General features: G+C 57.1%; 1 protein-coding gene across 1 annotated transcript; it reads left to right on the top strand.

Moving 5' to 3' along the window:
- The first annotated feature begins 34,720 nt into the window (after positions 1-34,720).
- On the top strand, positions 34,721-44,241 carry DACT2 (dishevelled binding antagonist of beta catenin 2). Its single transcript, XM_047093128.1, is given in 5 exon segments — positions 34,721-34,966; positions 40,484-40,589; positions 41,508-41,726; positions 42,599-43,545; positions 43,547-44,241. Coding segments are annotated over 5 exon segments (2,130 nt in total). The 3' UTR covers positions 44,159-44,241.
- The last annotated feature ends 26,421 nt before the right edge of the window (positions 44,242-70,662 follow it).

Genomic DNA, 70,662 nt, shown 5'->3' with positions numbered 1-70,662 from the left:
CCGGCGTATCCAGCTGCAGGCACCTGTAAAGCAATAAAGGCTGCTGGGACGGCCACCGCACACGCCCCGGGAGCTCAGCCACCGGGCCGTGGCTCCAGATCAACGGCGTCTGCTCTCAGGGAGCAAACGTTCACATCAGAGCCGCGGCGTCCTCCAGGAAACCCGACAACGACGGCCATAAAAGTGAATGCGAGGGGTGAATGAGGCTTTGTTACCTCAACAGGCAGCCCCGCGTCGGCCGTGGACGTTCACCCAGCTGCTCCGAGAAAGGGGCGCAAGTGTGCCAGGGGGCCGGGGGAACGTTCCAGAACCCTCACCATGGACTCAGGATGCCCTAGGGGGCCGGTGGAGAGTTCCAGAATGCTCGCCATGGACTCAGGACCCCAGACACACATGTCAGGCCATGGGGACAGGAACCAGGGCCCGGCCTCCTCTCCCTCCATCGCCTAAAGACCATGGCCCGGGGAAACAGCTGCACTGTGGTGTGCCTCAGGCCACCAAGATAGTCCACACCGTAGTGTGCCCCAGGCGGGGGTCTGCTCCTGACGCACGCGCGCGTGTGTGCACGTGCGTGGACGTTGTAAATGGGTGCACGCACGTGGATACAGGTGTGTGAGCACAGGTGTGTGCACGGTCGCACCTGCGTGCCTCTGACCGGCTGGCTGCTGTGCCCTCAGACACGGTCATCTTCTGCAGCCCCGTCCGTGACCCAGGCTGCTGACCCAGGCTGCTCCTGGGGACCCGAAGCCTCCCTGCACCCTGGCCGGCCCACGTGTCCAGTGAGCTGGCAGAGGGGCCGCCCCGGGTCACTCCTCCAGCACCCACGGCGCGGAGACGCGTGGGCACCAGGCCCCCACCGAGGCCACGGTCTGCAGCACCGGCCGCTCCGAGCAGATGGAGGAAAGCGGGGGCCTTCCGGCCAAGGCCAGCGGCTGGAAGCTGAGCACAGCCGGAGGTGGGCGGGGCCGTTCCTCCCCCGGACCAGTGTCCCAGGGACGGCGGGGCAGGAACGGGCCCAGAGCGGCCACACAGCCCTGGACAACAGCGCCATCAGGTGGCGACTCCTCCTGCAGGGCCTCCCCAGGTTCTGACCCTGAAACCAAGTCCGAGGGAGGGACACACACGCCCCGGGTGCACGCAGCCTCTCTCTTGTCATGGCGCGAACGGTGTCCCCAGAGAGGGGTGCCCAGGTCCCAGCACGGTGCCTGTGAGTGCGACTCTATGTGCGCAGACGCTGCCGGGTGAAGACGGGGCCACCCTGGAGGAGGTGGGCCCGAATCCAGCGCCCGGCGTCCCTCCGGGAAGGACAGAGACAGGCGCACCTGGGAGAGGCACCGTGAGCGACAAGCCGGGACCCGGGGCCCCGCGGGGCCGGAGGCAGCGGGGCGGACCCTCCCTGGAGCCTCGGAGGGAGCACGGCCCTGCCCACCTGCGAGCTGGGCCCCGGAGCCTGCGTGTCTGCCCTCCCGGGCAGGGAGCTTGACCCGCACGGTGGGCGCGGGCCCCTGGGGGAGACGGGGCGGCGGCGGGGAGCCGGTGTGCGGAGAAGGGAGGGCCGGCCGGGGTGCGCAGGGACAAGGAACACCGCCGGGGACCGCGTGGGCGCACCAGGCGGGGAAGGACCCAGGCAGCACCCCTGACACGGAGCGTGACCGACCCACAGCCACGGACGGAGCAGCGCCGCCGTCGGCACAGAGCTTTCCAACGTCTCGGGCAAGTCCGCTCTCTCTGCGGGTGTTTCCTCGCCTCGGAAGGCGGCTGCCAGGGGACGCCGCCGCTGTGCTCCCCTCCGTCCTGCCGAAGCAGGAACCGGCTGTGGGGCCACACAGCCCCACGCGCGGCAGGGACCGGGCTGAGGAGCGCGGGGCCCAGAAGACAGCCGTCGGGACAAGGGACACTCGGCACGGCGCGTCGAGGACTCAGGACGAAGGCGCAACTCCGTGATGAGCGACACGGGGGCGGGCTGCGTGGACCCAGAATCAGGAGGACTGGCTTCCCCCCGCCCGCCACCGGCCCCACGTGAATTGAGGAAGGAACCAGTGCCGCGCTTCCGTGCCAGGAAGAAATGGCAACCCGAATACGCTGCGGAGTAGGGGCGTCTTGGGCCGCCGCCCACGGGTCGGGCCCTCGGTCCGGGGCTGCCCCCTGGTGGCAGGCGGCGGCACTGCACCGTCCGGGGCGGGGACTCCTGCTGTTTTTGAACTTTTTAATCAAGCCTCCAGACACGTGACATTGGTTTCAGGTGCACAGGTCGTGACTGGGCAACTGTATGGGTTACGCCGTGCTCACCAAGGGGAGCCGCCCCCTGTCACTGCACACGCTGTCACAGTGTCACTCACTCTATTCCCCGTGCTGTGCCTTTCATCCCGTGACCCACCCACCCCGTAACTGGAGGCCTGTGTCCCCCCCTGCCCCTCCCCCTCCCCCAGCCCCTGGCAGCCATCCGTTTGCTCTCCGTGTTTGCAGGTCTGATTCTGCTCTTTGTTCGTCTGTTCATCTGTTTTGTTTTAAAGGTTCCACCCGTGAGTGACACGGTGTTTGTCTTTCTCTGTCTGACTTATGTGATACGCTCTGGTCTCTCCATGTGGTTATAAATGGCACAGTCGCCTCCCTTTTTGTGGTGCCTCATATTCCACTGTATCTGTGCCACACCTTGTCCGTCCATCAGGGGACACTTAGGTTGTTGCCACAGTTCGGCTGTCGTGTAGAATGCTGCGATAAACATCGGGGTGCTTGTATCTTTTCAGAAACAATTCCACAGCAAGAAAATCCCATGAAAAAGTGGGCAGAGGACCTGAAAAGACGCTTGTTCAGAGAAGACCCACAAATGGCCAACAGACACGTGAAAAGACGCTCACCGTCACTCCCCATCGGGGAGATACAGACCAAAACCACACTGAGCTAGCGCCTCACGCCCGTCAGACTGGCCAACGTCAACAGCACAAGAAACAGGTGTTGGCGGGGATGCGGAGAGAGGGGGACCCCCGTGCGCTGCTGGTGGGAATGCAAACTGCTGCGGCCGCTCTGGAGAACAGCGTGGGGGGTCCTCAGAAAGTTAAAAGTAACGATCCCGTGTGATCACGCATCTGACGGAGGCTTCTGGATCCCACCACCCGCACGCAAACAATTTGATGAACTTCTAACGAAGCGACCGCAGCTCCTCAGGGGCTGATGTCAATTCACGAGGCCTGCCGCAGAAAATTCCCACGTACCCTTCCCTGAGACATTTAAAAAAAAGAGGTATTTCATATTATCAAGAAGTTAAAATAATGCCAAGCATTAAACAGGTTTATAGGTATTGCTCATGCTTCTGTTCATTTCCCGTTGCACTGAAAATATATTTACCCTAGAAACACGTAAATTGCCAGCAATCAGATACAACATCGTACTGATGGTTCACTTACATAAATGATTTAGAGCCTACGCTGTGTCTAATTTCATATTGTGGGGACAGACTCGGCCGCAACACAGAGTGTAAACGTCTCTGTACCAACTCTGATGCACGTGATGTGATAAGGAAACACACGGTCTGTGTTTAGTGCGCACCGAGCTCACTAGAGGAACCTGGGGCCCACCCACCAGCTTTCAGTGTCTCAGCAGACGGGGGGCTTATCCGTCCTGCAAACCCCTTCCTCCTTTCAGCCGAGGAGCCCGGGAGTCAGTAGCCACGGAAGCGTGGGTGCTTTTTCAGGGCCCTGGAAAGTGCAAGCAAGTAGCACAGTGAACACGTGTCCTAACCTAAGTCCCACGGGGCCTCGGAGGAGCTCCAGGGCACGGCACTGAAGGAGGCTGTGGCTCCTGTGGCCACCTAGGGAAGAGCCCAAGGCCCCCACGGCCTAGCTGCTCCAGACACAGGGGGACAGTGAGAGGCAGACAGCAGGGCGTCTCCTGCACAGTGTGGGGCGGGAGTGCGGCCGCGGGCAGGCTGCAGGGGACGGTGTGGGGGTCCGGGTATGGCCGGCAGTCTGCAGGGGATGCTTCTGGGGTCCGGGCAGGGCGGGCAGGCTGCAGGGGATGGTGTGGGGGTCCGGGCAGGGCAGGCGGGCTGCAGGGGATGCTTCTGGGGTCCGGGCAGGGCGGGCGGGCTGCAGGGGACGGTGTGGGGGTTCGGCATGGCGGGCAGGCTGCAGGGGTTGGTGTGGGCGTTCGGGCAGGGCGGGCAGGCTGTAGGGGACGCTTCTGGGGTCCAGGCAGAGCAGGAAGGCTGCAAGGGACAGTGTGGGGGTCCGGGCAGGGCGGGCGGGCTGCAGGGGACGGTGTGGGGGTCCGGGTATGGCCGGCAGTCTGCAGGGGATGCTTCTGGGGTCCAGGCAGAGCGGGCAGGCTGCAGGGGACAGTGTGGGGGTCCGGGCAGGGCGGGAGGGCTGCAGGGGACAGTGTGGGGGTCCGGGTATGGCCGGCAGTCTGCAGGGGATGCTTCTGGGGTCCGGGCAGAGCAGGAAGGCTGCAAGGGACAGTGTGGGGGTCCGGGCAGGGCGGGCGGGCTGCAGGGGACAGTGTGGGGGTCCGGGTATGGCCGGCAGTCTGCAGGGGATGCTTCTGGGGTCCGGGCAGGGCGGGCAGGCTGCAGGGGTTGGTGTGGGCGTTCGGGCAGGGCGGGCAGGCTGTAGGGGACGCTTCTGGGGTCCAGGCAGAGCAGGAAGGCTGCAAGGGACAGTGTGGGGGTCCGGGCAGGGCGGGCGGGCTGCAGGGGACGCTGCGGGGGTCCGGGTATGGCCGGCAGTCTGCAGGGGATGCTTCTGGGGTCCGGGCAGAGCAGGAAGGCTGCAGGGGACAGTGTGAGGGTCCGGGCAGGGCGGGCAGGCGGCCTGCAGTGGACGGGCAGGAGAAGCGCCCCGCTGGGGCGGAGGGACCCACGGGCCAGAAGGGGCCGGCGTCACAAGCAGCAGGACGTGGTGCCCAGCCGGGGGCAGGAGTGAGATGCAGGGTTAGCCAGGGTGGGCTTCAGTGTGTGGCCAGGGAAGGCAGCCACGGAAGCCAGCTCTGGCCACAGGGAGACCGACAGTCCCCGGGTCCCTCCCCCCACAGCCCCCGTAGGGACAGAAGTGGGGGCAGAAGACGGCGGTCTCTCCAGGCAGGCGGCGCAGTGCGACTGCGTTGGCCTTGTGCCAGTCGGCTCTCCGGGGATTAAGACCATGACACAGAATAGGCCTGGAAGCAGGACCGCGTCTGCCCGGCGGCCTTATTCCTGTCTCTCGTCGCTGCTCGTACCTTTGCCCTGGGTTTGGACTCTGACCCAGAAATCCAAGTGGGTGCACAAAAAGGGAGTCGGTTATAGTCTGTGTCTCCGAGCAACCTCCAGGGAGCCCCTCTGCCCCCTCCCCTGCCCCCCACGGGAGCCCTGGATAGACCCTGGGAAGGGTCAGCCCTGCCAGGCTCGTGCCCACGGCTCCGTCTGAACAGAGAAACCCTGGGCCTTTGCTTTCCTCCAACACAGCTTCCGCGGCCCCTGGCGTCCAGGCGGCCGGGCCGGAAGCGACCTCCTTCCTCCCGCAGTCTATCAACCTGTGCGTGTGTGTGTGTGTGTGTGCATGTGTGGGTAGATTTTACTTTGTTCTGTTTGAGATCACACTTTTGTACCACATCTGAGAAATCTTTGCTTCCCCGAAGGTCGTACAGATTTTCTTGTTCTCATCTGGGAGTTTTGTAGTCTCAGTGTTTACATCGAAGTCTCTGATCCATTTTGAGTTAATTTTTGTATACGGTGCAAAGGCATGGGTCAAAGTTTTCTTGTTTGGGGCACGTGATGTACAATTTTCCCAGCGCTGTTGATTGAGAAGATTTTCCTTACTTCACTGAATGGTCTTTAAACGCTTTTCAAAAAGCAAATGTCCACATATCCGTGGGTCCACATCTAGAGTCTTGACTGTGTCCCATCGACCCGTCTGCCCGCCTCTCTAGCGACAGCACGTTGCGTCCATGACTGTAGCTTTGTAGTAAGTGCGGAAATGAGGGCGTGTGAGTTTCTGCGTTTTGTTCTCCTCTCTCCAATCTGTTTTGTTGTTCCAGATCCTTTGTATTTCCAGCTTGTCCGTGTCTCCCGAAAAAATCCAGAGATTTTTGACTGGAATTGCGTTAAAGACGTAGCTCAACTTGGAGAGAGCTGGCATCTTACCGATAGTGAGTCTTCCGACCCAGGAACAAGATCTATCTCTCCGTCCATTCACATCATCTTTGCTTTCCCTCAGCAACGTGTTACAGTTTTAGTTGTACAGGTTTTTCACATGGCTTGTCACACGTATCCCTAAGGGTTTTGTTTAAACTCACTCAGTCATCGTATTGTTAGAAAATTATTGGTAATGTAATTTTGAAACAAATATAGATACATTGTAAGATAAAACAAAACGTAATCCTATTAACAAAGGGCATCTCTTTGCTGGTTCTGGCGTGTGCTGACCATGGTGCATGACCATATTGTGCAGAAACCAGTATGTTCTGCACAAGAATACAAATGTACAAAGCAATGAAGATTTTTACTTCATTAAGATCTGATTTACTAATTAGTTACAAATAGGAAAGAAAAAACCTCACGGAGGGGAAGCCCGGCCGCCAGCACCTTCAGCAAGTGTGAAATGAGCAGCACGAGCAGTGAGACAGGGAAATGGTGTGTCCCTGAGGTGTGGCAGGAGCACAGCGTCACTGCCTGTGACCTGGGGCCTGAGCCCAACCTGCACCGCGGGGCGTCCCCCAAGGTGACGGCGTTCAGATCCTCACGGGTGCCCAAGTCACAAATCGAAGACAGATTCAGAACTGCTCTGGACCGAAGGGGAGGCTCCGGGAAAATGACGAGCCACCCCGAGGTTGTTCAGCCTGGATCCCTTGCTGGAAAACACACAGTCGAGCAGCAGACAGAGCTCCATTTGGGTCCGTGGCTCAGGGGCGGGTGGGTGCCCGTCTCCTGACTGGTGCTACGGGGATCATGGCTACCCGGGGGCTCGTCCAGGCTGGTGGGAAACACGTGAACATTTGATGAGCGTATGGGGGGTGAGAGGAGGGGCTCAGGCTGGCAACTTTGTTTTCAGGAACGAACGGTTCTTTGCATGGTAAAACGTTCCTGTAACTGTGTCATTATTTGAAAAATAAAGAATTTCGGGTTTTTTAATGTTTATTTATTTTTGAGAGAGGCAGTGCGTGAGCAGGGGAGGGGCAGAGAGAAAGAGGGAGACACAGAATCCCAAGCAGGTTCCAGACTCTGAGCCGTCAGCCCAGAGCCGGATGTGGGGCTCGAACTTATGGGCTGTGAGATCATGACCTGAGCTGAAGTCAGACGCTTAGCCGACCGAGCCACCCAGGTGCCCCTAAAATTAAATGTCATTTTAAAAAAACCACTTTGTTCTTTCTCCAAAAAGCTGGGATTCCTGAATGCATCTGCCTTCTGTTCTGGAAAAAAGCCAGTCAACTCTCTTGTCCCGGAAGAAGAAAGAAGGGCATCTCTTTGCTGGTTCTGGCGTGTGCTGACCACCTGTCCCCCGAGCCTCGTGCGTGCCCTGCTTAAACCAGCACGTCATTTTTTCCCTTACTTTTCCAAAGTCCTGATGTCCAACAGCGGTTTATAATAGTCATTTCTCTCTCCTATTACGGGCTGACTCCTTCCAAAGACCCCTAGACACAGCAGGTGCACAGAGCACTCCCCTCTACACGGAGGACATCACAGGACCATGGAGTGCACACACGCCCTCCTCAGGGCACCTGGGGAACAACGCAGAAGTCACTGGAAGGCCCCTTGTCAGCATAAAAGAACAGCTCGTGTTAAAATGTAGGTATCGACCGCCCTAAGCTGCCCTCAGCCAACCCCAGACCTTAGGGTGGGTGGTTTAACCGAGAAGCCCAGCACCCACCAGCTCACAAAGGAGAAGAGTCCTCTCAGCAGTCAGCTCGGGTTGGAAACACCTGCTGATGTGAACTCCGTTCCATGAATCACAGAGGCTCTCCCACCTGCCGGGGCCACCAGCTTCTCAACCAAACTCTGCATGAGAAATAATTGTGCAGAGTAGATAACTAATATCGTAAGGAAGCAATACGTTGTCATTAATAATATGGTATGTGTTTTCTAGAATACAAAGGCAACTGAATAGCGTTAACAACCATGCAAAAACAAGACTGTTTAAAAAAAAAAAAGAGCATTTATCTGTGGTCACCAAATCGTATAAAACAGAGGCAAACAGAAATGGCTAATGTGGGTACTCACTGGGTAAATTCACAATACTCTCCTTTTTCGTAAAATGTTGGCGTCTGATTAGTACACGTTGGCTATTTATTTTGACTGAATCACTAGGCAATTGCCGAATGCTTTTTAAAAACACAGCTTTTTTCCTTGAGTTTATTTATTTACTTATTTAGAGAGAGAGAGAGAGAGCTAGTGCAAGCAGGGGAGGGGCAGAGAGAGACGGAGAGAGAGAATCCCAAGCAGCGTGGAACCCGACGCTCGAACCCATGAACCGTGAGATCATGACCTGAGCCAGAATCGAGAGTCGGACGCTCAACCCACTGAGCCACCCAGGCGCCCCACGCTGAATTTTTATATTAAAAGAGGTATCACCAGCCTGGAAAACACCACATCCCATGAGTCTTAGACGTGGCACCTGTGCTCTGCGCATTTTCCAAGCGTGTTCTCGCACGGCCCCGGCTCAATCCAGAGAAGAGTGTGAACTTCAGAGACCTGTGCTCAGACGCCCTTGGCTGAACGACGTGAGGGCGGCCCCGTCAGCAGCACCTTGGGAAGGCACCTGCCTCCAGGAGGGCGGGAGCCGCGAAGGCAAGGCAATGCCGGGCACCAGCTCTGCCGGGTGGCATTTTGTCGTAAACCGGCATCGGAGGTGAAGACCGGCTAGATTTCAGTCGCACTGAAAAGCGAGTGAGAAGGAACACTGAGGTTTCTGAAATAGAATTTTGTCTTGTGAAAGGAACCACAAGCTGCCCAGAGCTCCCGGCTCCCACCCGCCCCTGCCGGGGCCCTCGGCTCTTCCCCCAAGCGGGGGCTGCCCCTGCCGGGGGTCCCGTGTGTGCCCCCCCCCCGACCCACCCTGCCATGGAGCCCCTCCTACCCACCAGCCGGAGAGGGGAGGGCCTGCTGGAAAAGGAAACCGTCCCGTGGTCGCACGACCTCCCCACGGCTGCCCTGTCCACGCCGTTTTGTCCCACGTCTGCGTGTTTTGCGGTTCACCCCCTCGCCCGCTGCTCGGTGGTCTCGCCCCACACAGTGCTCACCCTGAGGTGACCGGGGGCGTCGATGCCGTGCGTGCGGACCCAGCGCCTCTGGCCTTCGTGTCTTTGTCTCCTGGGCTGACCCCCGGCCACCCCCATCTCTGCCCTCCCCCCTGCGGGGCAGACTCCCCCCCTCTTACCACCCTCCCCTGGCCGCCTCTCACGCGGCGGTCCTCGGCGTCCTCCCGGATCCTGGCCGTCGCGCCCTTTGGGCTGACGGGTTCCCGATCACGGTCCGCACCCCTGTCCCCCAGCCACGCCGCACAGCCGAGCACGGGCCGGGCACCCGCATCTGGACGCGCCTCACCCCCCGCAACACACCCCAGTGCCTTCTTCCTCCAACCTTTTCCGACGCCGCCCTTCCGCACCCTGACTGTCCGTTTCTCCAGCCGCCCATCTCAGAAGCCAGAAATCCACATCCGCACCCCACCGACGGCTGGGTCTGCCCGCTCCCTCACCCCTCGCCGGCCGCTGTCCTAACGATCTCCGCGAGCCCCCTGCCTCCGCCGGCTGCACCCGCCCCCACTCGCAGCCAAGCGCCACAGGGCCCCGTGGGGTGTCCCATCCCCAAACAGCCCCGTTTGCCGTCCCACCGGCTTCCCGTTGCCACAGGGGAAGGCCAAACTCCTGAGGAATGCGTCCCCTCCGGTGTGACAGGCAAGGCGCCGTGAGCAGGCGCACGGACGGAGGGGGCTGTCAGGGGACGATGACCCGGGAAGGAGCACGGGGAGTGACCCCCCATCATAACCGCCCTCATGAGCTGGACTCTCCCTCCAAGACAGGAGCACATCTGTCGTGTGGGCACTGCGGGGACAGGGGCCGTGGCCGGCACGGTGGCCCGGGCACCAGAGGCGTGAGCACGGGGACAGGAGCCGGTGAGGCAGCGGGGAGGGACCCCACCGAGAGCAGCGGGCCGAGGGGCGGACCGCAAACACGCGGACATGGAACAAAATGGCGCGGCAGGACAGCCCTGGGGAAGCCACGTGCCGAGGGGCAGCTTCCTTTTCCTTCCTACAGCGTCTGACCCCCAGCAGGGGCTCACGGAGGACGGAGGGACCCGCCCGTTAGCCAGCCCAGCGGCCGTTTCCTCTCCCGAAACCACAACAGGCTCAGGGAGGTTAAGGGGAAGAGGAGCGTCGTGAGTCCAGAAGCGATCACCTTGGCTTCATCTCTCGCGCCGCTTTTCCACCGCGAGCTCACTTCTTATCGGAAAGAAAAGGCGGTCAGCTGCAGGGACGCTGCCCGTCAAAAACGGGGACAATCGTAGATGGCGCTCTAAGCTGCTGTCGCGGGCACGACGCCCACGGGGTGACCCCGAGGGGCCACCCCCGGTCCCAGCCCCGGGCCCGCACCCCGCAGGCAAGCTGCTCCACGCGGCCGTGGCAAGTGGGGGCCTCGGTGGCTGTCACCTGCAGGCCGCCCCAGCCGGGCCCCCCCCCCCTCCTGCAGGGGGAGGGTCTCTAAGGAGGTGGAACAAGGGGAAAGAGAGGTCAGCGCACACCAGCTCCTCCAGGCCCCGAGCCTGACCGACCGGCGCGTGGCACAGCATCGCGTGGCACAGACACGGATAACGCTCGTTCGCCCGCGAGTGGGGGGCCGGAGGCCTGAGGAGCCGAAGCAACGGGTCCAAAGTCGGGGGAAAGTTGCTCCTCCCGGGCCTGAGCCTGACCCCCGGTCCTGGGTCCCAACCTGCAGGGGGAAGGAGCGGAGGCAAGGCGGCGGCAGGAAGGCCGAGGGCCACGTGTGGTCAGCGGGCGGCTTCTGCAGAGGCTGCGCGGGGAGGGGAGCCCACGGGGACCGGCCGCGCCTGATGGCACAAGGCAGTGGGGTGAGGTGGGGTCCGTCAGGCCATCTCCAACCTTCCTCCCAGGGGGCGGCGCCTGCAGCCTCCCGCGCGCCGCCAGGGGGCGCCGTGCCCACGCTAAGAGGAGCGGGCCGCCCGCTGGCCCGTCGTCTGGAAGGGAGGGCGGGAGCCACAGCGGGCTTCCGCCTGACTCCAAACGTTGGCAGTTCCCACCTGCTCTGATTTTCAGAACGAGCCCGTCGGGGGCTCCAGCACATCAGAACCATCTGCCCTTGTAGGATCCCGGGGTGTGTTCTCCCAGGGAGGGGCGGGAGACCCGTCCAGAGGAAGAGGGAGGGTCCCGGGCCCCCGCACCCCCCCCCCGAGTGTCACCTCCGGCCACAGGTGTCACCCTCGGGCGAGACCCCTGCTTGCTCTCTTCGCTCTGAAAACCCAACATTGTGAATCAAGCGAAACAGACACAACGTGAAGGCAGGGCATCGATGTTCAGTCTCAGATGAGGAAAATGTTGGAAAACACAGAATGCTCTCTGGGCCAGGGGACGGCCAGCGGTTCCCAGCCCTGCGGTCCTAGCGGGACAGCTTCTTCCACAGCTGGGCTTGGAGAGCGGCCCGACAGTCCCCTCTGAGGACACCAACCTCAGGGGAAAATCCTAACCACGGAGCCATTGCGATACACAAAGTTGTTCGCAGAAGTGCCTCTGCATTGGTTTCTGCACCTGTTAAGGAGGTGAGAATACCCCCCCTCCTACTTCTCGGGGCTCTTGTGAAGCTTTGAATGAAATGACTCGTGTTAACACGCTCCTGCAGATGATAATTACAACCACAGAATATCGCAAGCCGTAGATGTGAGTACATCATCCCCTCCAGGTGACCAGTGCTAACTCATTTATTCACCAAGCATTTCTTCGTCTTAGCGAACATACTGAGCATCAATCGCTCAGTATGAGCTCAGTGCTGGGGACGTGAAGCCGGGGGAGGCATCGTTTCTTCCCCAAAGGCTTCCCCAAAGCCTTTTACAAATTCCTTCTGGAAAAGCCAAGCAGACCCAGAGCTTGCCCATGATGCAGGAACTTTTCTCCTGGAGCATATGTTAATCTTCAACTTTAAAGTAGCTTCATATCTCGGGGTTATGACATAATTCCTTTATTTTTAAAGAAGTATATTTTTAAAAGTCCACGTCTAGAATTTCTGGCAATCACATTGTTCTGGTAGAAAAAGGATCATCTCAGGGCACCTGGTGGCTCAGTCGGTTTAGCGTCCGACTTCAGTTCAGGTCATGATCTCGCGGTTTGTGGGTTCGAGACCCGCGTCGGGCTCTGTGCTGACAGCTCAGAGCCTGGAGCCTGCTTCAGATTCTGTGTCTCCCTCTCTGCCTTCCCCTCCCCTGCTCATGCTCTGTCTCTCTCAAAAATAAATAAACATAAAAAAAAATTTTTAAACAGAAAAAGAATAATTTTTCGTTTTAAAGAAAACCACTTATCTTTGGAGTTCTGACGTGTTCACATGCTCTAAGTGGCCAGCAGGAACACAAGTAAATATCCATGTTCCCAAAGAAGTTCAGGGAAAGCCTCCTACTCTCAAGTCCTATGGGTCATCTGCTTTCTCCGTCCTTGAACCATGAGCAGCTCGATGGCTCCCCCTGTGCCCCTGGGTCATTGCCTACCCCCTGGTCTTCACTCATCTTGACCTACATCAGGAAATGGGGCTCAATGTTCTGCCTACAGCCTTAGACATCCCAGCATCCAGAATCTTCACAAGGCAGGAGAAGAGCAAAGCACTGGTCTGGAAGGGAAGCCAACGCTGGCCAACGTCTTTCTGAGCAGTACTCGAGGTTTTACGCCTAAACTAAAGATCCAAGTCATTTGCGTGGTGCCCCTGCTCCCTGGTGGGCTGGGAAAGGCCACGGACAAGGTTTTTCTGTTCAGTTCTAGAACCGTGTTACCTCATTGCAAAGCGCCTCAAACTCTCCTTACAAATCACATCACAGTAAACACAAAAGTGCGCTCTACGTGTCCTTTGTCATAAGTCACGGCAGCTTTATCGGTGATGGAGTAGCGGTGCCCAGAGCCGGGTGAGGGGACAGGAGAACCAGGAGAACCAGAGACCGTTTCTGTGCATTTTCACTGCAGAAGCATCCGGGTTCTAGAAAGGCAGGGCCACCAGGGGCCCTCCACGCCTGGGGCTCCCCCTTCGCTCTGCGTACTCACTTGCAAACTAGCTGAGCATGACATGTGACTCTTTCTCTCCTTTGATGCCCAGGATGGGAGCGAGATGAGCCTTTCTCCAGACTAACCTCCGCCCCCCGCGGCCACCACCACCTACAGCCCTCCCTGCTTTCGGTCTGCCCCTCGGCCAGGTGAGAACCCGCCTGGGACAAGGGTTCCCTGCATGTTCTGTGAGGGACAGACGACTGCCCCATTTTGATTCGGCCCCGTTATGTTTTTTCAGCCAGGGTTTGAAACCGGAAAAAAAACTTTTTCAGCGTAATTTACTCATAAACGAGACTTATTTATAAGCAAGAATTGCTATAGGCGAGCATGAATTGTGCGCAGGCCCCACAACAGGGAGCTGGGAGCCACACACGGCTTCGTGCCGGAGACAGCGGCAGCCTTCAGAGCCCGGGCCCCGAGCCCTGCACCCGCTCCCCCTGCAGACCCTCTGCTCTGCACCCCTCCTCCCGCCCGGGTCAGCGGACCACGGCTGTCCCACCAGCTGTTCTGTGCAGCCCGTGAGCTGGGGATGGTGTCTACGGCCCTTAAAGAGGGGGAAGAACAACCAAAAGAAAAAAACCTGTTTCTGAAACTCCGGTGTCCGGGCCACGCGGGAACTGGCTGCGTCTCTAGTCCTCTGAGCACCTGCGGGATTGCCTCGGTTTTGTCTTTGTCGTCCGCCAAGAGGAAAGTACTCGTGCTGTGACTCTCCGCGCAGGGAGCTTGTCCCCACCCCGCAGGTGCGGCTGCCTTCCCTTCTCGATGCGGTGAATCCGCGGGCAGGAGAATGGCTGGAGGTGATGTTGAAGCCCGTGTTCCGGCCTCTGGACAGACAGGAGCCAGTGCCCCCCCATGCCTCCCCCTGCCCCTGGTGGCCCCGGCCCCACCCTCTGCGTGAGGGCGCTGTTCGCCTGTGAGGCGCTGCTGTCCCCAAGGAGCCGCCGGGAGGAAACGGGCAGATGGGCTGGGTGTGCGGAAGAACCTCAGAAAAACAAGGCAGATCGACACCAGCTAAGCCGGGGTCCTTGTTCCTTGTACTCAGAGTTCAGGGCCGGAGCTGGTGAGGATTTGGGGGCTCGGCCATCGCATTCCTTCAGCTGGAATGAGACATCGCGATAAAATCTAACAATGAGGCCAGATCTGCTTTGTTTGCTGTTTCCGGGGGTCAGGAGAAAGAATAATTGTCTCGACTCGCATGTTTTCTCCACAGCTTTGTCCCTAGATCCTTGGTGGCACGTGCTGTCGGTGTCCCCTGTGGGGGAGGGGGGGCTCCTTCTGAAAGGCCCACGGGAAGCCCACCCCTCGAGGGGACCCTGAGGACAGACGTGGCCAGCCTGGCTTGACTCCAGGCAGAGCAGGAGAAAATCACGCAGCCTGGGTGTCAGAATTCAACCACCGAAGCTGAAACGTAGATCAAAGGGGTCCTGGGCACAGTGAGCACGAATCCTCCCTGACCGCACATGGCCTGGGAGCACGGAGCTGGGGAGGACCCGGCAGCCTGGGGGCACGGAGCTGGGGAGGACCCGGCAGCCTGGGGGCACGGAGCTGGGGAGGACCCGGCAGCCTGGGGGCACGGAGCTGGGGAGGACCCGGCAGCCTGGGGGCACGGAGCTGGGGAGGGGAGCACGGAGCTGGGGAGGACCCGGCAGCCTGGGAGCACAGAGCTGGGGAGGACCCGGCAGCCTGGGGGCACGGAGCTGGGGAGGACCCGGCAGCCTGGGGGCACGGAGCTGGGGAGGACCCGGCAGCCTGGGGGCACGGAGCTGGGGAGGACCCAGAAGCCTTGGGGCACGGAGCTGGGGAGGACCCGGCAGCCTGGGAGCACGGAGCTGGGGAGGACCCGGCAGCCTGGGAGCACGGAGCTGGGGAGGACCCGGCAGCCTGGGAGCACGGAGCTGGGGAGGACCCAGAAGCCTGGGAGCACGGAGCTGGGGAGGACCCAGAAGCCTGGGAGCACGGAGCTGGGGAGGACCCGGCAGCCTGGGGGCACGGAGCTGGGGAGGACCCGGCAGCCTGGGGGCACGGAGCTGGGGAGGACCCGGCAGCCTGGGGGCACGGAGCTGGGGAGGACCCGGCAGCCTGGGGGCACGGAGCTGGGGAGGGGAGCATGGAGCTGGGGAGGACCCGGCAGCCTGGGAGCACAGAGCTGGGGAGGACCCGGCAGCCTGGGGGCACGGAGCTGGGGAGGACCCGGCAGCCTGGGGGCACGGAGCTGGGGAGGACCCGGCAGCCTGGGGGCACGGAGCTGGGGAGGACCCGGCAGCCTGGGGGCACGGAGCTGGGGAGGACCCGGCAGCCTGGGGGCACGGAGCTGGGGAGGACCCGGCAGCCTGGGAGCACGGAGCTGGGGAGGACCCGGCAGCCTGGGAGCACGGAGCTGGGGAGGACCCAGAAGCCTTGGGGCACAGAGCAGGGGATTACCCGGCAGCCTGGGAGCACGGAGCTGGGAAGGACCCAGAAGCCTTGGGGCACGGAGCAGGGGAGGACCCGGCAGCCTGGGGGCACGGAGCTGTGGAGGGGAGCACGGAGCTGGGGAGGACCCGGCAGCCTGGGAGCACAGAGCTGGGGAGGACCCGGCAGCCTGGGGGCACGGAGCTGGGGAGGACCCGGCAGCCTGGGGGCACGGAGCTGGGGAGGACCCGGCAGCCTGGGGGCACGGAGCTGGGGAGGGGAGCATGGAGCTGGGGAGGACCCGGCAGCCTGGGAGCACAGAGCTGGGGAGGACCCGGCAGCCTGGGGGCACGGAGCTGGGGAGGACCCGGCAGCCTGGGGGCACGGAGCTGGGGAGGACCCGGCAGCCTGGGGGCACGGAGCTGGGGAGGACCCGGCAGCCTGGGGGCACGGAGCTGGGGAGGACCCGGCAGCCTGGGAGCACGGAGCTGGGGAGGACCCGGCAGCCTGGGAGCACGGAGCTGGGGAGGACCCAGAAGCCTTGGGGCACAGAGCAGGGGATTACCCGGCAGCCTGGGAGCACGGAGCTGGGAAGGACCCAGAAGCCTTGGGGCACGGAGCAGGGGAGGACCCGGCAGCCTGGGGGCACGGAGCTGTGGAGGGGAGCACGGAGCTGGGGAGGACCCGGCAGCCTGGGAGCACAGAGCTGGGGAGGACCCGGCAGCCTGGGGGCACGGAGCTGGGGAGGACCCGGCAGCCTGGGAGCACAGAGCTGGGGAGGACCCGGCAGCCTGGGGGCACGGAGCTGGGGAGGACCCGGCAGCCTGGGGGCACGGAGCTGGGGAGGACCCGGCAGCCTGGGGGCACGGAGCTGGGGAGGACCCGGCAGCCTGGGGGCACGGAGCTGGGGAGGACCCGGCAGCCTGGGAGCACGGAGCTGGGGAGGACCCGGCAGCCTGGGGGCACGGAGCTGGGGAGGACCCGGCAGCCTGGGGGCACGGAGCTGGGGAGGACCCGGCAGCCTGGGGGCACGGAGCTGTGGAGGGGAGCACGGAGCTGGGGAGGACCCGGCAGCCTGGGGCACGGAGCTGGGGAGGATCCGGCAGCCTGGGGGCACGGAGCTGGGGAGGACCCGGAAGCCTTGGGGCACGGAGCTGGGGAGGACCCGGCAGCCTGGGAGCACGGAGCTGGGGAGGACCCGGCAGCCTGGGAGCACGGAGCTGGGGAGGACCCGGCAGCCTGGGGGCACGGAGCTGGGGAGGACCCGGCAGCCTGGGGGCACGGAGCTGTGGAGGGGAGCACGGAGCTGGGGAGGACCCGGCAGCCTGGGGCACGGAGCTGGGGAGGACCCGGCAGCCTGGGGGCACGGAGCTGGGGAGGACCCGGAAGCCTTGGGGCACGGAGCTGGGGAGGACCCGGCAGCCTGGGAGCACGGAGCTGGGGAGGACCCGGCAGCCTGGGAGCACGGAGCTGGGAAGGACCCAGAAGCCTTGGGGCACGGAGCAGGGGAGGACCCGGCAGCCTGGGGGCACGGAGCTGTGGAGGGGAGCACGGAGCTGGGGAGGACCCGGCAGCCTGGGGCACGGAGCTGGGGAGGATCCGGCAGCCTGGGGGCACGGAGCTGGGGAGGACCCGGCAGCCTGGGGGCACGGAGCTGGGGAGGACCCGGCAGCCTGGGGGCACGGAGCTGGGGAGGACCCGGCAGCCTGGGAGCACGGAGCTGGGGAGGACCCGGCAGCCTGGGAGCACGGAGCTGGGGAGGACCCAGAAGCCTTGGGGCACAGAGCAGGGGATTACCCGGCAGCCTGGGGGCACGGAGCTGGGGAGGACCCGGCAGCCTGGGGGCACGGAGCTGGGGAGGACCCGGCAGCCTGGGAGCACGGAGCAGGGACAGGACCGGCAGCTGCAAAGGAGCAGATGTGGGAAGCCGGGGCAGGAGGCCCCACAGAGGCGGGCTGACCCTCGGCCTGGGAAGGCTTGGCCACCGACAGGAGATGCCGGGTCCAGGTGGCCCGGCCGAGGGGCACCCCCAGTCCCGCCGGCAGGGCCCCTGCCTGGAGCCGCCCCCCTGCAAACACAGCTGGCACAGAAGGCAGGGAGGCCTCTGTCTGCCCCGGGCTCCCCTGAGAGCGCGTCCTTCTCCGCTGTCCTGGCCTGAGCAGCCGGTTTCTGCGTGGACACCCCAGGGGGCGCCATCTCCTGGAGGCGTCCTCACCCTGCAGCTGACTCACATCGCGGTGAGAGCGTCACTCACCACTTGGTGCCGCCCTCGACCTCACACCCTCCGCCCGCCCCCCACCCCGGCGCCTGGGGCCTCCTCTGTCCGGGACGTCACTCAGTGCCCAGCCTGACACAGGAGCCACACCCGAGCTCCCCGCCCTGTCCCCACAGCCCACGTGCTGGGAAGAGTCAGACCCCCTCCCCCTCCATGCTAAGAGCACCCTCTGCAGAGCCGGCACCCGTCCCCCGCCCGCGCACTGTTCCTGTGGGTTCGCGCCTCTGCCCGTATGTGCACACCGCCCTCAGTGAAGGTGCCCGGCGGTGGCTGGCGTGGAGCAGACCCTCACACGGCGGCTGATCTCTCCACCCGGATGTAAACGTCCCCAGACGAGGCTGCCCCCGAAGCTCTGTCCCTGCCGACGCGGGCGGGTCTGGGTGGGTGCTCATTCGCACACACTCGGTCACTTTTTACGCCCACGCCTGGAGGGGGGGCTCCTCTTGGGGCCCACGGTTCACAGACGTAGGAACTGACGCACTGAGGGTCCCTGCACCCCACAACCCGAAAGCGGCTTGAGCCTCGAAGCCACTTAGTGCTTGCGGCTGGTTCCCGACGAGCCCCACTGACCCCGTTCTTTTGGGTCTGGACATAACTCCTCCACCTCCGCGGGGATGCAAGAGGCAGGTGACCGCTGTTTACAACAGCCTGTGGAGCCCGAAGGCGCCTGACCCTGAAGTCCGTGCAGCTTTAGGCCTAGGAGTTCCCGCCGTCCCATAACTGGCGCCATAACGAGCCTGGTGCCGAGGCCGCGGGGCCAAGAACCGTCGGCATCCAGGATGCCCCGTCCCTGCCAAGTTCCGTTATTCAGAGCGAAGCCTGACACCCAGTCGGCGCCTCCACGGGGAAACCGAGGCGGGAGCCACGGCCGCGGGAAGCCGCCCGAATCTGAGCGTGTGCTGTTCCTGACGGGCAGCACCCCCTTCGCAAGAAACCCTCTGGTGCCCGCACAGCCCGTCAAGGCCAAACTAATAAACACGTGGGCAGTTTAAGTACCGCTGAGCCCACCACAGCAGGCAGCTGACAGGGGACGGGCTGGGACCCACACGTGGACACTGACCCCGCGACCTGCCCCCACGCATCGGCATCACCTGGGGGTTTCCAAGCGGGGCCAACGCGCGGACTCTTCCCGTGTCGACAGTCTGAGCAAACGGTGTGAGGAGGGGAGGGGCGGGGGGCAGCGGTCATTTCCAGAGGTTTCCCGGAGAACCCTCCAGGGCGGGGCCCGGGGACAGCCTTGGAGAAGAGAGCACGAGGCCCTGGGGGCCGCGGATGGAGACCTCTGCCACACGCACACAGCCGTCACCCGCCCGCGGTCCCTCCCCCTGCCCTTCCGTGGCCCCCACTCACCGTCCCGGCCCCTCCACAGAGCTTACCCCTGAAACACTGTCACGTAATGAGACCACGTCGCTCAGCGTAGAGAAACAGAGGGAGGTGACCCCACTAGCCGTCCAGCTGGAGTTTTCCTCCTTCTGGCGGTTTTCTCCTGCCCCCACCCCACCCCCACCCGCGATGGCAGAGCCGTCTGTCTGTCCCGCTGCCCTGCCGGGATGTCTGGGGGGCATGGCCCTAGGGCCGCCTGCGCACGGCTCCGCTCCGTGCATCGGGGACCCAGGCAGGGCTGACCTGCCGCGAGCTGCCAGCCTCCGGGCACAAGCCCCCGCTTCCTCACCCGCGTGGGCGACCGAGCAGACCCTCCTGGGCTGGCGCAGGGCTGCTGGAGCCCCATGGTCCTGCCACTTCCCCTCAAACACCGTGCCTTCTACTGAAAGGGCCAGATGGTGTGGGGCGTCCCCCGGTGCGCGGGGAGGCCGTCTCCAGAAGGCGAGGCGAGCCCGCGGCCCCAACACACGGCGGCCGTGCTCCCCCTGCTCCACACAGAGTGACAGCGGGGCGCCGTCGGGGTGGCTCTGGCCGGCGGGAGGGAAGCTTTGAAAACCGTGCACGCCTTCTCCGCCTGCACGGCGGCCGCACCCCTGCGGCAGGGCCTTCGCTCCCCGGAGGTGGACACCCGCGTCCGGATCCCGCCGGGAGCCCCGGGAGGCCCACCGTCCACCTGCCGCGGCGCCTGCACAGACGGCTTCCCCTCCGGCATCTTGGGGGATCCGCGAGGGGCTGCGCGCAGTTCCCGCTCGCCCGCGGGGAGCCACGGCGTCAAGGTCCAGTGTCTCCTGCTTGTGCCGACTTGGACGTCGGACGCACTCGGGCCCTGGCCTCACGCAGGTGGAGCGAGTGCCCACGGCCAGCGTCCTCAGCGGGTGACGAGGACCAACGCGCCCGCAGAGAGTGCCCCTGAGCCAAACCCAGGCTGCTGTGTGCAGAACACGGTGCCCGGCTCCTGGAGACGCGTGACGAGACGGAGCTGCGGTCTGAAAGCTGAGAGGCTCCGCACGGAATCTGATTCCCTTTAAGTCCTTGCTTTTCAGGATTACCTAGTAGTTCAACACTTACGTTTAGTCGACTTTACTAAGTTATACTTCTTTAACAAATGACAACGTTAAAGGTGAGACTGTTCAGTGTCCCCAGGTTGTGTGGCCACGTCCCCATCTTGCCGGAGGAAGTCACAGTGAGCAGACATCCCGAGGGGCAACCGTGAGTGCGTTTATCGAAAAAACGTACACGTGCCGATGAGCGGGCGTCTAACAGCCGGGGGACTCGTCCCAGTGGGTACCTGGCAGAACGCGCACCACGATCTGACGGAGGCTTTGGCGTAGCTGCTGGCTGTGTACTAAAGGGAAAAGCCGTCACAGGACCCTGGGACGTCACCGAGGCAGCAGCTGCGGAAGGCAACTGACCCCGGAGGCCGAGGAGGACGGGCTCACAGGACACGGGGGCTTGGGGGGGCAGGGGCCGCGCAGGGGTCTCGGGGCCGGGATGTGGCTGCGGTGGGGGCCCCGCTCCCCTGGACTCGGGGTGAAGGAGGGCTGCAGGCAGAGCGGCAGGGGCACTCGGGTTAGGAGAGCGTCCCTCGTCTGCCCCCCGGGGTGAGGCCCGGACCCAGTCGCTCGCCACCCGGCTGGCAGGTAACCTCAGTCCAAGTGGGGATTCGTAAACAAATTGTTTTGTCCAAACAAGAAACACTAAACGCACACGAAACGGACGCCCTAAATGGCACAGGGGAGAGTGCCCAAACTCACAAGTGGAAAGAGTGGGTTCAGTTTGCATCACATGATTTCATTTCTATCATAAAACATAGGGCCCCAGAAAAGGTCATAAAAAATCAGACAAAAATGGTCATGGCAGCTAAGCTCTGGGAGTTGAGAGATTTTGGGGGATTTTTGGGGATTTTTTTTTCTTTTTTTGCTTGTCAGTATTTTTCCTTTTTTTTTTAATGTTTATTTATTTTTCAGAGAGACAGACAGAGACAGAGCACTAGCAGGGGAGGGGGAGCTCCAGGCTCTGAGCTGTCAGCACAGAGCCCCACACGGGGCTCGAACCCACGAACTGCGAGATCATGACCTGAGCCGAAGCTGGACGCTTCACCAACTGAGCCACCCAGGCGCCCTGCGTGCCAGTGTTTTTCCAATGTTGCATGATAAACATGCATTACTTTTGTAATAGCAAGAAAACAATAAAACATGTTTTAAAAAATAAACTAAATGGGGCGCATACTACACGTTTATTTCTTCCACCACTCGAGTCCCACCATGCTGTATACGACTTCACATGACGTCCCTTGAGCGTGTATTGACATGACACGACTACAATACATGGCCAACATTCAGCCTCTTTAAGTTGAAGGAAAACCAGTCATTTCCTACAGTTCAACCGAGTAGGAAGCACGATTTGATACTGAAACGGGTTCTGGAAATTTGTGTGGATTTTTAGTTTCATCCAGCCGTTCCTGTGGAGTCTTATCGTCCACGGCACGGGCTCTAACCCAGTCCTGACACGGACTTATGGAACAGATCGTGGCTGCCTGCAACAGCTGTTACCTTTCCTCTACATTTTTTTTAATGTTTATTTATTTTTTAGAGAGAGAGAGAGTCAGAGACAGAGTATGAGCAGGGGAGGGGCAGAGAGAGAGGGAGAGGGAGACAAAGAATCCGAAGCAGGCTCCAGGCTCTGAGCTGTCAGCACAGAGCCCGACACAGGGCTCGAACTCACAAACCCCGAGATCGTGACCTGAGCCGGAGTCGGACGCTTAACAGACTGAGCCACCCAGACGCCCCAGCTGTAACTTTCTTCTATTCTTGTAAAGTATTGCTTTTCTCCCTCTGCAAAAGACCTGTAGATGATTCTGACATGCTTCCTTCCCACGGAAAACACTCTATTCTCACTCATTTATATTCTACTTATTTACCCTCTCCAGTTATGGTCACTTACTAGATCTATTAAAATAGTTTTCTAATGTTAAATGTGAATCATACAAGTATAACCATATGTGTGTACAATATGATACAGAAAGGAAAAAACTCGTATTTCTTCCACAAATATTGAGATTCCCAGTAAAACTTCATGTTTAAAAAAAACCCTGTTTCCAAAAGTATTCTTGTACGATTTCTAATACCCTTTCCTTACACAAAACGTCCTAAGATCACGAGCGTCGTCACGTCGTTACGTGCGGACCGGCCACATCTTTGCATACCTTCCCTCGTCTGGCGGTTTTAACCGTTGGGTCCATAATTGCAAACCTCATTTCTACATCCCCTCTGGAAGGGGCTTGGTTTTCCTCTCCCGTTCACTCTCCTCGGCGTGCAGACGGGACGCTGCATGAGCGCGACGACCACGGGAGATGCCTTGGGTCCCGTTCACCGAGAAGACGTGAGTTCCACCGCCAGTGGGGCCCCTCCGGGCGCCTCTGAGTATCTGGCTTTTGATCTCCTGCCCCTTTTCTTCCTCACCGTCTCCGCCGGCAGGAACTGCTGTTAGGACCCTTACTGCACGGATACTGAAGCTGATGCCGGGAGAGACCACGCTGGAGGTCACGCGAGGGTCTAAGCTTGACTGGTGACTTGCAGAGAAGACGACCTCGATGTCGGAGACGCGCATGAGGACGCGAACCTCGGACTGAGCAGCTCTAGGTGTGGGGAGTCGTGGTGGCCACGAGGACCCAAATCTCCACACGCCCCCTTCGGAGAGAAGGTGCACGGGGGAGCTCGGCGGGTTCGTCGGGCCCTGAGGCTGTGGACGAGCCAGACCCGTGTGCCGATCTGCACACCGCAGGACTCAGGGGCCTCGGCCAGGGGAGATGCTGGTCCTGTTGCCTCAAAATCCGTGCAACCCTGCACAGCTTCTGGAACGCCTAACTGGAAGAGCAACCGTGCCAAACACAGGCCAGGATGCGCAGCAGCAGCAGCCGTCCTGCGTGCAGGCTGAGTGTAAAACGCACAGCCGCTCAGGAAACCGGTGGTTTCTTACAAGGTGAACACGTGTGCACGCGATGAGCCAGCTACCCTCGCCCCTCCAGAGACTCGGAAACACACAGCCACGGAGAGTCCTGCACCGACAGCCACGCAAACACAGCCACGGAGAGTCCTACGCTGACGGCCACTCGGTCCATTCACGACAGCGAGGACCAGAAACGAGTTGTGAGCAGATACACAGGACCACTGGCTGACTCACGCAGCACGGACCGCGGTCGGGAACGTCGCGCTAAGTGAAGGAAGCCAGACACGAAGCCTGCGCTGCGGGATTCTGGGAAGCAAAAGTGATAAAACACATTTCTAAACGAGAAGTGTCCCTTGTGGCCTCTGTGCAACCCTGGCCCAGACCGCGACCCAGAACATGTTACTGAAATGCAGGGTGGGTTTCCAGACGCCTTCACCTGGTCAGGACTGACATTGTGCATGGGGGCAGTGGGGCCAGGGGTGCGGGGAAGGGGGGGGTGTGGACGCGGTTCACGGGCAGGGTGGGGGGTGGACACAGGAAGATGAGTCAAGAAAGGCCAAGGAGCAGGAGCACAGCCTGGGGCAGCCCCAGGTCCCCGTTTCTCTTACAGCAATCACCAGAGAATCCAGAAGGTTCCTGGAACGAAGGTACAGACAGAACCACGGCAGGCCTCACGGCTCCAAGAAGGATTTCGAAACAGCGCCACGGGGAAAAATACATCTTTTGTTTCCTTTTTCACAAGTAGCTTCAGCTTTTCACTGTTACTCACTGCCCATAACCTTCCACAGCCCGAACAAAAATGCCAGTGTTTTCCACTCGCTTAGCACTGAATCTCAGAAGTTGCTTTTCTTGTGATAAGCTTCTTTGGAGACTCACACTTCCAGGATGCTATGTTTCCGGTCTCTCAAAGATTAAAGTGCATCCTTATCTTCTAGTCACCGCTGAGTGTTTGTGACACTGAAGCTTCTGTAAAATGATAATCGTGGACACATCCACGCGGTACTTTTGGGGACCGCCGAGCCCTGGGGGTATGCGTGGAAAAGGGTGCCAGGGACCCCCGAGCCCTGGGGGTGTGCGTGGAAAGGGGTGCTGGGTTTGGACACACAGGAAGGTGGGTGTCAGGACCCATCATCCTGGCCAAAGCACTGACACCCCATTTTACTTTCAATAATTTCAATAAGCTTTAATGCGACACATAATTCCCACTTAAAGAAAATATAGCTACTATAATCGCTTCTCAACCAATTAGGATCCTATGCTGAGCAATTTTTCATTGTTTTCATCGTATTGCCAATGGCCCGGCACGTTACTGAGCTCGGTCACTTACGTTAAGTGGTCCCAGATTTCTCCTATTTTACAGTATTTTTCACAACTTCTCACATCTTCAATATAGAGCCCTTACAGGCCCGTAATAAATATCCCAAATGAATATCAGACAAAAGGTTTGAACAAGGAAATAGCAAACACAACATACAAACATGCAACATACATGAAAAAAGATGTCCGATCTTAATATTAATGTAAGAATCACATAAAACTGGAGCGAGTGTTAAGGATAACACCTTCTTCCTGGGGGTGGGTAGGAACGAAGCACTTCTATCCAGGATGATTTAGAGCAGGGAGAAACCTTTATATAAATGATGGTTATATAAATGTCCATCAATAGGGGATTAGTGAAATATGCTGTTGTATAATCACAGAATGGAATGTGTACGTATTAGCAGGAGATAGCCAAATATTAAGTAAGAAAGAGATTCGATTCACGTTAAAAATTATATTTACGCAGAAATCTCTGGAAGGGATATAATATATTCAAAACGGCGCACAACGGGGTGCACTTTATGGACAATTTTCTCCTGCAACACATTTACCTACCTGTCATTCTACATTTCTTTACCAATCAGCACAAACGCTAAAGTTATTTCCACATGTGGGGAGAATACAGCAGCCGCCTCAGGAGCGTAGACCAAGAGCGCTGTGTCATCGGCACACAACCACCTTCCTCCAGGGCCTCCTCTGGTGGGTGGACGCACATACACCCTGCACGCCTGAGGGTACGACGTGGCATAATGTGCACAATGTGCCCACGTCCCCGGGACACGGACGACACACACAGCTTACTCAGACGACTAGACGTGGGCATTTTGTAACAGGCGGGTGGATCACCGGGACCCATGTGCACCACGGGACAACCGGAGGAACATAAAATACAGTCACCACCCACCATTGTCCACGTGACAGACAGCCTTAGATGACAGTCATCTCCTGCGCTTACGTGTAATAATGCTTAGGGTACCCTTCATTGAGGACTAATTACTATAACTGAAGTTATAGGATGGCTTTATCTTCTTTAATTGGATTTCCTCCTTACAAAAGTTTATAGATTGGGGCGCCTGGGTGGCTCAGTCGGTTGAGCGTCCGATTTCGGCTCAGGTCATGATCCCACAGTCCGTGAGTTCGAGCCTTGCATCGGGCTCTGTGCTGACAGCTCGCGGAGCCTGGAGCCTGTTTTGGATTCTGTGTCTCCCCCTCCCCCACTCGTGCTCACTCACTCTCTCTCTCCCAGAAATAAATATTAAAATTTTTTTTTAATTTATAGATTTACTATTTTAGTCCTAGAACAAAAACAACGGTACATTGACTACGAACACAGTGCATCCTTTTGGTTGTTTTGGTTTTTAGCAGGCGACACACACACACACACACACACACACACACTTTGCCATCCATATCTACACTCCCATGTGCCACTATACGGACACACACAGACACCTGGAGCCTTTGTCACAGATTATCTGCCATCTCAAAAATCCTGGGGCAGTAAACGAATTTACCCAGGAGGTCATCGGGAAAGGAAGCGATATTAAAGTGTTACTGAAATAACACTGTAAGTTACTGAATAAGGGGACAGAAAACAATGAGGAAATAAAGGGAATTAAGATATGACTTCATCTTTAATAACTAGGGAGACTACCGGAAGTACGTAGATCCATTTACTTGGCTACTTGGGACACGCTTTCCATGTTGTAGAAATTCACGGTGCCTCTGCAGATCGAGCCACGCCAAATCAAGTCAAAACCCCTGAGTCTGAAACAGAGCTTTCATTTTATGAGGTTTCTAGTGGCTTTAGGCAAAACGCGACATGGAAATGTCAGTTCTGTCAGCTGTTCCTTGCTTATCCTGATCTATTCCGTCCCGCGCGGGGGCCTCTTCTCTCTGGTTTGCACGCGGGGAGCCCTTTCTTGGGGACAAGCTTCTCGGAAGTTCAGTGGGCTTCCCGCACACACGTCGTGCCTTCTTGCTCTCCACCAGGACACAAGGATGCGAGTATTGCTTCCAAACAGCTGAATCCACACTTTACGTGGATAAGCCAAAATACGGAGAATTCTTAAGGCACCTCGTGAACATCTAGAAAATAGAAAACTTACACGAGTGTGGACTCCGACCTAGAACATCATCCTTTAAGAGTTCTGAGACCAAAAGAAGCATCCTCGTGGAACGACCCCCGTTACCGTGCACTGGAGCCTCGCCAGACAAGTGCCGTCGCCGGTTGCACGCGGAGAGAGAAGCACGATGTGACCCCGTCCCTCCCGTGTCCTCCTCCATCCGGGGCCGCGTGGCTGTCTACACACGTGTTCATGCAGCGTGCACACATGACTTATTGCTGCCTCGACGGTGGGCCACCATTGCCCTTTTTAGAGAGGTAGGATCGTCTGCAGGTGCGTCAGGAGACCCTCCCCCGCCCTACAGGCAGCAGCCTCCCACCACGGCGCACAGTGGGATTCCACGCACAGGAACCACACAGACGTGGGGCCAAGCGAAAGGAACGTCCACTCTCTGAGCCCTAGACACACACAAGTCCTACTGACAAGGCTGGTAAAGGCTCAAAAAAATGAGATTATTTTATAGATAAAGAAAACTCTATCTGCTGACTGGTGCACTTAAGCAGTACCTAACTGCATAATCCCTACTTGCCTCTGGCAAGAGTATAATTATTAACACGGTTGATTTGCACGCATAGAAGCCAGTGTATATTTGCTACTTTATAAATGTGTCATTCCTGGGGCGCCTGGGTGGCTCAGTCGGTTAAGCGTCCGACTTCGGTTCAGGTCATGATCTCCTGGTCCGGGAGTTCGAGTCCCACGTCGGGCTCTGTGCCGACAGCTCGGAACCTGGAGCCTGCTTCGGATTCTGTGTCTTCCTCTCTCTCTGCCCCTCCCCCGTTCATGTTCTGTCTGTCTCTCAAAAATAAATAAATGTGTAAAAAAAATTACAAATGTGCCTTTCCTTTAATCAAAATAAATACACTCTTACAGTCTTTATTGAGTACTAGGTGAGGAATATCTGTAAGTTTCTTTGCTTTTAAACTTTCCCTTGAATATTGTGCAAATGTGGCCATATCATAGCTAGAGAGGCTTAAAGACAAAAGGAAGCTGGTAGGTTTTATTTTGTAAGTCAAGGAGAGTCACTAAATTTTTAACTTCTTTATTTAGTTACTAGGTAACGCTTATAGAAAAATAAAAATACAGGAAGAAAAGCACTCAAGTCACCTATAATCGCTTTACCCAGATTGAACCACTGTGAACGTTTCAAGCGGATAGCCTTTTACACTCCTCTATCTACGAAATACACACACACACACACACACACATTCCTGATGGAGCCACAGTGCTTTGTAATCTGCTGTTTTGTCTTAACATACCATGAACATTTTCCACGTCAATAATCACACATTTGCTCCAGTGAACGTCACCTTCAGATTCGACAGTAAGTGATTAGCATCAGGCCAGACAAACGGTCAGAAGGACGAAAGAGACAGCATTTCAATTCAGTAAAAAAGGGAAGTTTGTTTAAGCCAAGGTGGTGGGGCTGGGATAATTATATAATCACACGGGGGAGATGTTAGAACCTTCCACTGCGCCGGGTGCAACAATAAATTCTGGGTGGGTGAACGATAAATATGTAATATCAGAATAACGTTTGCCAAAACGCTGACCTAATGTTGAAGTAGGGAAGGACGTTTTGAGTAATCATAAAAGACATCAAGGAAAACATATTCAGTGCTGACGTGTCCAGCATACCACAAACAAAGCTGGAGAGAAACGACAGACGGGGGGGGAGAGCATGTCTAACACATCTGACAAATACCAGCCAGAACACACGAAAAGTTCCTGCCAACTGACGAGACGAAGACCGACAGGCAAAGACCGGGGCAGGCAGGCCCCGGGGGGGGAAACGAAAGTTGAAACAAACACATGAAGAGTTGCTCACACTCACCAGGGGTCACGGCGCCGTGCACGCAGATGAACACCGAGACACCGTATTCTTACCACGCAAAACAAGGTTTCAAAACGAAGCATTCGGCGTCGGCAACGACGCGGGTTTGGAGTTTGCGTTCGCACGCCTCTGGCTATTGCTCGATCTTTCTGGGAGAAAATCTGGCCAGGTTCAGATAAAAACAGAGATGCTCGCGGACGTCAGAAATTCCACTTCCGAGAACCCGGCGCACAGAGACAAAGGCAAGGCCATGTGCGTGAGAATGCTTTCTGTGCTGCCGCCGTGGCAGGACGAAAGGAGACGACCAAAGGTCCGTCAACACAAGCGTGACTCAAGTGTGTCTCTTCAGTGAAACATCGTTCATCTGGTGGGAGTGGACGCTGATGAAGCTCTAGGATGATGTGTGTGCTGTAAGAACTGAGGAGATGAGGCGGATGATGGACAGGTGGAGAGGGAGGACAGACAGATGGAGAGAGAGGAAAAAGAGAGAGAGGTGGGTACACAGACAGTAGACAGATCACAGGCAGATGATAGATAGATAGATAGATAGATAGAATGGATGGATGAATGGATGGATGGAAGGATGGGTGGATGGATAGATGGGTTGGCAGACAGGTGACAGAGATGAAGTGATCACGGTGGGAAGTGTCAGGAATAGGCATGTTGAAGGTGTGTGCCCCTCAGTAGGACCCATGACAAGAGCACAGAATCACTTCTGTGACATTCCTGCCTCACCTGCATGACAACCTGAAGCAGGAGGAAACAAGGCAACACCAAGGAGTGGCCTACAAAATAACTGGCCTGTAATCTTTGAAAGTGCAGCCTTGAGTCAAGAACAGTTGGGCCCCTGCCCCAGGCTCACAGAGGGCAGCGAGATGGGCCAGGTTAAAGGCCCGAGTCTGGATGGGATCGTTCTGACCTGAAGGACATTAACAGGATAATTGGTGAAACCTGGTAATTAAGAACCAACACCAATTTCCTGATTTGAATTATTAAATTTTGTTTACTTAAGATAATGCCTTTGTGTGTAGAAAACGCACACTAAGGTTTTAAGGGCAATAGGGCCACAGGTCATCAAAGTGTTCTCAACGGTTCTGGGGAAACAGGAGAAAGTTCTTCGCACTGCACATGCAACTTCTTCATAAGCTTGAGACTGTTGCAAAAAAATTGCTTAAAGGCAAAAATTTCTAGCGGATTCTGACTGTTGCGAAAACTTTGCTTAAAGGCAAAAATTTCTAGTGAATTCTGATATAAGATAGTGCATGGAGCACATGTCTTCCTCCTGAAACCAGATGAAAATGACCATAAACAACAGTGACAACAAAACCAAACCATAATCTACATGTACGGCCACGTATAAATGAGATAAAATGCCTACCTGGGGGTGTCTGGTGCCGGGGCCACAAGGACGGCCCTGCACATCTGACTCTGGGGCACACAGAGCACCCCGGTCTGCTCTGCACTCTCTAATCCCACCACAACACCAAATTCAAGGACGATGTACCCCTTCCTACCGCCTCACAGGAAAACCGCATCCAGGAATCGTCAGCCACGTGAGGAAAGTCTACAGCATGAAAGAGCCAAAGGCAAACAGAAATACTGACACTATGCAACACAGAAGTCATTAAAAACAAAATAGAAAGTCAGTATTCACAGAGCTGCAAGAACCCACTGTATCCACAGAATAAAAATGGTGTAACATAAAAATCATCCAGAGAATAAGGTCTATCACGTTTTTAACTTTGACGGATACATACCTTTACAGAGAACTGTGTAAATACTAATAGTTTAGACAATATGACTAAAGAAGAACAGACGTGATTAAACAAGAGCAGACAAGGGCACCTGAGTGGCTCAGTCAGTTAAACGTCTGACTTCAGCTCAGGTCATGATCTCATGGTTTGTGAGTTCAAGCCCCGCATCGGGCCCTGTGCTGATGGCTCAGAGCCTGGAGCCTGCTTCGGATTTTGTGTCTCCCTCTCTATCTGCCCCTTCCCTGCTTATGCTCTCTCTCTCTCTCTCTCTCAAAAGTAAAATAAACATTAAAAAATTTTTTTAAAAAAGAAAAAGAACAGATGATAAAGGGGTAACTCAAAAGCTCAAAAACTCAAAAGCTCTCCTTCTTTTTGGCCGGTCTGTGTCCTTATGTGACAAAACGTGGAGGATGGTGCTTACGTAGTGAAAAATTACAGGTAGCAGCAGGTTTGCCGGTTGGGAGAGTCAGACGCATTGGCTGAGGACGCTGGATTCCCGACAAACACACCCAGGTTCTGACCGGCTCTCCAGGAACCCAGGAAACCGTGTTCTCTCCGGGTGTAAACAGAGAAAGATAAAGTTCCTCAAAAATGGACAAGGATTTCAAGTTCATGGAAAATGAAGGATAGGATCAATAAAACACGGAAAATGAAGGATAGGAGCAATAAAACAGGAATAAGGTGAGCGGTGAGAAAGCCAAAAAAAATACAGACCGTCTGTGAGGGAGCCCGGGGCCAGGGTGCAAACCCAATGTGAAGACCTAAGTCAGTCCTTCCCGCTGGGCCCAAAAGTGTCCCCTGGGCTCAAACCCATTCTCAGGGGGCACCTGTGATAGAGGACACATTTCTCTTGTGTGTGAGAGAGAACAGAATCCACTATTGTCCTGATTTCACAATGAGAAATGGGGAGAGGGTTAGACAAGTCAGTTAAAATGAACTTTTCGGGCCTCTTTCCCACCTCTGACACGAGGGACAGGAGACAATGGCAGAAGAAAACAGCACATGGTCACTAAAGTTCCTTTTATCTCTCATATTCTAGGACACCCTGAGATTGTATCCACGACTTCCCCTCTCGAAAGCCAGTCCACGAGAGTCACGCTCATTGTCCTCTGCAGAAAACTCCGAACACAGATGTCATCCAAGCAGGAAAGGCAACCCCACGCTTTGTTCTCAACGTTAAGACTGTGCACACAATCTAAGATGGGGCACAACCCAGTGTTTCTCCAGGTACAAGTTCTTGTCACCACAAATGAGCTCTGAGCACTGTCAAACGGAGGAAGATGTCAGTGAGTGAAGTTAGAAGAGGTAATCTGATAAATTATAGCCAGAGCAAATAGGCTGAAGGAAAATAGATTGACGGATGAGAAAACAAACGAAAACAGAGAGGATCGCCAAAGCCTAAAGTTGGTACTTTGAAAACACTGATAAGATTGTTAAACCTTTGCTAAGGATGACCCAGGAGGAAAGGGAGAAGAAGCACAAATAACCAAATGGAAAAAATAGAAAAAAAGAAAAAAGTCTGGGCAGGGAGACACATCACTATTACAGAACATTTACGTCAACACAATTGAAAATATGATCACAATGAGAAAAACTGCAACAAACTGACACAAGAAGAAACAGAGAGTCTGAGTAATTACACGGCTATTCAAGGACTTCAGTTCACTATTTAAAACATTTACACACACACACACACACACACACACACAAAACCCAGACATAGATGGCTTCATTAATATTCTACCAAACATTTAAGAATGAAATTGTCTTAATCTTACGCAAACCCTTACACACACACACAAACCCCAGACATAGATGGCTTCATTAATATTCTACCAAACATTTAAGAATGAAATTGTCCTAATCTTACACAAACCCTTACACTGAGTATCAAGAAGGAATATTTTCGCTCAGTGCGTGAGGCCAGCATAGCATTGATTCTGAAAACCTAAGAAAAAGTTTACGAGAAAAAAGGATGGGCTGACCCAGTCTCACAAAAATGGAGGCAGAACTCTAAAACAAAAAACTATCAAACGAAATCCAGCAATATGTAAATGGGGAAAATAAGTCATGACCAGATTGGTTTATCCAGAAATGCAAAGTCAGCTTTGCTTTTGTAAATCGACTAACATAATTCATACTAATAGAAAAAAAGAAAAAAATAACATAATCTCTTCCATAGTAGAAAATACATTTGGTAAAATTCAATATCCATTTTAGGTAGAAGACAACTTCCTTCATCTGATAAAACACATACAGCAAACATCCTTAATGGTGAAATGTGGAAAACTTTCCCACTGCCCCTAGAAATGATATAAGGATGCTTGATATCATCACTTTCCTGACAGTGTACTGGTGTACTGGAGGTCTTATCCACCGCAACAAAACCAGTAGAGAGAGAGAGAGAGGTGATAGATGATAGATAGATAGATAGATAGATAGATAGATAGATAGATATAAAAGAAACATAAAAGATATGAGGATGGAAAAGAAAAAATCAAAACTTCCATTAGTCACAGATAATATGAACGTATATGGAAAAAACCTAAAAAATCTACATAAATTATTCAAGTGAATAAGTTTAGCAAAATTGTTAGATTTCTTCCAAAGTCTTCTAACTTTGTTCTTTTTCAAAATTGTTTTGGCCATTCTGGGCTCCTTGCATTTCCATATGGATTTTAGTATCAGCTTGTCACTTTCTTGCTTATTTCTATAGACTAGCAATGAACATTGTAGAAAATCTTTATAAATAAATGAGTAATCCACGTCCATGGATTAGGAAACTAAATACTATAAAGACATCATTTCTCTCCAAATGTAACTCTAAAGTTGATGTGATCCCCATCAACATACCAATAGGATTTTTGTAGAGATCTACCTGCTGATTCTAAAATTTACATAATATTGTCAAGTGCCAAGAATACTCAAGACCTCCTTCAAGAACAGGTGGCGGGACAGGCTCTACTGAGCATCAACACGTCATAAGAAGCCACGATGGCCAAGACAAGTGCCGGGAAACTAATCAAACAGAAGAGGGTGTGCAAAACAGACCTAAAAACATTTATGACAAAGAATGCAGAGCGAACCCTTACATCTCGATAATTAAAAGTCAACCCAATTTTAAAAATGGGCGAAGGATCTGAACACACATTTCTCAAGAGAAGATACACAAACAGCCAATATGCACACGAAGCCATAGGGAGATGCAAATCGAAATCACAGTGAGACACCTTTTCGCACTTACCAGACGGTTGTAGCCAGAAGGACAAACGCCGGCCTCCGCGTGGCAGAACTGGACCCTCCATACGGTGCCGCGACAATGCAAAATGGCTCAGCCGCTTCAGAAAGTAGTCTGGTCGTCCTTCAAGAGGTGGCTCTCAGTAGTTACCTACGACCCATCAGTGCCACTCTGAGGTCTGCACCCAAAAGAAATGAAAATAACTTTCAGCTAAAAACTGGCACATGAAAACCCAGAGCAGAATATTGCTAGTAGCACAAAAAGTGGCAACGACCCAAATGTGCACCAGTAAGTGAACGGGGTACGTAACAGTGGTCTATCCAAACAATGGGATATTATCTCCCAGTGGAAAGGAACGACGGACGGAGATCACGCCACAACATGAACGAACCTGGAAAAGCCTAAGGGAAGAGAAAAAAAGCCAGGCACAAAGGACTGCCTGGTGCATGATTCTATTGGCAGGAAATGTCCGGAACCGGCTGCGGAAGGATGGGGGGCGGAAGGCTGGGGGCGCGGCGGCGGAGGAGGCTGAGGCTAATGGTACAGAGTTACTTTTTGGAGAGGTGAAAATGTTCTAAAACTGGTGGTGGTGACAGTTGTACATCCCTGTGACGGTTGTGCACACACTAAGAACCATTGGACTGTGCGCTTGAAATAGGTGAATTGTAATGATTCCTGCACAGCATCTCAAAAAAAGCGATTATTTAAAAAAAAAAAAAAAAAGACGAGCTGAGGATTCCGACTGCAGATACGCATCAGGAAAAGTGGATAACACGCTTTCCAAATCTGTAACGAGTTTACGGTGGTAACGTGGCCCTCACAATGCGCTACTGGGCCAAGAATTTATATTTTTACTTTAAACCTAAACACAACCTTTCACCGTGTTGTTCCCCCTCCGGCCCTTTGCGGCTCTGCTGCTGGGCTCCCCCTTTTCCTTCGGTCCCCTCCGGCCTCCAGGGAGAGCTTGGGTCCCAGGGCCCCCCCCCCCCCCCCCCCCCCCCCGAGGGCGCGGGGCTCCGTCGACGGGGCGGGCCCGGGGGCGGCCGCTGTGACCTCGGGGCGTGTGCAAACACCGCCCTCCGCGGCCACCGATAGGTCCCACCCCACCTTGGCGACCTGCGGGGCGGGGGCGGGGAGAGGCGGCGCAGGAGGCCGCGCGCGCGGCCGGCAGGCTCCGAGGAGGCTCCGGGAGGCCGGGGGAGGCCGGACAGGCGCGGGGCGGGACGGGCGCGGGATGTGGGCGCCGGGGGGCCCGCCGGGGCCCGCGGGCTGGGACCGCCGCAGGGTGGGCGCCCGGCTGCGCGCGGCGCTCGCGGGGCTGCACGAGCTGCAGGGGCTGCGCGACACGCAGCAGGCGCGCGTGCGGGGCGCCCTGGCCCTGCACCCCCCGGCCGGGCCCGCGCGCCCCGAGCACCCCCGCGGCCCCCGCGCGCGCGAGCTGCGGCTGGAGGCGGCGCTGGCGGCGCTGCAGGAGCAGCTGGTAAGGAGCGCGGGGCCCCGGGGCGGCTGGGGCGCGCGCGGCGGCGGGGGGCCGTGCCACCTGGTGGGGGAGCGCGGCGGGTAAGGGCCGTGCGACTGGGCGAAGGGCGCCCTTTGGGACCCCGGGGGACTGCGCTCGGTTCCAAATGACGCAGCCAAGCACCGGGATGAGGAGCCCGATTGTGAAAGGCGCCCTCGGCTGCGCCCGGGCTCTGCCTCCTTCCCCGCGCGGACGGACTCTGAGCGCGCATTGCTGTTTGTTTCACTTCCAGTGCTGCTCTGGCGAGAACGCCTGAGGTCGGTTTCCCTTGGCGGCGGGGGCTACGTGGGGTCAGACCCCGGATACCAGGCGTCCCTGCTGCGTAGGTTCAGGGACGACATAGCCCGCGTGCCGAGCGCACCCCAAATTGTCCCCGCATTGTGCTCAGGTTAAATGGGATCGCGTCGTTGAAAGAACACGTTGAGGAAAAAGCTTGTATCCCATGAAAGCGTCAACTTTAAATTGCAACCTGACCTGTGAAATGGGGCGTGTTCTCTGCAGCCCTGAGGCCGTAGGTAGAACCGGGGACCCTCTTAGGATTGCTTGGCCTTTGTGTCTTCTCCTTGGCCCCCTCCAAGTGCCAGCTCCTTTTTACAGGACTGAAGACACTCGTCCAGGTTTCAGTCCGCTGTATGCTTTCACTTCGTCCCCTGGAAACAACTCGGAATTTTTCCAGTATTGCAGTATTTTTTTTTTTTAAAGGAAAAACAGAAAGGCTGTATAGAAAAATTCCTATCTGATGGGAGTTAATTCCAGGACTCTTAAGTGGAATTTTCTTTTTTTTATAATTAGAAATTCAAATCTGTTCTGTGTAAAAGCTGCTTCCTTAACAAAGCAGCCTGGAAGGATCTGCACCCTCACTGTCAGCTTAGCTCAGGCAGGTGACGGACTTGTTAACCGTTCCTGGACTCAAGAATCCGGAAGTGCAGTGTCCTGAGATGCCTGCCAGGACTCCGGTGGGTGGGTCGGGGGTCGGTCGTCTTCCCGAATTGCAGATTGCAAAACCGAGGTGGCAAGATCGGAAAATCCAGAGCCTGCCTTTGCAGACCGGCCTCTGCCTCCGGAGCTGCGGCGGCACAGAGGGCAGGGGTGGGCTCTCGGGGCGGCCTGCTCTCCCGTGGCGCCCGCCGCGCTCGGCAAGCCGGTGGTCCCCGTGACCCGGAGCTCGGCGCACCGCGGCCACGGACGTGCAGGACAGCGTGCTGGAGTGTGGACCTGCTCCTCACTGTCGGAGGGCAGCTGATGGTTAAGTAACACGCAGATCAGCCTTGTGAGTCGTCAGCCTCCAGTTTCCAGTGCCCTTTGGAAACGATCAAACAGGGCTGGGGTTTTTGTTTAATTTTCTTTTCTAACGTGGCCGCCAGAAGGAACACGCGGACTTTGTCTTCAGACGGTGCTTGGCATGGATTGCGTGATCAAAAGAGAAGAGGAATTGCTTTTGTGTGACATCAGCTCGGGGCTTAACGCTTTCACATCTTTCTCGCAGGGAAAAAGGTAGGAGTATCACCAGTGCCGTGATCAGAAGCCTGTTGTGCACGGCGCAGTTGCAGGGAGACCTCACAGCTGGGGGCCAGGCCCACCCGGCGTGGACCGCGCGTCACCGTGCAGGCATGAACGCAGGGAGGACGTTTATCTGACCCTCGGCGGTCTCGTCCAGCAGGGGTTCCCCAGGAAGCGCTGCTCGGGATTTGAACTGCCATTAGGAACCCGGCAGGCCTGGCACGTTAACGCTTGCCAAAATGGCTGTACCTTTTGAATTGCGGCATCTAAAGTCTCCAAAGAGCGCGTGGTAGGTGCCTCGTGGTACTTGGGGAGCAAATAAAGGAACAACTTCTGTTGCTCTAACAGAAGAGAACACTTACCGTCCCCTCGTCTGCGTCTCTGATGCCCCGTGACCTCCGGTACTCCGCGGCCAGGCCTGTGCTCATCTGTTCATATGTTCAGGGAGATTCCTCGTTCCCTGAGAAGTGGCTGCTGTCCCCGTCTCCGCAGGGGTTAGGTGCCCCGCAGCGCCCACAGGGACGGGGATGCCCCAGGGGAGGCTGGGAGCTCCAGCTGCCACCAGGAGGCGCTCCGGAGTCCGTGGGAGAGGTGCCCTCCGGTGGAAGCTGAAGAAAGGGTTCTGAGGACCCTGCGGTGAAATCTTTTCCGGAAGAATTTCCCAGTAGTTGACTTGGCTGGTCGTGACTTGTCCTAACAGAGGCAGCGTGCGATGATCCCTTTTCACTGGCGGGTTCTGGCGTTAGATATACCGCGGGAGCGCGCTGACTCTGCAGCTGTAAACACGATGTCTGGGATGTTCCCTGGACCCGCCATGCCTGCTTCATGCACTCACAGGGAAATGAACTTGCTCAAGGTCGCCGGTGAGGGCGGGGCATCCACAGGACCGTGCGCGGCTTCCGTCTCTTATCCGTGAGGCTGATGTGTGTGTGACCCTGGAGCCTCTGCTGTTGATCGACGGACCTCTTTTCAAGCTGGGTAGTGACGCGTCCCTGCCCACGGGGTGCGTGTGCTAGCCACGGAATTCCCGTGTGAAATCTTTCCTTTGCGCAGGCTCAGCTTTCAAGGAGAGAATAAAGGGGTTCTAGAGGCCATCGCTTGTCCTGCACTTGAGGGCAGATCTCAGTTTTTACCCTTTGAATCTGCCTTAAAGGTTTGAGGAGACAACAGTGCTGAGTTGCGGATGGCAGGCAGGAGAAACAGGTGGGAACCAGGCCGTTCTCCCGCGGTTCACAAAGCAAGCGTTTCAAAGGAAGGGATGACCCGAATATTTGTTTTTAATGGCGTTCCCTGGATGCAGTTGCCAGACTCTCTCATGGTCACAGGAAGCCTTGGCGGGAGGCTTGTCAAGATGCAGGTGCCCGGGTGTGGCCGAGAGTCTCAGGTGAGGGGGGTGGGGGGATCCCAGGAACCTGCACTGATGCCCAGGTGATCCCCGTGCCCGGGGAACCGTGGCTGTGCTGTCCCCACCCCAGGCCCCCTTACGCAGCTCTGGGGGACTCTGACACCATGCTCCGCCCTGATGGTGGGCCCGAATGCTGGGGACAGGGCTGGGGAGGACGTGACCCCAGCGACTTGCGGGCTGCTCCGAAGAGAATCCACGTGACTGCCACGGTCACGTTCACCCAGCGAGTTTGGAATGATGTTTTCCCTGTGGAAATACACGGGTGGAGACACTCTGGATTATGCTTTATCCTGGTCTCAGAAGGGACTTTTGACTCTTTGCACAAAGTTAGATGCCGAGTAGGAGTTAATGAAAAGCTGAGACATAAAAACCCCAAGTGAGGGAGGGACGGGGGACGGGTTAAGGAGGACGGTGTAAATCCAGAATGGTGAAGCCCTGTAGACGTGCAGGGCCCTGAGGATGCGGTAAGTCATCTGTGAATCCCCGGGACCCTGTGTGTCCGTGGCCTCTCGGCATTAATCAGAAACCACCCACTGAAGGCCTGGTTGGCCAGACATTAATCACAAAGCAGTGAATCTCAGCACAAGCACACAGGGGGGACTTTTTTCTGTTCGGAAAGGGGTTCAGAGAGGGAGGAAGAAAGCCAACTGGGGCGTCCAGGGTGATCTCCTCCTTCAGAAGGATGAGAGCACGGTGATTTGGAAGAGAAGAGGTCAGGTCGATGCTGGTAAGCGTTGAGGTATGACCTGACAGGGCGACGTGGTTGATTTCCCGTTGCCACTGACAGGAAAAGAAAAGTCATTTGCAGTAAAAATCTACACTAGCCCCTTTGCCCGATCTAGTATTCTTTACGTGAGAAGCCCATCTTTGCCTGGCTCTCTCTGCGACTGACGTTCACCTGCGTAATGTTTCCCTTTGGAAAAATAATCAAGGTAAGAAGCCAGGATGTTTAGGCTAGACTGGATGGTTCTGGGATTATCACATTTTTGTTAAATTCAAGTCTGGTCTTTGCCGTGTTGTCTGACCGTGTTGCGGCTGTGAGACTCTTGCTGTAACACTTGGAGCTCGTTCTGAGAGCCCTGGTTTGGGTCCTGGTGGAAAGGGGCGCTCAGCACGGTGGCTCAGGACGCACCGGGGGCAGCATCAGGCCCTGGGCTTCTCACCCACTTAACCTCCCGGGGGCTGGGATTTGAACACTCTGTGCCCACGTGATTCCCTCGTCGGAAGCGCACATTACTGCTGCCTGCCTCTCCCTTGGACTGAGTTCTCACGGTATTGGGATTGCTGGAATAATTCATTCCCCTGAGTCCCGTAATTGGGGGCTCAGGGGAATTGTTCACTTTCTGTATAAAAGTCTGAAGCACAATCATTTTCTCAAACAGGGCGAACCACGTAATTACATTCATTAACTATTTGCCTTAAACTTCATTGTTGACGAAAACAAGAAATCGGCACAGCAGACCTTGAGAGCGGTGTTGTTTTATAATCGAAAGAAGGAAATCCGCGTTGGTTAAACGGTCAGTGCTCTGGGTGTCCCGCACGTACGTTATCTACGTGTGCGAACATGTGTGAGTACGGACTATGAGTATTAACCACGTACACGTGTTACACGGGTGTTACATAAATACACACACACAGGTGTGTGGCTGACGCTCATAATAACCCATTTTACGGCTGGGGAAGCTGAGGCCTGGAGGGGAGAGAGCCTCTGAAGGCAGGGCTAAGATGTGAGCCTCTAAACCAAGAAGATTTCAGGCAGATCTTGAGGCTCATTGAGTGCAGGCACTGTCCTCTCCCGCCGTGCCTCTGTCCCTGTCCCTGAGGCTCCGTGAAGCCTGGAAGAACCTGTAAAATGGGGTGTGGGACACATGCGGAAGGGGGACTTTTTCTCTCCGGGGGGGCTTCCTGTCAGTTTCAAAAGTGAGAAGGTCACCCAGGGTCTGCTGAGTAAACGAATACGGCACTGTGGGCACCAGACTCCAGGTCTGTTACCCGTGAGCATGAGGAGGTAGCTTCTTGCGTAAAACTGAGGACAGCAGCACACGTATCCGTGGCGCGTGCCGGGTGCCGCTTTTTAAAAAAATTTTTAACGTTTATTTGAGAGACACAGAGAGAGCGCGTGCGTGCGTGGGGGGAGGGGCAGGGAGAGAGGGAGACACAGAATCCGAAGCAGGCTCCGAGCTGTCGGCACAGAGCCCCACGCGGGGCTCGAACCCACGAACCGCGAGATCGTGACCTGAGCCCAAGTCCTGGAGGCTCAACTGACTGAGCCACCCGGGCGCCCCAGGTGTGGTTTCGGATCCTGACTTTATGCGCATAGACTGTATCAGTCTGTCCTTACAAAGAAATGCCTGACTGGGAACTGCCGATTTTTTTAAGCCTGCCGTTGAAGGGGGACAGAGGTGTGAAGAGGGAAGGGTCGTGGACATTTTCCTCCGGTGGCCAGAGAGCAGGGGACTGGCTCCGAGGGAGCGGTGTAAGCCGTATGCCCAGTGCAGACGTCATGTGCGTGGGGCACCGCGCTCGGCTTCTGTACTCGAGACGGTTTTCTCTCCCATGCTGTCCCTTCGCAGGCCCGTCTAAGACGCCAGGACGTCGGCCTAAAACCCCAGCTGGAGCAGCTGGACGTGTGCAGACCCTGCGGCGAGGCGGCCGACAGTGACAGCAGGCCCAGCTCAGGTAGCCCGCGTGCCCCCTTTCCGTCACCCCTCCTGGGCCCCGCCTGTGTCCTCAGCCCGCCCCCGACGGCACGGCGCCCGAGCCGGGGGGCCCCGTTACCGAGGGCTCTTGAAGACGCCACCCTTCTCTCCTGGCACCTAAATGTGCTTCGGAACCCGGGAGAGTGTGCACGTGTGTGTTCACGGAGAGAGGGCCTAGCACGGGAAGCGCTGCTTCTGATGGAGGAAGGCTCACCAGCCTCTCGCCTCTCCGGGCGGAGACGATTCGGGGTCTGCTCGGGCTGGGCTCACGGGAGGTGGCGAAGAGCCGTTCCATCCGGCTCAAGCCTGTGTAACCGGTCACAGATGACGAGGAGCTGCCCGTGTCCCTTACTGTGAAGCTGCAGGGAAGTCGTTCCGGAGCCATTGTCCAGGGCACGTAATCCCATCTGTCCAGACGCTGGCTCGAGTGGCAAACCCAGGGGACCACGCCCAGCACTGGATGCCGTCTCTTCCTGTTGTAAACTTGCACAACCACGGCCTGGCCTGGGTGTGCGGTGTGTTCGGCAGGTCCGGGCTGGGGGGGCCCCCGGTGGCCCCCTCTGATTGCCACCTGGGTGGACCCCACAGCACGGGGGAGGGAGGGAGAAGGATGCCAGAGGCCTGCCCCGCAGGGGCCGGAGGTTAACGGTCACACGGAACAGCCACTCGCCGAGGAGGGGGGCGAGTGGTGGGGCGTGGGGGGCTCCCACTGGCCTGCTCGTGGGGCGACAGTGGACAGTCATGGGGAGCACTCCCGGGCATTCAGGAGTCCCCGGCCACCTTCCCCAGGTGCCTGCCTTGACAAGATCCCAAAGCCCCCCCAACACAGGGGCATCCTCGGGCAGGAAAGGGGCCGCTGCCCGGGGGAGGGCTGACCGCCTCCATCCACCCTGTCTAGGCTTCTACGAGCTGAGTGATGGTGGTTCCTGCTCCCTGTCGGCCTCCCGCACGTCCGTGAGCAGCGACCGCGTGTACTCCTTGGGCACTTTGCTGCCAGCTGACCCCACGGCCAGGCCCCGGTCAGCTGACGACACCACCGTGCATGGAGCCCCCCTGCCCACCTGTAGACCGCAGGCCACCGAGGAGGGGGAGTGCAGGCCCAGGCCGGTGTCTACAGGTAAAGGAGAGCCAGGAAGGCGGGAGGCCCCACTGCGGGGGGGGGGGGGGGGGGCAGGGGGGCGGGGGAGGGGGCGGCTGTTGCATCACTGAGCACTGAGCCGGAGCCCCGTCCGCGTCTGGCGCTGGGCTCATCCCACAGGTGCCCCTCCGAAGTTTCTGGGGGCTTTTCTTGGTGTTTCAATAGACAGGAATCAAGGGCCCACTTCCGTTCATTACAGCAAGGCTGGCGTGACCAAAAGCGTTCTTTCTTATTACTTATGTGGACATCAGAAAGTTACTGTAAAAGTCCTTCCGGAACCTCACACAGCCTGACGGTGCGTCTCCGTAACTGGAGGGGGCTCAGGACCCAGAGCGACGCGGAGAGCGTTCATTTCCCACGTGGATGCCTCCCTCGCCCAGGCTCAAGGGAGAGTCTCCGTTTTCCTTCGGTCCGTCCCGAAAAGAAAAGGCTTCATCTTTGGGCCTTGTTAGCTTTGTAGGAGCAGACCCGGCCTAGCCGTGCCCGGTGGTCCTGGTGGACCTTTCCACGGTCTCCTCTCCGTCAGCGCCTATTTGGGGGGGGGTGGTCCGGAGCCCCCCGCGCGGTCATAGGCGCCCGTCTCTCTGGGCACCTGCAGACGCGGGGTGAAGGCTGAGTGCGGGCTCTGCCGTGCACCTGCGACGTGCACCTGCCGTGCACCTGCCGTGCACCTGCTGTGCACCTGCGACGGGGAGGCCCTGGGAAGGGGGCGGAGCTAGCGGCCGGGGAGACCCTTCCCCAGGCCCACAGGGGGCACTGCGCCGGCCTGCCTCCTGCCGGGCAGGAAGTGACACTGGGGCTGTGCTGGGTTCTCCCCGATTCACCTGTGTGCTCGTCCTTCTCATTCCCAGGTGATCTCGAAAGAGTCCTGCCGTCTGCGGTGGTGCCCCAGAAAGCCAGCACAGACCCCACATCCGCGACCCTCCTCTGCCACGGGATGGGGCTGCCAGCCCACGGGCCGGACCCCAAGTACCGGCGTGACCTGGTGTCCATGGGGGGCAGGGAGGTGTACCCGTACCCCAGCCCCCTGCACGCTGTAGCTCTGCAGAGCCCACTCTTCGCTCTGCCCAGGGACGCCCTGCACGCCGACTCCCAGCCGCCCCCTAGGAAGCCCCCTCCCGGCCCCACAGGCCCGTCGATCCCGACAAGACCTGTCCTTGAGGCCGGCCCCGCTGCAGCCTATATAGACAGGCTACTGAGGCTGCGGGCCCGAGGGACCCCCGCGAGGAGCAGTGTGGGTGAGCAGGGGCCCCCATCCCCGCAGGCACTTGGTGGCCAGAGAGCAGACGGTCCAGACGGCCTAGAGAAGCTGGTGTGCACCCCCGGGAGAGCAGGAGCGGGCAGGCTGGCCCAGAGAGGGGACGCCAGCAGGGACCGCCTCGAGCAGCAGGGTGTGGGCACCCCGCGCCCCAGCAGCCTTCCAAAGGGGGGACCCAAGCCCTCCAGTGGCTGCGTCCGTGGGGACACCGTGCTGGGCTCCCCTCCGCGGAGGTGTGGGCGTGCCCAGGTGGCCGCCAGCAGTCAGGAGAGGACAGTCCTGTCGCCTGCCAGGAAGGCAGGAGGAGAGAGCCCCGCTCTGGCCCCCGAGGGGTGTGGCCGCCCCCCATTTGCTGTCAGCGGAGCTGCTCTCTCGGGGCTAAAAGCGGGCGCCCCCAGGACAAAGGCTGTGAAGATCAGGAGAGGGGCCAGTGACAAGGTCCTGAGGTTTGGGGGGCAACCGCCAGCGGGGGGTGCCCTCGCCACCCCCCAGCTGCCTCCCGAGTGGGGGGCCGGTCTCAGGAGGAGGCCCATGCCGGCCGGGGGTGGCGCCCAGCCGGTCCTGCTCCGAGCCCAGACTCTACCCCGTGCCCTTCCTGGTGCCCCTGCTGGTGGCCCGACGGGAGGCCCGCGGGGGCCCCGCGCTGGCCTTGTTCCCCTCGGAAGCGGCTGCTGTGGCGGCCGGGGGGGAGGCACAGAAACAGCGCCGGTGGCTGTCCTCCGTGGAGGTCTCTGGCGGCCTGGGGCCCCACAGGCCGGCAGTGAGCAGAGGGGGCGGGCAGCGGCCCGTGTGCGTCCGGGCCAGGCCCAGGCTGCCCCCCGGGGCCCCCCGCGCCAGGAGCGAGTCAGAGGGCTCCGAGCACTCTGCCGAGGGTGCCTCCCTGCCTCCGTCCGCTGCCACCGAGACCAGCGAGGACGACAGGGCCAGCGACCACACTGCCAGCTGCTTTGGGGACAAGGAGTCCAGCAGCAGTGACTCAGAAGGCGGGGCCTGGCCTGGGGCGCGTCCCCCACAGCTCCCGCGGGCCCCAGCCGCCCGCAGGCCGCCCCTGCCCCCCGTGCCCAAAGTGTGCCGGATCAAGGCCTCCAAGGCCCTGAAGAGAAAGATCCGGAGGTTCCAGCCGGCGGCACTGAGGGTCATGACCATGGTGTGAGGCCCGCGGGAGACGGCCCGGGGCGTCCCCGCCCGCGCCAGGGAAGCCGTCCTGAGGAACCGCGATGACAGCACGCGACCAGCCCCAACAGGTGGACGGCCGACCAGAACTTGGGAAAAACCATGAGAAAACTAGCCAAAGCGTCTGTGGGTTTGTGGACATTCATGTAACAGGCAGCTAGTTTCAGGATGTGGTTTAGAGATAAACATTTTAAAAAGCAACTGGCGTTTTTTTTTTATTTTAATGTTTATTTAGTTAAAGTCGACCAGCGTGTGCGTGCGAGCAGGGGAGGGGCAGAGACAGAGGGGGACAGTGGAGCGCACGCCGGCTCTGTGCTGACAGAGCCTGACAGGGGGCTTGAACTCACGACCGTGAGGTCATGACCTGGGCAGCCCGGGTGCCCCAGTGACATCTCAGAACACAGAGGAGGGCCTAGGAGGGTGCCGAGGCGGTGCAGGGGCCGCTTCCTGCCGAACGCGGAGAACGCAGGCTGTTCCAAAAGAGAGATCCAGGCACGTCTGTGAGTCCGGGTAGAATTCCCACTGTGCTTCCTGGAATCCGCTTCGTCACGGGTACGAGGGCCTCCCAAGCTTAAGAGCTCTGGTAGCTAAAGAAGACGTCAAACAAACGCACCCTTGATGGGGTTTTATTGGAAAACATGTTGCACAGGGTATCTTATAAGGACCGTCTGATTGTCCATCATGGGGCACAAGAGGTGGCAGGCGGGGCCCTGGAGATGGGGCACACAGTCCGAGGGTCCAGCACTTCCCTCCGTCTGGGCGGCGTTCAGGGGTGTCCCCAGGCTCCCCTCCATCTGGGCGGCGTTCAGGGTGTCCCCAAGCTCCCCTCCGTCCAGGCGGTGTTCAGGGGCGTCTCCAGCGCTCCCCTCCGGGCGGTGTTCGGGGGGTGTCCCCAGGCTCCCCTCTGGCTCCCCTAGCAGGCCTTCCTAGGGAGACGGCCGAGGGTTCCACGTGTGTGGCAGGTTCTTCTCTGTCCTCATCGCTGCCGTGCAAAAGGAGCGTTGCACAATTACAGGATCGGGTGCACGGTTCGGCGATCGGACACTCGTCTCCCGTCCTTCGTGGGGCAGCCATCCTCGAGTCACGGGACGGGTTGGCCAGGCCGTGTGTCTCCCACCGGGACGCGTGGACCAGTGAGGAGGGGACACAGCGGGTTTGGGCCTCCCGGGGGGGCTTCAACCGAAGACAGGAGGCAAATCGAAAGAACAGAGGCCTTTTTGGGGGGCGTCAGGATTGCAGCTCGAGAAAACACAGAGGGCTGGGGTCTGGGGAGGCTGGGGATACGGAGCGGTGAGCTGGAGGCTGACAGGTCCTGGGGTACCATCGGGGGTGGGCTGGCCCAGCACGTGGGGGGACTCAGGAGGGGAAATGAAGGAGGGCCGTCACGCAAGACCGGGCCGAGGCCGCTCCGTCGGCGGTGCCGCAGCAGGTGTGGTGGGGCAGAGACCCAGGGCAGGCAGGGCAGCGGGAGCCCCAGGACACAAGGACTCAGCGGGGAGGCTACGGGCCGGGGAAGGGGGCGCCCCGGTGACTGGGGCAGGGTGGGGGGCACACCTGGGTCTCTGGTTGGCCAAGGTGCAAGCAGGGACAGAAATCAGGACAGCTGTCATTGTCACTGGAGCGGAGGCATTTGGGGCTGATTGTTCCAGAACTTACTTCAGCACCTGAACTGTCACTGTAGACGACAGCTGACTTCCGGCCGGGCTTCCCCAGGGGCGGTCACAGGGGAGGGCTCGCTGTCCCGGCGGGTGGCTGCGGGTGGGAGCTCCGTCCGTCTGTCTGCATGCACGGCCAGTCTGTGGGAAGCAGCGTTGTGTTCGGAAAGGCCCTTAGGGGGCTGCGCTGACGTGGGGCCAAGACAGGACCCCGAGGAGGCTGAGGCGCGGCAGGTGCCGGGGGAGCGGGTGCCGAGGGGCGTGTGCGTGCGTGACCGGACCCACCGCTGATGGCCGGCCGTGGTTTGGGGGTCCCCGGGCTCCTTCAGAGTCACCCACCCAACAGCGACACACAATGAAAGGACACAAGGACACATCCAGTCACGCACTTGTCCCCGGAGACAACTCGGGGTTCTTACGGAAATAGAGCGTTCGAATCAGCGTCTTTATTTCCATCTGAAGATTCTTTTGTCCTTCTGTTCCATTTGTTTTCCCTCTTATTTCCGTCTTTACCTCTCCCCAGCCGTGACCTCCTAACCAAGGAGGAAGTTCACCACAGACGGAACAAACCTTACGTACTTTCACTGCATCTTCCTTAATTATTTCCCCCACGACCATCTCTGGTCCCGTTTGGGACACACATGAAAGTTTCAAATTTCGGCCCCTGTGCCGCCCTCCTCCTCCCAGGGGACAGGTCATGCTGGCCGCATCTCATACCCGGGACAGTCTACCCTTTCTGCTTCCCCCACAACTCACTCCTCGCGGCTGCACGTCCCAGAGCGGCCCCGAGCCGACAGAGGACTGTGACAGCTGCCGTCGTGGGACGCAGGTAGGCAGCAGCGTGTGCGGTGGGGTTCACGCGGAGCCCCCGGAGCGTCTATGCCCGCGTACGGCGGAGGGACCTCCTCTCTGCTGATCCGCACGGCTCGGGAGAATTCTGCAGGCTGTCTGTGATGAATAACGTCGTCTTTAATCCCTTCGTGATGCCTGGCGAGACACAGCTAATCTGCTTAAGTACGAGGCTCATCCTCCGTGGCCACGGATTTCCGCCCTTGCTTGAGTACATCTGGCTCCGACTGGTCATCGAGGAGGAACTAGACGGTCAGCAGTTCTGGAAAGCCTGGCTCTCCCGGCATGTTAGCTTTGGAGAGCACTTCCTACAGCGGCTCTGTGCGCTCCTCCTTGAGGCCGTTGAGGCCGGCCTTCCAGCCCGCTGGGTGCCGCCCCCACGTTTAATTAGCATCTGGGTGGTCCCACGGCCCCTGGAGAGCTGGCGCCCCGCCTCCTTCACGACAGGCCACACCTGTTGCTCTCCGACCCCTTCCCTGGGTCCCCACTACCCGCCTTTGAACCGGGTCGCACTGTGGGAACTTCCTTCAATGGCAGGTTTGTGTCTGCAGGGCGTTTATGACACGAGCGCATACAGGCCGTGCCTCGCGGTAGCCGCCCAGGTGCGTTTGCGGGGTGACGATGTGTGGAGTCAGTTTGCGAGGGTGCGCTCGGGTACAGCTGTGTTTGTCTTCGAGATTCGCTTCACTCCGCAAATCGGAGATGTCCAACCTGGCAGTGATGTGTGACTGGCGTTGGGGGAAGCATCTCACCTCATGCGACACGAGTCGCAAACTCCAGGTAACGAGAGCAGGAGTTCCTGGAGTCGAATTTCATTTAAATTTTACTTCTGTTTAGTTACTTCCCGTCAAATATCTTTTTAATTTGCCAAAGTTCACACTGTGCAAAACAGTGGGCATTTTAGGATCGGGGGGTCTGGCAGATGGACAGAATTTGTTTGTATTTAAACGTGTTTGGTCAGGAGCTATCGTAAGTTCACCGCCAAAAGATCGTAGAGGCGACGAGGTGAACTGATAGGGATCCGTAAAAGAAAAGTCACTTCCTCGCAAAGTGTCTCCAGGACGAATCCCACCAGGGCCATGGAAATCCAAACCAGCCCCTTGATTGGCCGAGGAAGCTGAGATATGTTAGAAACCCATTTAACACGAAGACTGTACTGATACGTATAATTTAGGGGAAACGATAGTTTATCAAAGGATTTTCAGAGGCCCACGGCCGGAGGATGTTGACTATTTGCGTTAAGAGAGGTATTAATTAACTCTGAGATTTGCAGCGCAGTCGGCAATGGCTGCTGTTTATCATCTACTATTTATTTTTAACAAGTATCTATGATGAGTAGTTAATGTTCACTTGGCACACTTTACGAAGTGTTTCCGCTTTTAATCTGCGGCTCCGGTCACTTCTGCCGGGTACATACGGCGGACAGTCCTCTCTACTCTGTATTTGAAAGTGAAAGACACTAACCGGAAAATTGCCAAGCAGCTGGGAAGCGTGCACACCTGTCTGAAGTGACAGGGAGCACCGCGGACTGAGCCCGCTTGGCCGTGGTCCCCGCTCACAGCGCCTCGGGACGTCGGCAAGGCGGATGCGGGCCCCCGAGCACATCGGCAGCACCAGAGCGTGGAAGGCTCTGGTCTCAGGAAGAAGCTGGGGTCTGAGCCGAGCTCTGCAGTGAGGCCTGCCCCGTTTCTGCCCTCCCGAACGGATTTCGGTTATAGCACAGCGCTTAGAGCCTTCCTCGGTTGTTAAAACAAACCCGGTGTGTCAGCGTCAGGCCTTACGCTACCCCCGAACGCTGAAAGTTGGGCTCCGAGTGTGGGTGCTGGATCTCTTGGTTTCTGTTCGTTCATCGCCTTTTTCCTATTTAAAATCATTTTAAATTTAGAAGTGTTTCAAACCTGCAAAAAATGCAAAAATCGCGTATCAGTCCCTCTTGTGCTCGCCAACTGAATCTGACACAGGTTAACGTGTTGGCGGTTTTTCCTTCCTTCTCACTCACTGACGCTGACACCAGCCCATCACCATGGAGATCCCTTAGCACAGCTCAGTGCCTTCTGCAGGGGCCCACGCACACCCACGCCCAGCGACGCGACACCGAGCCCGGTCCTGCGCTGCTCCCTGCCGACCGCGCCCAGACTGCTCTGTCCCCTCCCGTAATGAGGGGCATCTAATGGGCCAGAGCCATCTCAGCATCTCTCCGTCTTCTCGCCCGGGGGGGCAAGAACTTCTTCTCTTTACAGACATCACCACGTCCTCCCAGGTGGGACCTGAGCTCTTGTAGTGGCTGCAGGGGGGCTCCACAAACAGATCATCTCGCCGCTCTGGAGGTTGGAGTCCAGAACGGGTCTCCCCCTCTTCAGGTGGTCCAGGGCAGGACCGTCCCCCTGCCTCTCCGGCTTCCTGGGCTGCAGGCGGTCCCTGGTCCTGTCCTCGGCCCGCACAGCCAGCCCCGTAGGGCTGAGTCCTTCTCTCTGCCGTCCTTCTAGTGTTCTCTCTTCTGCTCCTTCTTGCATGCCTGTAGATCCCTGTGATGACATTGGCCCAGCCCGTAATCCAGGATAATCTCGCCATCTCAGGCCAGCTGAGGAGCAACCTCAGCTTCCTCTGCAAACGGTAATTCCCTCTCTGCCAAGTAAGATCCACTCCGCGTTCCTGGTACAAGGCTCCCGAGACCCTTTGAATTCCCTAAACGCGGAGAGTACCAAGGTGTCCTTTGTTGTGTCAACGAGGTGACCTTTGGAAAGCCCTAAGGGTGGGGGCAGCTGGCCAGGGAAACAATCACAGGATTACAGGCTGAAATTTTCCATCCCACCCCCTGACCTCCATGGGGGGCGGGGGGGGCGGAGGTTGGGTTCAACCACCAGTGGCCGAGGGTTTCGTCAATCACGCAGGTTTCGTCAATCACCCCCGTGGACGGTTTGGAGGGCTTCTGGGTCGGTGGACACGCGGGGATTTGGGGGGAGTGACGCACGTGGAGAGGGGGCGGAAGGTCACCACCCCGTCCCCACACCTGCCCTGCGTCCACGTCTCCCATCTGGCCGTTCCTGAGTCCCGTTCTTTCTTAATAAACTGCAGCTCCTCTGAGTTCCGTGAGCCGCTCAAGCAAATTAATTGAACCCAAGAAGGTCTTGGGCACTTCTGATCTACAGCCGGTGGGGTCAGGAGCACAGGTGACAGTCTGGACCGGAGACTGGCATCCGAAGTGGGGGACGGCCTTCCGGGACCGAGCCCCTGATCTGTGGGGTCCGATGCTCCCTCAGGGTAGTAATGTCAGATTTTCGTTTGTCAACCTTTAAAAGTTATTTCATTAGCAAAATGACTTGATTCCGGAATAGCAGTTCAGGATGAGTAAACTATGGTAAACCCCAGGCCAAGTCCAAAGAGACAAGGGGAAGGTCAGCTTTTTTAGGTTTTAGAGGAAATTGGGGACGGTTGTTTTAAACACAACACTGGAGAACAAGCCTGTATTTGTGGCTGTTTCTCATCGGCTGCCGGTGGTGCTTAGTGCGTGATTGCTCAGGGAGAGACCTTTTTCTCTTAAAGCAGGAGAGAGATTCCGTCTCTCTCTCTCTCTCAAAAATAAATGAAGATTAAAAAATTTAAAAAAACATATCTTATTCACAGAATTCTTCAGTGTGATATCATAAGGATATTCTTTATATCTATTAAAAGTTAAATTTTGCCTTTCCAACCTAAGTCTTGAATCCACTGGTACCTATATGTGTGCATATAAGAAGCAGCTCTCTTGGGGCGCCTGGGTGGCGCAGTCGGTTAGGCGTCCGACTTCAGCCAGGTCACGATCTCACACTCCGTGAGTTCAAGCCCCGCGTCGGGCTCTGGGCTGATGGCTCAGAGCCTGGAGCCTGTTTCCGATTCTGTGTCTCCCTCTCTCTGCCCCTCCCCCGTTCATGCTCTGTCTCTCTCTGTCCCAAAAATAAATAAACGTTGAAAAAAAAAAAATAAGAAGCAGCTCTCCCTTTATTTTCGAGTGCCTTCGTTCCGTGGTTGTCCTCACCGCCCGCCCCCCCCACCCCGGGAGAAGCCAGCTTCTCACGCTCCTGTCCATAGCTCTGCCTCCCTGAACACCCGCACGTACCAGACTGTCTTTCTGGGGGAATAGTTCACTGTCCGTTCTTGCATCCAACCAGGACTCTAAATAAATTCCACAGCCTTAAGCGAGTCCTAGTATCTTCTATGGGTCAAATATCCCAACCTTTATTCTGCAAAGTTGTCTTGTCACTTGGGCTCCTGATACGTGGATGTGGGTCACAGGGTCACCTTGTCGAGTTCTGTGAAAAACTTCTTATGGATTTTAATGCTGTTGCCTTTAAACGTATAGGTTACTTTGGGGGGAACTGCCATCTTTATGATAGTCAATCTTCCCATCAGTTAACATTTTTTTGATTTTTTAGCGTTTATTTATTTTTCAGACAGAGATGGTGTGAGCAGGGGAGGGGCAGAGAGAGAGGGAGACACAGAATCCGAAGCGGGCTCCAGGTTCTCAGCTGTCAGCCCAGAGCCCGACGGGGGGCTCGAACCCACGAACCGTGAGATCATGACCTGAGCCGAAGTCGGACGCTCAACCGGCTGAGCCACCCAGGTGCGCCCCCCCCTCAGTTAATATTACATCTATTTTATGTATCTCAGTAGATTTTTCAGTTTGCTCTTTAATATTTTCTACATACTTCATTTGTGTTATAAGTGAAATTGGAATTTTAACTTCCATTTTCTAATTGTTTGATGCTGGTGTGTGTGTGCATTCGTGTGTGTGTGTGTGCATATGCATTTGTCTTATATCCAGCAACCTTGTTGAACTCCCATGTTAGTTTTAAGAGTCTATCTGTGGCTTCTGGGCTTTCCAGTGGACACAACCAAACCAGCCCAAGAGTTTGTTTGAGCCCCAAATATTCCTCCCCTTCCTACCCAGGTTCTGAAGCAACTGAAAACTAAGTCAAAATCCAAGCAGCCATAGGTCATAATATCAGCTCTATTTGAGAAAATGCTACTATTAGAGATTATATTATATATGCGGACAAGTGGGCTTCCCAGTTTTAACCCCCAAGTCAGCACATTTGCCCACCTGATGACCAGCAGAACACAGAGAACTCGGGAAGGGCCCAGGGACCCACACGAAGGGAGAAGGACGAGAGCCCGGCCACGCTGAGGTTGGGGGTCCCGGCAAACCAGCGACGCAGAGCCCTTGTACAATTCCACCGTCTTCCTCCAACCTGTCAGGATGTTTACGTGCTATTTAACGTCATCCTAAGTCTAGGAAATTTTGGGTTGCAAGTTCCTAGAACGAAGTTTACCATTTGTGTTGTACGACTCCAGTTTCAAGGTAAATATGAGAGTATGTAACTTGTACAAGCAAATCCCTGAAGTTACACAACGTGTGTCTCGCTCTTACATGCTTACGTATTTCGTTCCTACCACAACAGTGAAGTTCTACAGGACCGACCTCAAGGCTCTGGTTCCACGCTCCTCCCAGCACCCCAACAAGGACAGAAGGAAGGGGAGCTGTGGACCCCCGTCTTTCCCCCTCCATGTCCTGGTTCTCAGGGTTATTGGAACGGCCAGTGCAGGGGACTCACAAGAACTCGCCAGCTCGGAGAAAGGAAGGGTGCCTCTCGGGGAAGCCTCTCCATGCACTGGGCTAGAGACGGAGCACATCACCCTGAACCCCACCATTGCAGGCGCCCAGACCCTGTGCTCCGGGGGCCTCGTGATGGCTGCATGTGAAGGGGGAGGCCAGCGGCAGAACAGACACACGATGAGCCTCCTCTGTTCACACTCCATCCAGCGGACTGAGCCCAAGGCCATGGACGAGACTGTTAAGCATCACAAGACAACAGCAGAGAGCACTGAGCCCGCTGGATAGGCCACGTGCCCCTGAGGGGGGTCCTGGCTCCAGTGTCACCAGCCACCTCATCACAGCCTCCCCCCAGGGGGGCCGGGCCTGGGGCCACAAAGGGATATGAAGAAAGGAGTGTTAGGTGACTGAGTTCATGCTACATGGAAGGAAAGGTTTTCGGGGGGAGGCGGAGAAGAAATTGGTGTAAAAGAGAAAAGATGTCTCCCTAACAAATACTGAGTTCAAATTCTAATCTTGTATTTGGGGGTTGTCTTTCAGCAACCCTGTGCCCCCCGGGAGCCCCGGCACCAGGTAAACGGCAACCAGAACGCAGGAGGAAAGACGTCAGAGAGCACTCCGTTCTGTTGTAAAGAAAGTTCCTCTAGTGTCTCACAATTTTTGTGTGACTCTTGCTGGATATGCTATATTAGGTTAAGAAAATGTTCTTTTCTTCCCTGCATACACACACATACTATTGCAAAATGGTGTGAAGCGTTAGTATTTTGGGAGATAGTTGTTTTTCTCTCATTTAATCTGTTAATACAGCCAATCACACACAAAAAAATTGTTCGTTGTGAAACCAATCGCACATTCATGGAATGAACAATGTTGGTGGTGAAGTTTGGGCTCACACTTCAAATCACTTTGTTGTGGAAACTTTTAGCCATAAGATTTCTGGAACGCCCAGCACACAGTTTCAACGTGTATGAATTCATGACCCTCCTTTCCCTCTACCCCCGACCCTCATTCCCACCGCCCACCCCCACCCCAGATCAGAGGTTTTTGCAAAATTCAGACGGGAAATCGTTAAAATTTGTTTAGTGCATTGCTACAATCAGTTTGCTAACCTTCTGTTGAGGGTTGTATCCTATGTTCGTAAACGAGATTGGTCTATAAAATTCTCTTCTTGTACGAGGCATATGGGGATGGCTTACCAAAGCTCTACCGGCTGATTAAAGGTGCCGTGAAGGTTTCCCTTTTGTTAGATCCTGATGACCACATGTGAAAGTCAGGAATCACCTGTTCATTAAATGTTTGGTCAACGCTACCTGAATAATCGTCCGGCCGTGGATGGGTTTTGTGGATTTTGAACATTTATTCTCTTTCCTTAACGCTTGGAAGTCTCATCATATTTCCATGAGTCTTTGAGTCATCTTGCAAATCTGCACTGTGCTGGAACCTCTTCCATTCCCTCTAAGGTTTAAAGCTTTTGGTTACATCAATCTGCTCACGATTATCCCTGAAGCTTTGGCACATGGTTGCTGTGCAGGTGGCATTGTTTGTTCCTGCTCTCCCTGGTTTTCATCCCAGGTCAGCCTTGCCGAGGTGTTAACAACGTGCCTCATGTTACCAAATACATTTTTTCTTTCTAATTTTTTTGTCTAGCCAATGTTGCCAGAGGTGTGTTAATATAATTTGGCTTTCACCTGTCGTACTGACACTGTGCTCTCGATGTTTCCTCCATACTCCAGCCCATCCGTGTCTATGCTCCTGTCTGTTATTCCCTTCTTTTTGTTTTCTTTGGGGTGAGGGTGTGGTTCCGAGGGCTGCGCTCAGCTAAGCAGTCTCACAACCAAGTTAGCGAAGTCCTACGACCTGGATCTGCAGTGTTTGTGTGGGCACGAGCTGGTAAATGTTTGCAGTTTCCAGGAGACTATGATTTCTTCTCTGGCTTGTGAGTTATTTAGAAGGTCTTTAAGGGGAGCCGGGGGACTCAGTTAAGCATCCGACTTCGGCTCAGGTCGTGATCTCATAGGTCGTGAGTTCGAGCCCCGCGTCGGGCTCTGTGCTGAGGGCCCCGGAGCCTGGAACCTGCTTCGGATTCTGTGTCTCCCTCTCTCTCTGCCCCTCCCCCACACACACCTTCTCTCTCAAAAACAAATAAACATTAAGAAACCTTTTTTAAAAAAGAAGGTCTTTGACGGCTTCCGGTCTTTCAGTTACTCCTTCCGACTCACTGTGGGGTCGATGAATCTAGACCCTGGGCAGACGGTTCTTTTCGTTCTGTTGTTTGCACTTCCTGTTTCTCGGGATCCATCGTTACCTTCTTGGGTCAGTCTGGGGTGCTTGTTGTTGGCTTGTTGTTGGCTGGGGTGTTTGCTGTTGTTGTGCCTCTCCTTACCATTTCTGCGTCTTTCTGTCACGTCCGTCCGGCCTGGCGCATCGCCACCAGCCCGTCGGGCTTTGTATTTTCCTCACAGATTCACATCATTCACTTTCAACCCGTCTCTGGTGTGTCTCGTTCCTCGTATTACAAGGTCTACTTGGATTCCCTGACAAGTACTGGGTTTATTTGAATTTTTCCAATATCGAAATTTGCTCGTTATCATACTTTTTCTTTATTTTACCCCACTTTTAAAATTTTCCTCTCATTCGATGTACTAGTTGGAAAGGTATGGAATATTTTCATTTTTTCTTAGCGAGCGGGGGAGGGACACAGAGAGAAAGAGAGAGAGAGAGAATCCCAAGCAGGCTCCACGCTGTCAGCACGGAGCCCCACGTGGGGCTGGAACCTACGAACTGTGAAATCATGACCTGAGATGACATCAGGAGTCAGATGCTTAATTGAGCCACCTGGGCGCCCTGGAAAGGTATATTTTTAAACGTAATTTCTTTTTTTTTTTTTTTTCTGATTTTTAAGTATAATCTCTATTTCAGTGGTCGTGCTTCATACTTTGACTCGCACAACAAAGTTTGGATTTACCAGCTGTGTTTCCTCCCCTGTGATGCAGATACCACAGAGCGCGTAGGCTCCGCGCCCTCCTGGTCCGATCGGCCGTGCGCTACTCGCTGGGTCTTAGCTGCGTCTTGCCGCAGCCTCCGCCGTGGCCTGTTACGACTGCCGCCGTGACGTCCCTCAGCATCGTGTGCAGAACCACGTTTACAGCTCCTGGGACCAAAGTCGGTGTGCTCTCCTTCCCTCTGGTTTTATTTTTCTTCTTCTTTAAGAACAACTTTTAGAAGCTCTTCCTTTGAGGGCTCAAGGTCTCATTCTGGGCCTGAAATTTCCCTGATGTGGCTGTCGCCCTGAAATGGCGCTTTGCCTGGGAACAGCCTTGGACGGCCAGCGGCATCCCCGAGACGCTCAACGTCACCTCCCGGGTCCTGCTGTCCTGGTCACAGCTCCTTCACCTTATGTTATGTGTGAGCGTGCCTTACAAGCGATAGCACCCGGTGATTGTGTAAAATAATAACACTGCTTGTAAAGGAAGACGCCTCAGACTTAATGAACTGCGGCGTTACTGACGAACGGGCTGTGGCCCGTTTTGCTGTCGCAGGCCATCTCTCCTCTCCCTCCCTCTCCCCCTCTTGCCTTTTCAAGTTTCTTTCCTTGTCTTCCCTTCCTTCTCTCCTTTCATTCTTCCCACGCATTCATATTTTCTGAAGATCCCTGCCGTGCATTTAGATTTACAAAACGTCCGCCCCCAGAAATTCTGGGTCCGCAGCAGAAAGGCCCTTTCTCTCGTTCTGCCTTTTGCAAGAACGTCACCATGTTCCGTGGGCGGAAATTTGGGGCTGGGTGATTCTCCGCTGTTGGGACGGTCAGCAGACTCCCTGGCCTCCACTCCCAGACGCCGCGGCCCCCCACAGCTGTGACACTGTGTCTGCAGACTCCCCCCCAGAGAGCCACTGCACTGGACCACGCTCTGCACTCACTGAACCGGGGCCCCGGCGCCCCAACGGCGTCCCGTCCTGGGCGCTAAGCGTGTGCTCAGCGCACGCTCTCCGGTGACGGGCACAGGCCATACGTGCGTCCAGGAGCGCGTGTGTAGGAAGAATGTTCCCTGTTTCCCTTAGCTTGTGACTCACCTGCCTTAGCTTGTGACCGGAGGCTTCTTGTTTCCAAAAATGGGGGGTGAAAAACAGAAGTAAATGCCATTTTCAAATGTCTTCTTGCAACCTAATTCTTTCGAGAAAATTCTCCCACTTTTCCCAAAGACTTCTTCCGGGCTGTCTTCGTCGTGCTGTCGGGTTTCCTACCGCTCCATCCACGTTTCCGGGACACGGGACCTCGGAGAGCAGAGTCCGCGGCAGAGGTGCGGAGGGCGGGCTCACCCACAGCCACAGGCCACAGCGCCCAGGCTGGGGCCTCCCCTCACTGCACGCCGGCGTGAGCCACAGCTGGGTTTGGATGGACGGGCTTTTTGTCGGCGAGAGTCACTAGTGTGCACACTGGCGTTTCAGATCTACACACAGGAAAAGGGCATTTGCTCGTGTACCAGACGCATCGAAATCAAGGAGAGGATAAGCGGAAATTAGCTCCAGATGAACAGACGTGACTAAAATGCAGAAGGAAGTAAAGTTGAGTACGGAAGACAACTCGGTAGCAATTGCAATCTCCACCCGTGCGTCTATCTATGCGTCTGCGTCCCGCTCCACTTTGACAGGAAAAGCAAGAGAGCTGACAGGTCACTTGAGAGCCTCCGTGAAGTCAGCCCAAGCCCTTCAGTTCAAAGGTCACCATCAGGGAGCTGCCCGAGTCCCTAACCCTCTCGCGTTTCCAGGGAGCCTGTGTTTAAGGCAAACAGAAGGACGGGAGCCAAGGGCCATGGGGAGAGTCACGGGGGCTGGGGGATGATGGATGTGTTCACGGGACTCCTGACCCCCTCCTGCCCCTGCGGGTGGAGGTCACAGCTGCGAAGGTGATTTCATAAGGCCCCTCCCTGCGGTGACCTGCCCTCACCCCCTTCCCACCCACACCGAGTCATGTCCTGGCACATCTGTCCTGGGAGCCCTCATGGGCGAGGCGCGTGGGGACGCCACGCTGGACGGCCGGCTGCACTCCCCAGGCCTCAGGTTATAAGATACAAGTTTGTCTTCCTCTGTCAGCTGCTGACCCGGGGCCAAGGATAAGGCAGCACTGAGTGTCCGTCTTCAGGAATAAATGTCCCTGCAGCAGGGGCGGGCGTGTGGGATAAGAGGCAGGTGAAGGACTGGGCGCCCGGGCCTGGGGGGGCGGCCGGGCCACATGGCCCAGCGGTGACAGCGCTGGTGTCCCGGGTCGTTCTCTGGGCTGTTTCTCCAACTGCCCGGAACGGCTCCAATGGCCAACAGCTGTGTGCGAGGCCACGCCAGGGACTGACCCACGGCAGTCACAAAAACAAGTTGTGTCAACCCAAAAATGTGTGATGTTTTAAGAAAAACATCTACTGGAAGTGATTGTCCCCACAGTGTTAATGCTTCTTGTTCTCAAGCATTTTAATGTGCTTTTCTCTCCCCAACCTCCTTCAGCACCGGCTTCACTCACCCACGGCCAGAGGCATCGCTTGTAACTTCCAAAGCAGTGTTTTATTTAAAAAAAAAAAAAAAAAAAATTTTTTTTTTTTTGCTGTTTATTTATTTTTGAGAGAGAGACAGAGCGTGAGTGGGTTAGGGGCACAGAGAGAAGGAGACACAGAATCCGAAGCAGGCTCCGAGCTCCGAGCCGTCAGCCCAGAGCCCGACGCGGGGCTCGAACCCACGAACCGTGAGATCGTGACCTGGGCCGAACTTGGACAAACAGACTGAGCCCCACAGGCGCCACCAAAGCAGGACCTTAAACCTTGCGGTGGAACAAGGGTATCAGAGGCAGAACCTGGGAAGGAGGGGCCAGACCCAGCTGGCGTGCATGACCCCCACCTGCTGGGGACGGGCAGGGGCTCGTAGGTCTGACCCAGGAGGGGTCCGAGACCAGCCGGGCCCGCAGGGTGGACATTGCCAAGTCCCTTAACTTTGCACACGCTCATCTTCCTGGTTCAGAAAACGAAGATGGCGGCCGTTTGGACACAACTGATAAAAGACAGCAGGCCTGTCGCCCACGAAGTGAGGATCTGTTGCCACCCACCCTGGTTTGTATGTGCAAAGCCCCAGGTTTCCAGACCCGCGTGTATCGATGCTGTCCCCGGTGTTTGTCATTTGTGCACCGAAATAACAAAACACTCGCAGGACAGTTTATCCCCCCAAACAAATACGGCTTCCAACATTGAGTCAAGGACGAGGTTTTACAAACCCCTGCGCTCGTCTTCTGCATCAGGTAACAATGAGGGGCTTGTTGTTTGGCGGACGGCACCCTTGTGAGGGTTTCGTGCTGAGCAGGGTGCTGGTTGGTGCAGGAGCCCAGCCCCCGGGGGCGCTGTCCTGCCTTTCTGATCCGTGCAGGGACGCTTTTGAAGTGGCAGAGGTTTGCCTGAAAGGCCCAGTTGTGTTCCGTCTGGTTGTTTTCAGAGCCGGCTGGGAAAGAGATCCGTGTAGATCGGGTGCCGAGAAAGCGGGAGGCGCGCCTGGTTTCACTTTCTAACCCATTCAGCTTGGTCTGGAGAAGCGGTTTCCTCTCTGGGTGAGGCACCGAGGACCTGAACGGCCGCTGCGTCCCGACACAGGTGCCCAGGCCTCTGCGGGGGGATCCGCGTGAGGGAGACTGGAGGGGGTGAGAGGGGTGGCACCCTCCCGCGGCCCCAGGAAGAAGCGGGAGCCGGGATGCACCCTGGGGCCGCCCAGAGCGGGGCTCCGGACCCCCAGGGACCCCCGCCCCCCACCCCAGGCCTGCACTCTGTCACATGTCGGTCCAGCGTACAGAGCTCTCAGCCTTCCTTCTCCCCAGAGGAGAAACGGGGGCCGCTATGGACTGAGGGGGGCGGGATGAGGGGACCCAGCCTGAGCCCAGGGGGCACGAAATCCCACCCAGTTAAAACCTGCTGCCTGAGAGCCCGCAGCCTCTCTGCCGTGCGGAGGAACAGCCTGAACCCAAACCCATCGTCCCTCCCCCCGAGTCACCGCCAGAATCTGCTGGGTTGGGCGGGCAGCCTGGCAGGGGACATTCGGGCACATTTCCGGGCCGTGTGCTCCAACTGGCCTCAGGGGGACATCAGGGGAGCAAGAGGTAGACTGTCTCCACGTCCGCCTCGGCGGCGGAGGCGGGGGCTGCTTGAACTGGGCTGAGAGAGCGGCTTGTCGCTTGTGTTTATTCTGTGTAGCACCTGTTGCTGGCGGGGAGGGGGGTCATTTGCCTCCACAAAATACAACATGTCACGCGTGATGGGTCCACCTTTCGGGATGTTATCTCGCCTGCAAACCCAGCAAACTGAATCCCACGCTTAGCATTTCTACCTGTGGCTGAAGAGGTCTTGGGTCTCTGGGAGTTTCTTGTAGACAACGGTGCCCACCCTGCCAGGGTGGAGATTTCTGCTGTTCCTGAGAAAAGGTCCCTCCTGTTGGGTGTCGGGGCCCGGCAGTGGGCTCTGGGATGGACGTCCGTCCCTCTTCTGCTCCTCCAGCGTCTTCCCCTCCACACTCCGGGGACCCGCGGGAGGGGGCGGTCTTCACGGTCAGTGCCGTGACGACAGAGGTGTGGGACGCGGCCGTGGCTAATCACAGGGCCTCGCCAGGACCTGGGCCTCGAGCAAGCGACCCGACCCCAGGTGCAGCCGGGGCGAGAGGTGTCCTCCTCGGTCATCTCCGATTAGTGGGCCTTACAAAGGGAAAGAAAGTTGGCAAGGTGAAAATCAGCACACGGGTCAGCCAAAGTTATGAGATATTAGGAATCCAAATCAGTAACCTGGAGACCAACGAAGTGTGCCTCAGATGCCCCGGGAAATGGACGAGTTAACAGGTTTGGCCTTTTCGTGACCTGGGATACTCAGACGATCCAGATGCTACAAAGTTAATTCGACCAGGACGGCAAACGAGACGCAAACAAATACAAGAAATCACGGTAAAATTGAGACTCACCTATTTAACATCCTGCGTAAGTAGATCTGGGCTTCATTTCTGTACACGGCTCCTACTCTTAGGTTACAAGGCAAAGGAAATAGTAATTTTTAAAGCGTCTATCGCACATAACACAAATCTTTGGTAACTGCTCTGATGTTCAAAGGCAGAGAAACATGGAAGTGAACTGTTCGATTCCTCGAGGGGCTCAGTTCACCACTGTATATATTTTACTGTAACTCATCCAGTGTGGATTATCCCTGACTACATAACCTTTCAAAATTAGGGTCTCGTGATATCATCACCAAAAGGCTTTGAAATGTCTCCGGGATTTCTGTCATTTGGATCCTGAAAAGCCTGCACTAGCCTTGACCGACGTCATTCCCTCCTGTCACGTGCCCACCGAGTTCACACACGCTCTTATCCCCGAGCCCTGGAGGCTCTCATGGCAAAAGGGAAACACCCAGCAACTCTTTATAGTGACCTCTCAGGTCCAAGCACAGCCACAGAGAGCAGGAGGGGGACCTGGGGACTGCGGGGACCCCAAGACTGTGTTATAGGAGACCCCGAACTGTATTGAGGGGACCCAGGTCTGTAGTCTAGGAGGCTCAGGGACTAATATAATAGGGGACGATGGGACTGTGGGGACCCAGGGGCTGTATTATAGGGACCCCAGGACTGTATAGGGGCCCAGGGCTGTACTATAGGGACCCCACAGACTGCAGGGCCCCCAGGACCAGAGCAGCCGTGAAAGCCCCTCATCCTTGGAGTGTCTACAGTTATATCTACACTGTAAGGAGAAGAAAGTTCGTCCATGAAGCCGGCCAGCAGACCCGACTTGGCAGTGAGTGCCTGTCCTCTGAAATCCAGTCTGTCCTCGGGTCCAAGCACACTGCCCTTCCCCCACCCGTGGAGGTGCCCCCGCAGTGCAGAAGGTCCTGGCTTGTGTGGTGTAAACGCAGCCCAGGCAAGTCTGAGGCTCTCAGCTGCAAACAGCTGGCAGTGAGGGACAGTCCCCTGATGCAGAGCGCCCTGTGGGAGGGGCTTCAGCTAGGGTCCCGAGACCCCGTGTCTGGCACCTGTTTGCGGACCCTGCCCAGTTTAGACTCGCACAGAGATTAAGATTTCTAAAGTTAAACAGTCGATTGAGCAGGATCGGGTTTGGCCCATCGTATACGTTAAAGATTAATTGCGACCGAGAAGGACAAACATTCTGCAGTGTAGCTGGGGGCCGTGCGGTGGGGGGTCCTCACACACTTCCTGGAGGTGCCCGCCCGCTGGTGCCCATCCCGTCCGCTCCAGGCCTGCGCTCAGGGGCTGGGGCTACCTTCCCAGGAGAGCCGGCGGTGGTGGGGTCTCTGACGGGAGAATGTCATCATCCTCTGCTCCACGTGGCCCTCGGCCATCAGAGCGGGAGGGCGCAGGGTGAGGGGGGCTGACCGGCTCTGGCCCGGACAGGACTCCTTCACTGCGACCCCCTCCCCCCAACCTCTGAGAACGCTCCAGAGCCGTGCAGCTTTGTGCTGCAGGACGAAACCGCCACCCCCAGGCTGGCTGTGCAGGGGAGCCTCCCGCCGCCCGGGATCAGAGTTTGGAGCCAAGACCATCAATGGAGGGGAGAGAGAGAGGAGGGGCCCCCACGGTCCCATGTTTCTTCTCCCTTTGGCTTCGCGGAGACAGTTGGATGAAAATAAAACCCCAGAGAGCGAGTTCCATGCTGAAGGACGCCCAGAAAGGGGGAAGGCCGGCAGCGGGGGCCCCAGGGCCAGGCTCCCGGTGCGGCCACTGCCCTTCCCAGGGCTGTGACCCCACCGCACCCTGATGCCCCGCCCAACCAAGGCCGAGGCCTGGGGACACGGCTGGCGCACAGGAGCGGCCCGAATGGGGACCCCACGCCCCCCAGCCGCCCCCCATCTGGCGCATCCTCTAATTTTCCGGGTGGGAGAAAAAGCTACCTAAGCTGCAACACGCACGTGGACTGAACCACTGGGAAGGAGCAGTGGGCTTTCCTCGTTCCAGAAGCCACGGTGGGGGGTCCCCAAGCCCCAGGCACGGGACCCTGGCATCCGCCCAGAGCGGCTCAGCAGGACACGGCCCCTCGGACGTGGCTCCTGCCTCACCTTTTATGGCTGCAAAATCCATCCCGGCTAGGAGCAGTCCACACAGAAGAGCGTGGATGTCGGTGAAACGGTGTGGGTGGAAAATGAGAGCAAATGGAGAAAAAGCCGTGCGAATTACACCCGGCATTTATCGGTTGCAGGCAGGCCCGCGAAGAAAGAAGTCGTAATTGCAAAAATGTCTAAACTGTTATTATATAAATAAGGGATTTCCAGGAACTGTCTTCTTCCTCTTCAGAGCTGCACGGACTTGCTAATTTGACAGAAAAGCCTCGTTGGGAGGCTTAATGCACGCTTGTTAATGGGTCTCAGCTCGTACGGAAATTCAACACACAGTTTCTCGTCACCATACCCCACCTGGCATGTAAGAAATAGTGAATCTCACCTAACGCATTAAGACAAATGAAGGTAAATTAAGTTTTGTGCATGGGAGGGTCTCATACGTTTCTTTTTAAAAAGTGTGCCCGATAAAATGAGAAATCTTGGTGCTAGAAAGTCCTGGAAGGCACCTGCCTCACGCGTCCCCACACTGATCGGGGGCCAGCCCCGGCAGCAGGTACAGCCGTCTCTGTAGTTGGGTCTCTTGTCAGCCGGGCCGGTGGAACAGAGATGCTCCCGGGTGTCCCTGTGGCTCGCAGACAGGGGCCACCTTGAAATCCTCCCAATGGCAAAGTAGCAGCTGTGGAAGGCGGCTGGCCACTCTTGTGGGGATCGTGTTGTGCGGCTTCTGAAGGAGAGCAGAGGGGGCTGGGGGCCCGGACCCCTGTCCCCCCATCCCGGGCAGAGTCACACAAAGCCCAGTGGGCCTCCTCCATTCTGACTCCGTAACAAAGTTTTAACAGAATAATCTGCACCCAGAGAGGGTGACGGTGGCCAAACATGAGGGGTTGAAGGGTAGCAGGGGAGAGGAACCGGGTCTGTACCCTCACGCGGACCCCTGGTGTCCTCCCGTGTCCCCAGCCCCCACACCCGGACTCCCCAGCTTCCGTGAGCTTGTCCCCAGGCAGCGTGTCTGCACCGAGAGATGGCTGCTGGGGGCCTGGCCCCTCCCCCCAGCCCGAGCCCGCACCCCTCCCGGCCCTGCCCCCGCTGTGCTCCGAGTGTCCCCTTGTTGCACACCTGTGCCCGCAAAGTATTTCAGTCCTCAAAGTCAGACGAAGCGCCCTCTCCTTTCTTTCAGTTTGCGTCTCCCTAATGATTAATCAAGTTGGGTGCCCTTTCCTGTAGTTAGTGGCTGTTTGGATACTTCACGATGGTTCAGCCCAGAGGATTTCCCAAGGGCGGGCTGTGGCCAGCGTTTTCTCAGGTCAATACCGGCATGTGACATCCCTCAAGGAGCTAACGCCTGCGACAAAGGCCCGCCCGCAACACAGGGACCCTCCACCCCTCCCGCGTCCCCTGCCCTCCTCCCCTGCATCTGCCGTGACCCCACCTCCCGCCCTCCTCCCTCGTCTCCCAAAGTCAACAGGGTCTGGAGTGTCAGGAGATGAGGACTGTTTCAGGGTCTCAGTTAATGGGAATTCTCTGCCTCTGGAAAAAAAGGACAAGCTACAACACAGAGGTGCAGGGAGGCCGTGGGTGCTGAACGGAGGACACATCTGGGGAGAACGTGGGCCCCACATTCACCCTCCTCCTCTGTGCAGTCACTCGGGAAGGACAGGGCGCAGTTCCCGGCCCTCCCCTGCTCCCGTAGGCCCGTGCCTGCCCTGAGAGCCCAGGCCGTCCTGCCCAGCGTCCTTCCAGATGCTTCCTTCCACAGCGTTTGGGTAAATGTAGCAATCCTTCCGATAACAGATGCACCAGAGCCTAAGTAAGCTGGGAGGGCACAGGAACGGGGGAATTCAGACAAACCCCCCCCCCCAGCTGCTGTATCACGTGGATATTTTCTCATTTACTTGAGGTGGGAAGTTCTAGAACGTTCCCACAGACAAGTTTCTACAGGCGCAAATGAGAGGATCCCAGGACCGGGGAGATTCAGAACACGACAAACTGAGAGCCGGTGGGGATGAATGGAGGCGGTGCACAGAAGAGGATAGCGGTCTGAACCCCGTGGGCACGAGGCTGCCGTGCACCGCCTGGACAGCCGTCCCCTCCGGTTTCCTGCTCACACGCGCCCCCAGCTATCCCCCAGGTCATCCTCAGAGAGGGGCGCACGGCCGCGGGGGGACCCACAACATGACCAGGGAGCACCGGAGTCCTCACGTCCGGGGTGCCGGGCTTTGGGAGAACCGGCCGCTAACCCAAGGATCTGGACGGTTACGTTAAATCCAAAGGAGCACTGGAGAAGATGAGTTTTTTTGTATGAAAGTGTCTTGTTTTCTCACGTCAGCAGTTTGGGGAGCCCTACATCCCTTCTTCCCGAAGTGAATTAGCGTCTCTGTAATAACACCTAACGGCCCATATTGGGTAGAGAGTCAAGGACAGTACCCTTCATCAGCTCCGTGGAACGTTCCACGAGTTTACAACTGTCGCCCTAAGGGATTTCAGGGTCTCACACGCACACATCTGGACGCTAACAATGAGCAGAGGGCAAGGTTACCTTTAGCGCATCCAGAGAGCAGTGCTGGACGGGGTGGAAGAAATAAAAAGTGTTGCTAAAGTGGAGAGCACCTGACGGAAAATGTGTCGTAAAGTTCAGTTTGTGAGTTGCAAAAAAAAAATGTATGTTTCAAAAATGTGCTGCCGTCCTCCAAGCGTGACCCTGCGGATCCAACCTCCTCGGCCAAAGGGCGTGAGCGCCTCCGGATCCCCCGCAGTCCGTGCACGGAGAAGCTCTGTTTCTAAATGTAGCTGCGGGAACAGCAGCTTTTCTGAAGCTAAGCCAACACTCGTTTGCTCCGTTACAAGAGATGCGAGTAAATGAGAGTTTGTAGATCAGGCTTTCTTTTCAGCGGTGGCAGGCTTATTTGGTTTTCATAATGCCTCAGGAACAGGGGACTGCCCTGTGGGTACCACGCTCCCCAACACCTAAGCCTGTGGGTCGCAGGCATCGGCGAGCCTCACCCGGGCGGGGTGGATCACGCCCTGGAGCCCGGGGTTCCCCACGGTCACTGCCTGAGGGTCCCCCCTGCAGCCGCACCTGACGCCCCGGCTGTGCATCTGGAAATGAGCCTCTGGGGGCCTCGTGAGGTCGGTCAGGCCCCAAAGCCTGAGACCGTGAGGACCGAAGACCGGACGGGACACAGGCCCGGACGGCATTGGCACAACTCAGCACGGACGATATGGACTTCTGTCGCTTGGAAAGCGGCGGGGAGCTCGGCGTCTGGGTTTTTCTCCACGTCTGCCGCCCGGCCCTGCGTGTACGTGACATACTTTTCAGTGCAAGGAAATCAAGGGCCCACATCGCGCGTGATAACTCACCCAAGACATTTCTTAAGAGATTTTTATTCTCACCTTACACCCCACCGGTCACACCTGCCAATTGGGGAGCTGCACCTAAATGCGGAATCCGCGCGTGGGGTGGGCCCTGAATGCTGACAAAGGGCACACTGTGCTCACCCCGGGGGCCTCTTGGGAGGAACTAACGTCTACCGTGGAGGCTCAACGTGTCAGTGAGTGTCGGGATGGGAGAGGGTCTCGCCCCCACCTGGTGACGGCAGACCCGGGGCTGGCGACCGTCGGCCCACCAGCCCCACGAAGAGGGGAGCTTGGCAGGACAACACTGCCACTCCAGCCCAGGTTAAGTGTTAAGACTGGTGTGAACTCTTAGAGGCTCCCGAGGAATAAATAAATAAGAGCCTCTCAAGTTCCCCCCCCCCCCCCGGGGAGAAAGCAATGCGCCCTGGGAGGGAGGTCACTGAAGGTCAAGAGGAATCAGGGAAAAGCCCTTCCGTGGAGCCTGCAAATGTTTGTGCTAAATAAACATTTTAAAAGTCGAAGATCCCGAGAGCAGCCATCGGCCTCCTTTCTGAGGACCAATTAGCCTCTGTCGTCTACAATTTGTTCAGCAGGGCGTGGCCTTTCCAGACTCCATCAGGGCCGGGAGACAGAAGTTAATGAGCCAACCTAGAATCCACTCCCAGCGACAGACCACGCGGGGTCACACGGAATGCCTTCGTGAGACGATTCCCTGCAAGGGTGCAGAAAAGGAGAATTCTAAAGAGGGAAGCTGGAGGTGAGATTTTCCTTTGAGTCAAGAGAAGGCTCGCGATCACGGTAATTTATTTAAAGTCAGCCGTAACTTTTTACCTTAGGACAAATTACCTTCATGTGTGAAATGCCCTGTGTTTTGAGAGTTGCACCTGTTTTAAAGGGTTCCCAAGCCCTCCGGCTCTGCCCTCCAGCGGGGCCCTGGGTTATTCAGCCACTGTGGCCGCGAGGATTCGGTGGCTCGAGGTGCCCGGAGGCGAGGCGGCCTGGCACTGTCCCTGCAGTGATTCGTCCACCCGCTTCCTCTGCAGACACGTGGACGGCGAGCGGCGGGGACCAGCGTCACCCGGCTCGGCGCCCTGACCTCAGCAGTGCCCAGATTCCCCGGGCGGGGAGGGCCCACACCCCTCGCCCACCACCTGCATGGACGGAGCCCCGCTGCTTGCAAAGGGCCCACGCGACGGCACGTGCTCCCCTGGTGACCCGACGGCACCAGACGCTGACATTTCCTGCCGAGCCCCTCAGACCCCCCGGAGGAGGAGGTCGCTTCATTCAGAAGCTTTCCCTCTTTCCGGAGCCCTACTATCTGCAGATGAGGGTCCGAGGCCTTTGAGTAGAGGTCAAAACGCATTTTGGTGGCTGCCCCTCAGAACACGGGGTTATTCGTTATTTTTTATTGTAAATAGAAACAGGGGAATGAGGTTTCCCATGAAGGGCAGCTGGTTTTGCAAAACACGCATGGAGTGCACATATTTATGTGGGAACTGACGGCAGACGAGGTCAAGTGCGTGAAAACAGATGAAAATCGCGGATGGGTAGGAGGCCGAGGAAGCCGCCACACCCACCACCACGTCCACCATCACCGTGGCGGCTTGCGGCAAGGCCACGCTCGGGAGGAGAGCAGAGGCACCCAGCACAGACAGCCCTCGGCCCTTCCGGGGTAACGTGTCCCTCCAGGCCCGCCCCCACCGGCCCCCGTTCCCTCGGGCCCCTGCACGCCCAGCACGTGCCGGGTGACAGGCCTGGCCCCTCGCTGATGGGGCCGGGAGGTGTGTGGGCGCCCAGAGCCACCTGGCCGTGGCCGGACGGGGAGAGCCGCCGAGCGAGGGCTGCGTGGGCCCTGCTGTCCCGAGAGCCTGGTTCTGACGTCTGTTTACACGTCAGGAGCTGCCTCACCTGCAGCAGTGAAGTCCGTCCGTCCAACGGGCATCACAGGAAGGGGGGAGAGGTGGTCGGTAAAGACAGGTGATGGGCTCCCGCTCTGGGGACAGAAGGACGCTCGGCCCCCCGGGCCCCCGTCCGACGGCGTCTCCCCCTTCCGCTCCTCTCCCCGCCCCGGCCCGCAGCAGCCCCGCAGCCCCCGCTCCACACGACCCCACGGCCCTTCCCTCCACCTCCCACGGCCAGCCTTCCTGTGTGCTCAGGGCGGAAGTTCCTGAGAGCCGGGCTGGCCCAGCGAGCATTCCTGGGACGAGGGACGAGCAGGGGGCATCTTGGATCAAAGGACACCCCTCGAGCTGATCAGAGTCAGTGGGGAAGCAGCGTCCAGTGCTTTGGGGCAAGAGACTCTGGAAAAAGTCTTGTACAAATATCAAAACATCAGACAGAATAGATGTACCGGCCGGATGTTATTGTCAATCTTGATGAGAATAGAGGAGGAATTTTAAGTGGGTCACATTAGTATTCGATAGAGTCCTCACCTGGTGAGGCTGGGCGGGGATTTGATGGTCTGAGCCGACCGCCCGTGATCACCTGAGACATCTGGGGTCACGGTGGGGACGTGTCTGAGGAGCCACCGCAGACACGCAGCAGAACCGGAGGGAGCCTCACGCCCTCGACGGACAACCCGGGGGCTGCCCTCCACTACCGACAGCCGGCCTGCGGGGATGCAGAGGCTTCCAACATTCCGTCAGCTGTCCGCGTAGGACTCCTGAGATGAAAATCATCGTTTAGGGTTTTTTTAATCACCAATAATGAAAGTTAACAAAGTGGCACTATGGAGTTGTGATGGGTAATTTTGCGTCAACTTGACTGAGCCAAAGATATCCAGGTGGCCAGTAGAGTGCCTGGTGTTCCAGAAAGTTGACCGCGTAAGGAAGAGGGTCTCGTCCGTGCCCATGGACCTCATCCAACCCTTTGAGGGCCTGCACAGAACGAAACAGAGGAGGGGCGAACCCGCCGAGACGCCCCCTTCTCCTGCCCGTGGGCACCAGTGCTCTGATTCTCTGGCCTGACTCAGACCAGGACTGACACCAGGCTCCCCCCGTTCTCAGGCGCTGGGGCTCACACTGAAACCCACCACCGGCACCCCCGGGTCCCCGGCTTGCAGGGGGCAGATCGTGGGACTTCTCAGCCTCCGTAACCATGAGCCAGTTCCTGTAATAAGTCTCCCTTATGTACCTTCACATACGTCTCTCCAGACAACATGAGAACAGCCCCATGTTACCCAAAACCCTATAAAATGTAAACGTACAAACAATCACATGTTAAGGCACAAAGAACACTTGGGGAGCTGATACAATTAAATGGTTCTGTTGGACTGTAGAAAGTATCGTTATCTCACATCGCTTCTGCTCTTGTCTGTCTCTGGGCCGCTAACAAAGTCCACTCTCTTTCCCAGCAGGAAGGCTGTTCCAGAATGCAGAAAGGAGGCGTGCGAACTCATAGCCCCAGCGCTGCCGGGCGCGATTTGAACGTGTTCCCTCACTTGGGGGCGCCCGTCTGCGAATGCGGTCAATGCCAGTAACCACCTCGAAGAACGTCGTGTTGATAACCTGGCACGTACGTGTCACTTAGTGTGTAGAAAGTTAAGAACTAAATGACGTGAGTTCCCACTGTTTAGGATACGCTCGCCTTCAGTGCGGGGGATGGTCATCTGTGGGCATTCAGTAATCTTGTGCTCACACTTGCCATCAGAGACATCAGAGACTCAAAGAGCTCATGTGTTGAGGCCTAAGAATTTTGACTTAAAATTCACTCACCCTTTTGTGTTTGTCGTCATGACACTTTGACATGGTCACTGCGCAACTTTTATCTTCCACATTGACGTTGCCCTCCAGTGTGGGACAGGCTGTCTCTCTGTGCCCGCTCCCCTTTGCAGCCTGTCAGGAGGGGACAGGGCAGGGCAGCCAGGGGTGCACCCCCGCCCCTGGGCAGGGCTCAGGGGTGGCTGGGGACCCGGTTGTCCCGGGGGCCTGGGTGACAGAGACCCCTGCCTGGTGTCGGATTCACAGAGCAGCGCGCCCTGCTATGAGCTCAGACCCCTAGATGTCGGACACCCTCCAGGGTGAGTTTAGAGAGAGCCCCTGTCGTCATCAATGCTCCATGTTTCATACAAGAACGTCCCTCCTCACAGTGGTCGCCTGTAAGGTCCCCACCTGTAAGTGCCTGGCGGTGCCCCTGAGGGACATGCCCTGCGGTGCTGGGGGGACCCTTCTCTGCGTCGCACCGGCTCCCCTCCCTCCGCCCCCGACCACTCAGGCCTCCTAGGGCGCTCTGGGCTGGCGTGGGGCTTGGGTCGCAGCCCAGACACGCTGGGACACTTCTAGAGAAGCGTGGACAGAGTGCTGTCGGCACCCACGGGGCCTCCTGGGGAGGAGCACAGGACGGGAGGTGCGGCGATGATTTCCAGCCTCGGGGACACTTGGCTTAAACAGACCCTGGAAAATGAGAGCTTGTGGGCGACACAACCAGCAAGTGCCTGTGCTGTGTTTCGGGGCCGTGTCTGTGCTCTTTCCCAAGACCCAACCCTCTCGGGGCAGACGTCGGGAAAGAATCGAGTCCACGGTGCTCGGTGGTGCTGGTCCTGCCCAAACGGGAACTGGACAGACCAGGGGTCCCAGAGACGCCTTTAGGTAAACGCCTGACGAGGTGGGGCTGGTTTCGGTCCGTGGGGGCTGCCGTGACGTCTGCCGGCCCTTCTCCGCCGGCTCAGGGTGTGCGTCAGGAACGCCTACAACCCACCAATGAAGAATTAACAAAATAACGTTCTGGAGGATTTTTCTGGAACCAGAGCTCAGGTGCCCTTCGGGGGACCCAGATCCTTACTGATCCTACAAGTTCTGGTTGGGTTAAGGGTTGTGTTATGTGTTCAGCCAGGATCCAGGCTGAGTCTGAACCAGGAGCCTGGAGGTGCCGGAGTCGCTCACACAGTGTCACGTTTCATCCTGGGCTGTATGTCCTGCTCGCCTGCCATAGAGGACGTGTGTGGTCAGACGGCCCCACATCCCTCCTTCAG

This window comes from Lynx rufus, unplaced genomic scaffold (assembly GCF_022079265.1).
Source record: "Lynx rufus isolate CCGP_SWC_20201006 ecotype Redwood Valley unplaced genomic scaffold, mLynRuf1.p SCAF_32, whole genome shotgun sequence".
NCBI classification, from domain to species: Eukaryota; Metazoa; Chordata; class Mammalia; order Carnivora; family Felidae; genus Lynx; species Lynx rufus.
Note: the sequence above shows the minus strand (reverse complement) of the source record. Positions and strands in the feature narration are given on the sequence as shown.